At 38.0% G+C, this 72,089-nt stretch overlaps 4 protein-coding genes across 6 annotated transcripts; 2 read left to right on the top strand and 2 right to left on the bottom strand.

The window, feature by feature from the left end:
- Positions 1-18,117: 18,117 nt before the first annotated feature.
- LOC130734506 (uncharacterized) lies at positions 18,118-21,538 on the bottom strand. Of its 3 annotated transcripts, none has more exons than XR_009017973.1 (5): positions 21,333-21,538; positions 20,868-20,928; positions 19,917-20,019; positions 18,830-18,937; positions 18,118-18,727 (listed from the first exon to the last, which is right to left on the bottom strand). XR_009017973.1 is itself a non-coding variant. In XM_057586955.1 (2 exons), the coding sequence occupies exons 1-2, from the start codon at positions 18,941-18,943 to the stop codon at positions 18,329-18,331; spliced, it is 513 nt and encodes a 170-aa protein (XP_057442938.1). In that variant the 5' UTR covers positions 18,944-19,854; the 3' UTR covers positions 18,118-18,328. The 3 variants fall into 3 exon arrangements, 1 of the variants encoding a protein (XP_057442938.1); XR_009017974.1 differs by lacking the exon at positions 21,333-21,538 and adding an exon at positions 21,275-21,291; XM_057586955.1 differs by lacking the exons at positions 19,917-20,019; positions 20,868-20,928; positions 21,333-21,538 and having other exon boundaries at positions 18,830-19,854.
- Positions 21,539-30,641: 9,103 nt separating this feature from the next.
- LOC130733770 (F-box/kelch-repeat protein At3g23880-like) lies at positions 30,642-31,855 on the top strand. Its single transcript, XM_057586029.1, has 2 exons — positions 30,642-31,739; positions 31,838-31,855. Exons 1-2 carry the CDS (start codon positions 30,642-30,644, stop codon positions 31,853-31,855), a joined length of 1,116 nt encoding a protein of 371 aa, XP_057442012.1.
- Positions 31,856-41,209: 9,354 nt separating this feature from the next.
- LOC130734505 (triose phosphate/phosphate translocator, non-green plastid, chloroplastic-like) lies at positions 41,210-45,477 on the bottom strand. Its single transcript, XM_057586954.1, has 9 exons — positions 44,909-45,477; positions 44,505-44,627; positions 44,260-44,412; positions 43,420-43,505; positions 43,216-43,300; positions 42,999-43,118; positions 42,823-42,891; positions 41,730-41,859; positions 41,210-41,603 (listed from the first exon to the last, which is right to left on the bottom strand). Exons 1-9 carry the CDS (start codon positions 45,284-45,286, stop codon positions 41,533-41,535), a joined length of 1,215 nt encoding a protein of 404 aa, XP_057442937.1. The 5' UTR covers positions 45,287-45,477; the 3' UTR covers positions 41,210-41,532.
- A 1,560-nt stretch (positions 45,478-47,037) lies between these two features.
- Positions 47,038-48,369, top strand: LOC130733752 (uncharacterized). The gene has a single exon (XM_057586015.1). The coding sequence runs from the start codon at positions 47,038-47,040 to the stop codon at positions 48,367-48,369; it is 1,332 nt and encodes a 443-aa protein (XP_057441998.1).
- The last annotated feature ends 23,720 nt before the right edge of the window (positions 48,370-72,089 follow it).

Here is a 72,089-nt window from a genome sequence, read left to right as displayed (position 1 = left end):
CCTACGTCATCAATGTCTCGCATGAGTGGATATCAATAACTCTTTAATCCTAAACATTGATGTCTCACATGATTAAGAAAGAAAGTTATCATGAAGTTTGGGTGTTTAGTGACTAACAAACCTAACTCTATGTCTAGCAATTAGGATTATTAGGTGATTAACTCTAGTTCGGACTCAAACGTTGTAGCTTTCGCTCACAAGTCGAATCAAACAAAATACCATAGGTAATCAATCTAAGATATAGCATGAAGATCAAGAGAAAACCACTAATTCAACAACTAGAAACATGCTTTATATTGAAGAGAATCACATAGAGAGCATAAGTATCATATAACTACATCAAATCCCAACAAAAGAGAGATTAGCTATCCATTTTCATGGATAGCTTTACAAATAGAGAAGAAGAATGAGAAGAACCGAAACCGTCGCGATGTCTCGCCGCCGAATCCGATACCCAAGCCTCTTCTCTAGCCTCCTAAGCCTCTCTCCTTGTCTCTCAAGTGTTTCCCTCTGTTAGGGTTCTATTCTCCTCAAGTTCTCTTCACCAGATTCTTAAGAGAAGCTTTTTATATTGAAAAAACGCAGTACAGGGCGCTGGGCGGCCTGTTTTGGGCGCTGGGCGGCCAGATAACTTCAGGGGAAGGTTTCTGGCACCGCCTTGGGTGCTGGGCGGCCTCTGCAGGCCGCTGGGCGCCCAGTACATCTTCAAAATCCATTTTTCTTGCCAAAACATGCCCTCTTCCTTGAATCTTCAATCCTACAATACAAGTTGAGATTAAAATCAAACTTAAGCACATCTTAGCCTAAAGTTCACCTATCAATAAGTTCTAATCAAAAGAAGTAGGATTTGATCAAGATTTATCATGAATTCATAAGGATAAATGCCTAAGTTACTCATCGAAATTAGGTAAAATTGGCACTTATCAACGTCTCGCAAGACGGGACAGTCATGTGAAAACATTCACTCCACTGCCACTAAGTAACGTCTCGAAAGACGGGATAGTCATGTGAAAATATCCACTCCACTACCACTTGATAACGTCTCGAAAGACGGGACGATCACGTGGGACAATATCCACCACATCGTCACTTCAAAAGCTCCAAAACATTCCAATAATTAAGCTAACAACATAGAATTAAAGCAGATATAAACATAGTCAACAATATATAATTAAAGCAGATATAAACATAATCAACGATATATAATTAAAGCAGATAATAACATAATTAAATATTAGTGTCCTATAATGCGACTATATGCTTCTACCAATATGGATCGATCAGCAACGTCTCGCAAGACGGGACGATCACGTGGGACAATCACCACCACACCGCCACTTAACGCCACTATGGACGGGACAATCACGTGGGACAATCACCACCACATTGCCACTTTAGGACATCTCGAAAGATGAGACGATCACGTGGGACAATATCCACCACATCGCCACTTTATAACGCCTTGGAAGACGGGACAATCACGTGGGACAATCACCACCACATTGCCACTTCAAGTTCAAGCCCTATATGCCAAAGTTAGTCAACAACAATCCTCAATCTCAGTAATCACTCAATCAACAATTTCAAGTCAGGTCAAGTATCAACAATAACCATGTCTTATCTACTAGAAAGCAGTAATGACAGAAACCAGTAAACGGCCGAAGCCTCTCAGAAAACGGAGACACACGTCTCAATAAGTTTACTCGGCCGAAGCCTCTAGAAAACATTTGGCACAAGCCTCAGAAACAGTCAACATAAGCAAGCATACAATATTTCAAACAACGCCAATCAAATTAAACACCTTCATCTCAAACGCATGCAGTGCGAATAAATCATGCAAGACTCAAAGACGTTCTAAAACTGAGTTACCCTTACCTTAGCCAATTTCTCCATCCAAGCTCAACATCCCAGTCCAATCCAAAATAAAGCTCCTGAACTTAGCAAGTTCCCCAGGCGTCCTCCTCAGTTGTGAAACCTCACCAATTGCTCCAAAGTCTCTTTCCTCAGCTCAACTCATTCCAAACCTTAAGAAAAGTATCATTGCTTAGTCGCTAAGAACAATACAACTAATAACACTATCAAAACCCGAAAACAAGCTTTCGAAGCTCTAGATTTCGACACTTAGGCACGAACGGACAACGGAGACTTCGTTCACTAAAACGCGCATAACTCGAACTACAGAACTCGGAATGACACGAAACCATAGTCAAAATTTCGACAACAGAAAGGGCTACACTATGGCTCAGGCCATACTAACCCAAAAAATATTTTTGAACACGGTACAGCTCCAAAAAGTTTCGGCCACTTTAGAAAATAGGGTTTCTGAACTTTTTCTTCGATCTAATATAATTCCTAGGTATTCGTAGGTGATATCTAGGCCAGGGAAACTCTCAGAAATATTTAACGACTGAAAATACGACTTAGGGGTATTTTGGTCCAAAATTAATGACCAAAAACTCAAAGTTGAAATTCTGAAAAACAAAATTGATGGGGTTGTTCACAACGACGTTTATAGCACTTAATCTCAAGGGTACTAAGCTCGGTTGCGACTTTTTGATAATAAAGGAAGCACATGTGAAGAAAATGGGTTTTTTAGTCAGTTTTTCAGATCTACGTCCGAACGATCCGACAGTGATTATAGCATGTTGAGTTGCAGTAGAAGATAGTTGGAAAGAAAAATCGATGTAATCGGACATTTTTACAAAAAGCTCAAAACTTTGAGCACAGAAATAGATAGAATAAGCCGACAGAGAGCAGAAATAGAAGTAAGATTAAGCATCCTTACCTCTGTGCCTACACGTAGCTTCTGAAATCAGGACGATCGGGCAAGAATTGAAAAAAAATCTCACTCTCTCTTTCTCTCTTGAAGCTCTCGGCCACTTTTGGGAAGAAATGAGATATTTTCTCATTTTTTTCCCTTTTTATAGGAGAGGGGAAAATCCGAAAAATTGATATTTCGCGGTTCCGGTCGTTTTTGTACTTTCATCTGCTGATAAAAATTGAGTATTCGGCGACAGAATGTCGAAACTCAAATCAAGGTTCTTTTAATTGAGGAAAACGTCTCAAAGACGGTGTGAGTCGATTTACGCCGAAAAACTACTTTTTGCAGTCGACGTCGGATGGAGAAACTTCTTTCTGAAGAAATGTCGCAATTGCTGAAAGAATTGTGACAACGCGGATGAAAACTTCGTTAGAAGCTCCGAATAGAAAAACTCTTCACTCAGGGTCTTAATTAAAGTCCCCGAGAAGTTAAAGTCTAGCTTCGACCGACTTCTGGGAAGCAAAACCTAACAAGCGTACAGTCCAGGGTTTCGTATCGAAACACTGGTCATGGGAATAATACCTAGAGGTTCTTATTCTCCCTTCAATTTTAAAATTCTCTTAAACAGTGCTCTAGGAGCGGATATAGCCTTTTTTGGACACTCTCGACCGTAGTCGGGTGCGAATATGGCTCGTGCTATCACTCAAGCTGACTACAGTGTCAACCTTAAACATAATTTGAACTTAATTATTATATAAATAGTTTTCTTGACTTGTAATAGGATTCGAGTCATGAAAATAACATAAAACAATAATATAATTACTTAATTAATCAACACGACGGAAATAAATAAATAATCTAATTATTTAATTTGGGGTCTTACAATAAAGAACTAAAATATCCCGTCATATGTTCTCAAAAACTTCTCGGCAGACAACATTGCGCGTTGAGTTCAAAACTACCCCTTGTTCATCCACAATGAGCACCTTCAGCCCTTTTCTAGACTTCACCCTTGAGAGAGCGACGTACAGCTGTCCATGAGTAAACACAGGCCTCGGAAGGTACAAACACATGAGAAAGTGACTGACCTTGACTCTTGTTTATAGTCATCGCGAAGCATAAAGTCACCGGGAATTGCCTTAGTGAGAATTTGAAGGGAAGTCTAGAGTCAGAAGGTGTTAGGCTTAGCCTCAGAATGTACCTTGTTTTACCAACCTGATTCCTGATAAAACAGTTGCACAATTATATACTGAGTAAGGTGAGTGACTCTCAAGCGGGTCTCGTTACACAGGCCACCGGCTTAGTCTATGTCAATACTCGTGCGTTGCACGGGGAATTGACTGTTGAAGTTGACATCGATTAGTAGTTTGATTACAGAAATATTGAGATATGAAGGATGATAGTAAAATCATAATAAGACGGCTAGATATTTGAAAACACACAATAAAATACTCAACTGGAGTGTTTCAAACTCAGACTATGACATGGGTGTCAAAGCGGGTGCAGCCCGCAGGCTCAACCTGCAAGCCCACAATAAGGGGGCGAGGTGGGCCATGAAAAATGAGTCAGCGAACCGTGCAACCCGCGGCGGGGTTGGTCAACCCGTATTTTTCTATTTTTTTCATATTATTATTTGGGTTGTTACTACAGTTATTTTCTCTCAATTTTTTTTTCATGTTTTATATGTCAACGCTTCTCACTTTGTCATTATGCGGGGGAGTTAGACTTTTCCAACTTGCGTGCCCCATCCCGCTTCTATGCGGGGCAGTGCAAAGAAGGTTACCCGCTTTGACACCCCAGTGTACATATATAATTAACTTCAAAACTAAAAAGATTAAGTGAACACATCTTTACTCACTCGCTACACGAAGGATATTGCTCTTAAATTATATGAAAATACATTTTATTGTTACTTTTAACATGAAAGCATTTTTATGTAAAAATGATTAACCCCGTGAAAGTATTAATTTCTAGCCCCCGTATTACATATTATCACCATCACTTTACCTAGTAATTTAAACACAAACAAATATATTATATATGTATTAATGTTTAATAATTTAGATTACCACTGCAACTCAAGTGTTAACAAATCTGAACTCTATCTGGTCATGTTGAAGCTCTCCAAGCAAGATACTTTCATACACAACAATATCGAGCTAATGATTGCTTTGGAACTCAAATCTACTTAAATAGCATAATTAAGATTACAATTTAAACATGATTGTTAGTTTGGATGTAAACTCTAACTCAAGGGAATGGATTGATGAATCAAGTCCAAAAAAATTTATTTACAAAACTCGGACAAATAAGCTTCAAGCTTCATACAACAAACTTGGAAAGATATTTTAATGAGGGATAAACACAAAGTAAATCTTATGTTTACTGCTCATTTGGACCAGCATCAAGCATGCTCAAAATCAGCATGTGGAAATAACTATGTCCAAATATGGTCGTGATCCCCTTCTTTCCCTCTCTCTCTCCCTCTCTCTAAAGTTCTTTCGAGTGTGCCTCCTGAATCAACATCTTCCTCGTACCCTGTCTCTGAAATAAAAATATTATTAGAAGAGTAACATGAAGGAAGCAGATAACAAATGAGATAAAAAGAGAATTTAAACTCAGACAATGTAGTTTCATCTTTGGGATTAAAACTTACAAAAATATGCTTTAAACTTTAAATGTCACCCTTATGCACAATTAGCCGCAGGCTGAAGAAAAGCCTACTCTACTGCTTCGTGTAAAATTTAAAGCTTCAAGCAATTTTCTCCAGAATCAGGTAGTTGGAGAAATAATAAAACTTGATATAAATCATTTTTGGTGGTAAAATAGAACGTCAAGAGAGGAATTAAAAACGGCAAGGAAAGGGACTGCAACTATTTAAAACAAACACCAGATATCTATCATTTATAGATATAAATCCAACATGTGCACAACACAACTCTAGGAAATAAATTTTATCATGGTAGCTTAAACATGATAGATAAACTGACTTTTCCTTATTTTGAGCACTAAAAAGATCCCACAAAACTATATGTCCATAGCAGGTCTAATGTCAATATATTCCCCTTAAATGTCCAAGCATTTTGCTCAAACCAGAAACACCAGAACTGCAAATAAATCACACAGAAATAAATCTCCCAGTCATTTTAGCTGCAAAAATCTCTACAGAATAAAAGTCTCAGTATTATAAGAACATTCACCACCATTCATGGACATATGGTAGTCATCGAGAATAACTCAATGTTGATTAGCTAACTTGTTGAAGTGTTGAATGAAAAACACCATCCTTGTTCAGAAAACCAGTATACAAAAGAAAAAAAAAAGCACATGATAAAACTTGGGGCAACATTCTTGATAGTGCAAATTACTTTTCTAGGGAACTGAGTGTATGGGCTAAACTCTTTAACACTACATAAAAAATCGAAGTCCATCAAGAAATAAATGATTCAAAACCCATCATTTGAAAAAAAATCAGGATATATAATATGGCAGAGTTAAGTCAAATACACATTAAAATGTCTTAGATAGACAACTCATTCACGTGGTTTGAGATCTGAAAATAACCATTTCCTCTAGTATTTGTAGGGTGGGACTGTTTCAAGTTTTCAACTATGCAAATCAAAAATAAATCCGGTTGTGTTGTGATTGAGAGCTTTCAAAACATAGATCTCAGTCAAGCAACCATTTCAAAACCCATGGGGTAATTGGAGGATCCACAACAAATGTTTCATCTCCTCTTAAAGTTGCATAGCTTATTGTACATGCCAAAGAAGGTGACCAAAAATCAATACTATTCGCATTTAAAATATCCATTTCATACAGATATTCACTTCGGTCTTGTAATGAAAATCGTGAAAGAGGAACTCTGGATGATCCTTCAAGAACCCATTTAATATTCTAAACTACATAAATTTTCGTTTTCAGCAAATATTTTATGCACTTATTTTTAGTATTATAACTGAAACAACTTTAAGAATAACAACGATAATTTTAACAGTTACTCCATTTCATGAAGATGATGCTGAAGGCTGTAAGCCAACAATGAAATCAAGTAGGTACGATTTTAAAGATGATAGATATGAAAATTGAAAGCAGAAAAATACCATAGCTAATATAGCATCCCCAACTGGTTTGTTGATCTGATTTTGTACCTGAGACACATAAATGAAGTAAACTTAGAGTTAAAAAAAAAGGGAAAACAATATAACATTAGAAAACTTTTCTGAGAATCTCATGACCAAGACACCAACCAATTCATAGAAGGATAAGAAGCTAGTCAATTCCACAAAAAATAAGCATTTATATCTATTGCCCACACTCCACATGACATATGCTTACCCCAAGGTTACAGATCACCAAATTATATAAATCATTGTCTTTAATTGTAGCTCCAATAATCCATGCATTGTTCACCTGCATTTGAAAACTTCTATTAGTAAAATATGTAAACAAATAAATTAGACCAGCAGGTAACCAAATATGTAAACTTCAGCCGAATGGCAAATTACAAAGCATACTACAAAATTTTCTGACAGAAAAAATGATGAAGTCAAAGTCACAAAAATTCTTGTTTACAATTATACCTGAGTTCAAGAAAAATCAGACCTGCAGGTAACAATTCTTATCCAAGTAGGAAATTACTATTTCTGCCGTATCACTCGGAGACATACAATTACTTCCTTTTTCATGTACAACTATCTGCAAGAGAATGAGCAAGTGTAATCAATTTAAGTGTTTAACTAAAGTTGAGCAGAAGTATGTCAAAAAGAGTCGAATAACTTGTTCATTTTATTTCTCTTCAACAACACACTTATGTACAATGCAACAAATACATACCTCACAACTACTTGGGGGTTCATATGGATCATCTATCCCCGTAAAACCTGCAGAATTCCAAAAACTATCAAAATCTAGCAAATCACAATAAAAGCTTATAAAATCTTGAATTAATTAAAAATCCAAAAATTCAATAAAAATACCATAAAAATTAATTAATACTCTAAAAATAAATTAAGATAAAATCAAGAAATAAACAACCTAAATCCTAATCAAATCTACAATTTAAAAATGTATTTTTTTATGAGAATGACACGTTGAATTTTTTTTGAGTAGAAATGTTGAACTGAAAACCTTCCTTTTCTCTTTGTTGCCTCAATTCTTCCTCAGCCCTCATTCTTGCAGCAGCTTCAGCAGTTTTCATTTGACCTATACCAAATTAAGATACATAAACAAAATAGATTTTTCTTGCAAATTAGAAGGATACAGACAAAACAAATCAACCCTACATCAAACCTTACATAATTTCTTATCTATATTTTTTTTATAAGAGATGTCTATAAGTGTGTTAAACAACTACTTAACATGTTACAATACTCATCAGTCACATACTCACAATTATAACCCAAATATAAATTGAACATACCGCTCCTTTCTCTCTTGCAGGTCTTTTATATGCTTCTTATAATGATTTTCTATGTACTTCTTTGCAGCTGCAACCTTCTTTTTTGTTACACTTGAACGTGCTTCTTCATGTGTTGGAGGTTTTGACCTTTCGTTTGCACTACTTGTAGTTTCCTCGACTTTTGAAGACATCATTTTATCCTTTGTCTTGAACACATTAAACCAGCACCCTTATCTCATGAATTCAGTGATGAGCAAGTAAGCAAATCTTCAGGTCTTCTTATCTGAAGACAAAAGAAACACAACGAAATCAGCACCCTCACTACTGACAACTAAAACCTCAATCAACCAACATAAGATTGTTTATACTATAGTTACTATGTTTCAAATCACCCTTATCTCATGAATCCAGTGATGAGCAAGAAAGAAAATGCAGTTTTAAGGAAGTGATTAAATATAAATTCAACAACTAAAGTATTTTCATGAATTCAATGTTACAAAGATGCATTATATATGAGATAGGTTGTGTGCTTGGTCAGATTCACCCTTTTTTCCATGTTGTCGTCTCAAACTAAGAATACACAGCCCAGGGCAAGGAAGACTACATCTTTAACCCTACAATGCCAATTTCATGAGATTGAAACAAAAAACGAAAATAGTGCTGACATAAATGCTTTGTTTAGCATGCGATATGTGTTGCTGGAATTAAATAAAAAATAGTGCTGACATTAGATGGTAGAAGGTAGAGGAAAAAATGAAGCCTGAGGTGGAGAGATTGAATTGAAAACCGACCTGATCAGAGAGACTCGCCATCTTCCCCTTCTCTGTTGAATTAAAAACCGACTTGAATTCTCTCAAGATCCGATTGACTCCAAATTATACCTGAACCGTAATAGGAGACACCGCAAGATCCTTCTTTTCCAATACCTGAACTGCTGCTGCCATGGACCCAGAGGGGAGAGAATACCATAGGAAAATCAATGTTGCAGTAAGCAGGGTCGGTCCCGACATTTTGGAGGCCCTGGACAAATAATAAAAATAGACCCCTAACAATATTTTTTTGAATTTTTTTTCTGAATAATGTGCAAAAAAAAATTATTTAGCAAAAAGGGGTAGAAAAAAATTTATTTAGCAAACTGGGGTAGAAAAAAATTTATTTAGCAAACTGGGGTAGAAAAAAATTTATTTAGCAAACTGGGGTAGTTTTTGGACAGAAGGCCACGATTTCTTAGCCACGCTTAGAAAACCGTGGCCTAAAGACTGAAAAGGCAACAGTTTACTGAAAGTGTGGCAAGAACCCCGGTTTAAGAAAATGCTACGGTTTTACGGTTGTTGCCTTAAGTTTCTTTACATTAAATCAAACTTATATATTTTTTCTCTAAATAATTCGTATAAATTATTTTAACTTATAAAAAATAAACTATTATATGTTTGTAGAATTTCATGAGTTTACTTCTTTCCAATGCACCAAAAAATAATTTGATATGAGTTTACTAGTGTTATTTTGAGATATTTATTTTAAGGAACTAAAATAAATATGGACTTTTTAATTTATTTAAATATTTTCAATAAAATTGTTATATATTTTTTAAAATTAATATCTATAAAGAACACAAATAAATATAGTAAATTCATGAAATTATACAAAAATATAAAAATTTGGAAAAATCGCGTTTCGCCCACACGCTAGTAAAAGCGTTGCCTTTTCTGACCTTTCGCCACGGTTTGTCACCTGTAGCACTGAGCCGTGGCCTTTTCTCCAAAAGTACCCCAGTTTGCTAAATAAAAAATTTTCCACCCCTTTTTGCTAAATAATTTTTTTTTTCACATTATTCAGAAATATTTTTTTTTTCTGAATAATGTAAAAAAAAAATTTATTTAGCAAAGAGGGGTGCGAAAAAATTATTTAGCAAAGTGGGGTAGTTTTTGGAGAAAAGGCCACGGGCGCGGTGCCCAAGTCAAAAAACTGTGGCCGGAAGTCTGAAAAGGCAACGGTTCCCTCTTAGTCTGGTAGAACCCGGATCTCATAAAAAGCTACGGTTTCTAAACTGTTGCCTAAATATTTTAGGCAACAGTTTAGAAACCGTAGCCTTTGGAAAATATTTTTTGGCCCCTCTTTTTGGAGGCCCTGGGCTGTGGGCCTGCTTGCACAGGCCCAGGGCCGGCCCTGGCAGTAAGGGAGGAGATTAATTGCAATTGGGCAGACAGAGAGGTGAGTGAGGGTCAAGACGCAGGATCGTGCAAACCAGGGTTTTGGAATGAGAGATGGGGGTCGATTAATGGTGGTGCGAATGGAGAATGGGGGAACACGGGGATGAGAATTGCGTGGTTGTTAATTGAGTCTTAGGGTTCCAGAGAGTGAAATTGCAAACCCTAGCTTAGAAGATTGCTATAAAAATTATATGAAATATTAATTTTAAAATTTTAATTTTTTTAATTAAATTTTTATTTACTTCAAATACTGTATATACAAAATAAAAACAATTTTTTCGGGAAAATCAAAATAAAAAATATTGATGTTGTAAAATTTTAAAAAATCAATATCTATTTTATTTAGAAAATAAAAAAATTTAAAATTTAAAATTTAAAATAAAACTAATAATGATGTTGTTAGCTAACAAAAATCAATATTTATTTTCCATAAAAATTAATTATTACTCTAAAAATAAATAATGAGATAAATTAAGATAAAATCCTGAAATAAATAACTTAAATCCTAATCAAATCTAAAATTTAAAAAGGTACTAAATAAATATAGATAAAAACTATCAAAATCTAGCAAATCACAATAAAAACTCATAAAATCCTGAATTAGTTAAAAATCCGAAAATTCAATAAAAACACCATAAAAATTAATTAATACTCTAAAAATAAATTAAGATAAAATCAAAAAATAAACAATCTGAATCCTAATCAAATCTAAAATTTTTAAATGTATCTTTTTTATGAGAATTAACTTGAGAATGACATGACATGTGACAAGTGGGGCCAAGGAGGAAGAGCTGACGTGTAAAATATTAGGTGAGAATTAATCTGGGAGTGACACGTCACTAACTTGGCCTGTGGGAGCGACACGTCATGTTAGAAGTTGTTCTTTTATAATATATATTGATATTGATATTGATTGATATTGATATTGATATTGATTGATATTGATTGATATTGATATTGATATTGATTTTTTTGTAAAATTTAAATTAAATTATCAATATCTAACTAATTATTTTTTAGTATTATCTTATCTATTCATTCAGTTTTTTGCGGTTAATCCATTCGTTCATTCAACTATATTGGACATTATGTAACCAAATAAAACTATAGGACATTTAGGAAATCTCTCTTCTTTGTTTTTGCGTCATTAATATTGTAGTGTGTATTTGTTCTTTGTCTAGTTTTCCTCTTGTAAAAAAAAAAAAAGTACATTGGACATTTAAAATTAATTTTTAAATCAATAATATGTAGTGAAAGTTTTATAATTGTTAATAACAAAGGAAAATCACGGTTTATATGATTTAACAATACATGTTCGTAATTTCAAAAAAAAATAAAAAAGAATACATGTTTGTTAAAAAAAACAATACATGTAAATTAAATCCTAATATGATTTGAGAAAAAGGTAATTATTTGATTTGGTATGATATTTCATGCAATATCAAATTGATCTGATTCACCTTAAAAAAATATAGTTGAACTGATTCAAATTAATAATAAATATCATTTAGATATTTTCAATTTTTTTAGGGGAAATATCATTAAGATATTTTCATTTTTTGAATTAATATCATTTAGATATATTTGTACCAAAAATATCATTTAGATATATTATAAGAGGAATGAGTTAAACCGTAAAACCTAGGCATCCTTGCTTATAGTCTAGGTTTCAAATTGCATTCAGAAATTGCAATTGTGGCCGCTACTGTGTTGTCACAAGACCATGTTGACCTGGGTTCAAATCTTGACAAGGGATGGAGGAACAGAAGACCTACTAAAGGTAAAACCACGACCACCACCACTCCCTGTTCCAGATGCAAAGTCTCCACCACAGATTTTTGTTCCTGACGAACTCATCTGGGAAATCTTGTTGTTGCTCCCCGTGAAATCTCTCATACGATTCAAGTGCGTATGCAAGTCTTGGAAGCTTATCATCTCCGATCACCAATTCGTGAAATCGCACCTTGGTCGATCTTCAGCTAACACCACAAACTTCGCACACATCAAATTACTGTCCGAGACCAGGGACTTGCCTCAGTCCCCAGGATACTACGACTACAAATTACATGTATCTTATTATTCTGTTCCTTTGTTATTCTCACCTCAGTGCCCAAAGGGTCATCTCTTCCACCCAATTGCGAAGGATTTCCGTTTGCTGGGTGTCTGCAACGGCTTGATCTCTTTTATCAGTCCCATAAATAAACAGCGGGCTTGTTATGTTTGTTTCTGGAACCCAGCTATCAGGTCATGGTCTAAAATGTCACCGCCTTTGCCATTGCCCATACAAACATACTTGAGGCATATATCTTTTGGGTTTGGATATGATGGTGTGAGTGACACGTATAAGGTGGTGACGGTTTTTTACTATTACAATGATAGTCAAGTGGGAATGCAAAATGTGGTAAATGTTTACAACATGAGGGCTAGTTGTTGGAGAAGTATTCAATCTTTCCCTCATATCGCTCATGTGTCATGTCACTCAAGTCAAAATGGAGTTTATGTAAGTAACACACTTAATTGGATATTAAAATTAAATACTGAGTTGTTTGTCATTGTTTCTCTGGATTTGGCGACTGAAGAGCAATTACAAATGCCTTTACCTTATTTTCCTCTGGATGCGGACGCGGATGATACTAATGACCTCCTTCTTGGGCCTATGAATGATTCATTGTGTGTTTTGCATAGAGTGGACTATACAAGATTTGCGATTTGGCAAATGAAGGTGTTTGGAGCTCACGAGTCTTGGATTCAGCTATTTAACTTTGATTTTGAAGAACATCTTAATCTTATTGGATTTGTCTTGTCTGAAAGTCATGATGAGGTCTTGTTGATGTCACGCTGCCAACAAGTTCTATATAACCGGAGAGAAAATACATTCCAATTTACTGACTCTGATTTTATTTACCTTAGTGTCCAAAATTATGTTGAAAGCTTGGTTTCACCTTGTTAAAATTTAAGTATTCTATACTTCATTTTCTTATAGAATATATATAGAATAATTTTTATAATATCTTCATCACAATTTAGAATAATTTTTGGATGACTTGATGATATATTTTTGAATTTATTTAATTCTTTATTTATATTGGTTATTTCTTCCTTAATTTAATTGAGATTTTAATTTCACTAGCGAACTAATATGAAAAGTCTACCATTAGTATAAATAATGATATGATATGTATTTGGGGCTACCCACAGTAATTGGAAGATCCAAGAAGGCTATTTTCAACAAAGTGCATGAGCTGGTTTGGCGGAACTTACAGGATTGGAAAGGAAAACACTCTCTAGGGCTGGGAAAGAGATTTTGTTAAAGTTTGTTGCACAGGAAATTCCAAGCTATGTGATGAGTTGTTTTAGGCTACCGAGTAGGGTTTGCCATCAAATAGAGAGCTCCATGTCTAATTTTTGGTGGGGACAGAAGCAGGATGAGCGGAAGCTTCATTGGATTAGTTGGAAGAAATTGTGCCAACCCAAAGGTGCTGGAGGCTTGGGCTTTCGCGACTTGGAATTGTTCAACCAAGCACTTTTAGCAAAACAAGGTTGGAGATTGCTCACTTCTCAAGACTCTCTTTTGTTTAAGGTTTGGAAAGCCTGGTATTTCCCAAGGAAGTCTCTTCTGGAGGCTGATTTGGGTTATAGACCAAGCTACACTTGGCGTAGTGTATGAGGGGCTCTAGAATCAGTTAAGGAGGGCTTGCGCTGGAGGATTGGTGATGGGAAGAGCGTCAAGATTTGGGAGGATGCTTGGGTTTCGGGTTTTGGCAATGGGAAAATCTTGTCTGCACCACATCTTGGAGTGGATATTTGTATGGTGGAGGACCTAATTAACCCACAAACACGCTAGTGGAGGAACTCTTTGATTGACCTGTTCTTCACGGTGGAAGAGGCCAGGAAAATTAAGCTCATTCCGATTCCTTGGCGGGATACACGAGACCGTTTCTTTTGGAATTGGAGTGGTAATGGGCTCTTCACATTGCGGTCAGCTTACCACAGGCTTCAAGAGGTTAAGCTAGCATATGTGCCAAGCAGCTCGTTGCATGGTTCTTTTCCTTGGAAACGTTTATGGCATGCTTGTGTTCCTGCAAAGATTAAACACTTTGTTCATAAGTTAGCATCAAATGTGTTGCCATGTCGGTCTAATTTAGCTAGGAAAGGTATCATGGTGCAGCACGAGTGTCCTTTGTGTCTATCCCAAGTGGAAGAAAATCTCCAACATGTTTTTCTCGAGTGCAACTGGACTAGAGCGTCCTGGTTTTCCTACTCGGCGTCCATCCACTCCGATGTAATTCAGGCACCAGTTCGTGATTGGCTAGCTGATTGCTTGTTGAATTTCGAGGAAAACCAAGTTGTTGCGGTGTTGTCCGATCTTTATGCAATATGGAAGGCACGGAACGAAGCTGTTTTCAATGATGTAATTCACGATCCAGGTAACACTATGGCAGCAGCAGCAGGGTCACTGGCAGAATGGTCACAGGCACAGGAGAAGAATTCATCTGTATCGGATTCAGCGTAGGACCATTGTGATCGTTGGCAAGCTCCGGTGGGGGATACTCCTAAGGTTAATGTCGATGTTGGATGTTCAGGCCAGGCAACGACGGGATTTGGGATGGTTCTCCGAGGACAGGCTGCTGAGTTCATGTATGTAGCGACACAGTTGGAGGCGCTGAGGCGCGACTCATTGGTTGCGGAAGCTTTAGCCCTGAGGTGGTGTTTGGGTCGGTTGCTGCAGTTGGAGATTGATTCAGTAATTGTAGAATCTGATGCTGCGGTGATTGTACAAGCAATGAGATCGAGCTCATGTAATCCCCAGATAGCAACAGCCATAGAGGATTGCAAATACTTGGCTTCCCAGTTTTCAGTTCTTAATATTTGTCGTGTTAGGAGGAAAGCCAATGTTGTGGCTCATACTTTAGCTTCAAATGTTGTTGATTTTCTTTCAGCTGAGTGGTGGACTGATCCCCCTCATTGTATTGCTCGTGCTCTTTTTGCTGATGCAGCTTTATCTGCATAATTAATAAGATGAGCTTTCCATAAAAAAAATGATATGATTGTTAGAAAATCGGGTGTGATAATCCTGGATAAAGTCAAGAATCGTGAGCGTCCACTTTCCGAACAAATTATTTCGACCCTGTAATTGCCTGGGTTCACGAAATCTTTGTTGGGATAATGCTTGACAGTCAATCTGTTTCTTGGCACAAGAGAACAGATAAAGAAAGTAGAGAGATGTTGTGTTGTTCGAATATCTGTTTCAGAATACTGTTTCTGGTTTTCTGTCTTTTTCCTTAGGTTGCAAGCAACCTTATATAGAAGGTTGTGTTTGCACGAATGGTCACAATTGTTCCGAAAAGTCACAATTCTTCAAACAATTTCAAACTAGGGTCACAACTGTTCAGAAAAAATTTCGAATTCGCGGTCAATTATGCGTTGGCTCACCGAGCGTACACTCCGCACTAACCTGACTCGATTCCGAGCCTAACGCGTAATTGCATCAGCCTGTAGTAGATCACATTACTACTAAAATACATTGATGATTCTAAAATCACCAACAATGATATGTTAATGGTTTTTGTATTCCGTTTTTCTCTTTCTAATTTGTTAGATTTTTATTCGTCCGAAGGATTACTCAAATGGTAATAGTTGAGACACATGCAGGTGTGGGATCGATCCTGCAAGTGGTAATGGTTGAGGCACATGCAGGTGTGAGATCGATCATGCAAAAGATATAACCTCCCTCCATCTAAAAATTGAATGAACTTGTTCTTGTTTTGGTTCTATGATTGATAGATTAAGTGTGTGGAAGATTTTTCCATTTTTTCGGGATGGAATTCATAACTAAATGCTTTTGTACTCCAAAGCTTCCTTGCATACTCTAATCCCATGAAAGCGAAGATCAAGTGTTGTGAATGGTTTTTCTCAAATGCATCTGTTGTATTGCCTTGGTATGCTATGGTCTGAAATCAAAATAATGGAAAGTGAAAATGAACATAAATTGGTACTAGTTCCCATTCAGAAGAATCAAGTTTAGCAAAAGGGTAAGAGGCTCAGCAACATCGAACATAAAGAGGGCCTGAGCTTCAGCATGTTCAAAGCACTGATGCAGGTTGGTGGATTGTTCTTTTCTTCAAATTTATTTATGGTTTTCTCTTTATAATATAAAGTGCTTGTCAAAATGGGTTGAGGATTTGGAAACTCATCCAGGATAGAATAAGTGACGGAGTTTTATTGGGTTATCAACAAGAAAGTTTTACACATGACAGGGTAAGTACCATACATAACATGTTAAAATGAAAAGTAAATTATATTCCACCACCTTCAACTTTACTCCTACCATCACTTTTGAAAAAATAAATTATTTATATTACATTAAACTTTATTCTTCTCTAAAATTTACACTCCACTCATCTCTTTTAACATTTGCGATAGAATATAAATATCGTCACAAAATCATGGCCAATGAATAATAGAGATGAAATTAGTGAAAAAATTTATAAAGGAATGTTTTTCGTCGCAAATATCATCACTAACTTACATCCATTTATTTTAGCGACGAGTTTTTCCATATCTAAAATTCATCACTAAAACATGTGAATTTTAACAAATTAGTGAAGTTTGAAGATGGAAACAAAACTCGTCGCTAATGTTGATCTTTTAACAATGAAGTTGTCAATTTGTAAATAGCGACGACTTTTATGACAGAAAATATCCTTCTATAAAATTTGTCACTGATTACATCCCTGTTATTCATGAACAAATTGGTGTCATGACGGATTCTAATATTCTATCCAAAAGTTGAAAGTGGGGTGAGTGTAGATTTTGAAGAAGAATGAAGATTGGTGTCAGGTGAGCAAAGTTGAAGTTAGTAGACTATAACTTTACTCTAAAATGAACTTGTGCTTTACTTGAGTAATTTCACCAAGTTTTGTGGTGTTTGGTCCACTTATGATTTTCTCTTTAAAGCTCAATGTGGAGTTTTATCCCCCCAGTTTTAAAACCATCTCCTTTCTTTGGCCCTTTCTTTGGCCCAACGGTGGTAATCAGAGCCGATGATTGTTTGATCATGGGGCATGGGCCTTTGAGGCTCAGGAGCACAACCCCAAAATGACGGTCTCTAAGGTTCTGTTTGAGTACAAGCTCAACTTTCGTTTGAGATTGACTCACACTTGAGGGGTGATTGTTGTGTATCAAGGGTGAGTAAGTCTTACATTGGAAGATAAGGATAAGTTTGAGTGATTTATAAGTGTGACGACCCATACACTCATTGCCTTAAGACTTTGGGTGAAAGATATGGTCTCACTGCTAAAAAACTCGCTATTAGAGAGGGATGAAATCCGTCGCTAAAAGCTGCAAAATCCGTCGCTAACCGTTCAGCGACGGAATTAGCGACGAATTTAAATCCCCCTGAAAAAGTGGCGTCGCTAAACTTTAGCGACGGATTATTTTGGTCCGTCGCTAATAGAGAAGGATTAAATCCGTCGCTAATTTGTTTTGGATCATTGTTTTCAACCGTCGCTAATTGACGGATAAAATTCGTCGCTAATTGTGACACTAATCCGTCGCTAATATCCGTCGCTAATTATGACACTAATCCGTCGCTAAATGACGTCGCTAATTGTACTAGAAATCCGTCGCCCAGAAATCCGTCGCTAAATTCTAACTGAATTCCAGGCCATATTTATTTTTTTGACCAGAATTTTTTTTTCCTGAATCAAATTCAATCCTCAATAATTTAAATAAAAAAACTAATATCGAATAAAAGTTTCACATCCATATTAAGACATAAAGTCAACATATATAAGATAATAGACACTGTCTTCATAACCACAGTACAATTCATATCACAAATCTAAAAGACAACATAGTACAATAACACAAACATAAAAGACATCACCAAAGCACAAATCAAAATACATAACTTCAGTAACAGAACATGTTTGGTAGTAATGGAAGGTCATTACACTAATCTTCAAACTCATTATCATCATCACCATCATCTGGATTCTGCTGGTTGGTAGGTGGATTAGCAGAGGTTGAAGGACATTGACTGGTTCTCTCAATGATGAATCTCTGCATGAATTCAAACTTCTCATCATAACTCTTCATTTGATCCTTAAGCATCGCATTTTCATCTGATAATTTAGAAACAAGATGCCTCATGGTCTCATGCTCTGAAAGTGAGATGTCAACAGTTGTTGCAGAACGTTTATATTTTTCAGCTAGTTGCCCCAATCCATATATCCTCCCCTTTGTGTTCACACCTCCAACAACCTCCAAGTAGATATCATCATCAGATTTTTTGTTGGCACCTTCAACATTCTCTTGTGAGTCTCGTACAGTAACACTTCTTTCATAATCAGCCTTAAAATAACATTTAGATATTAGATGTAAAGATAGATGTAAATAGGACCACACTTGAAACATCACATGAAAATTATAATATCTTAAATGTTGTTAACTTACTGCAATTTGTTCTGCTACTGGGGAGACAAACTTTGTGGGATCTTTTTTATATCGATGGGTCTTCAGAAATACATCCCAACAACCTAGATCCTTGTCACTTGAAATTTTCTGCATAAAATTGTAAATTAGTTTAAATGTTCATAAAATGAGAAAGCAAAATATGGCCAAATCCAATTGTGCTACATACCTGTCCTGTACAAATACCATAAACCAGAACACACTTCTTGCAGTCAAAAGAAAAAACCAGCAACTAAGATGCTGAATGGAACTCCTTAGTTGTTGTAAAATTACAATTCAATTTAATACATCCAAACTTTACAATTTAAAACTTGTTAGACACTGCTTAGATTTTCTATTTTATCTAACTACCTCTAGATTTATTAGTAGCAAGTTTAATAAGTCAAATTTCAGTACACTTGTAGCATCACACCTTTATGCCTAAGTTCTAAATTGACAAAACAAGGTGCTGCTACACAGAACTTTGAAGGCTCGACTCCTCATTTTTAACTCATGCAGGCAGAGTTTCAAAGCAACATATGGTAGTAGTTCAGTAAATGGATCCTAAATCTAAAAGCAAATTAAAGCTTAAATGAAACTGATCATGTTCACAAGCATGCTTGATAAACTCATGAACTCCTACAACAAATTCTTCTGTCAGGCGCTTACGACCATCTAATCTAGCATCCATCCACTTCCTATTTTCTGGCACGGCCATGTCTCACACACTAACCAGCCAAAAAGAAATTGAGTATGCCCGAAAAGTTATAGCAACAGGCTTACCTATAAGGGAACGAATGGAAGAGATTTAAAAGTGAGACGTACTTGTAATAATGTCCACTAATGTACACAAGTAGAAGGTGAAAACATCACAAGCCATGATTACAACCATGATTAACTAAAAGGTTTTGTAAAGAGGATGAAAAGTTGCTTCATTTACTGTGCAATTTTCACTAAAAAGAGGTCAAAGTTTTCCACACTTGAAAAGAATAATCATATAGTTAAAACATATTATAATAATAACCTCATCATAGTTTTCACCATAATGAACTGAGAAGAAGACAGTTAGTGACAGATTGAGTAAAAAAACCTTGATATTAAAAGCTGTTCTGGTTCCTCTTGGCTTGGTGTTCTGGTTCTGAACTCAAGACCAACACTTTCTCATCTGGATTATCTCCTTCTTTCACAGAACTCTGCAGCCAAATACAATAAAGAAAGAAACTTTGGGTTAAGATTAGAGCCATGAAAAAATATTTGAACCCATTTCAATTGAGAAGCAACAATGACTAAAAATATTTTAACCAGCCAAATACAATGCCATCTATAAAATATGATTAACCAACAAATTGAATCTTTTGGAAACACATCATCCAAGGGTAGTAAAACAAAACTCTAACAAAAATTGGTTTAATATTAATTTCTGCACAGTGGACATAAACCAGAAACAAGAAGTATAGATCAAAGTGGAGCTAAGAACAGAGAATAACAAATTTCCAAACAAGAAGTATAGATCAAAGTGGAGCTAAGAACAGAGAACAATATTTAATTTGAAAAATAATTTTATCGCATAATACAATATCTAGCTGCATAGCCATATTCCAGGCTGACCAACCCACAATGATGACAGAAGTTTACATTGCATGGGCTTGAATCCTCATATAACAGGGAAAAAAAGGAAAGCTGGAATGGTACAGCATGAAGCCTTTTCCTCCCACTTTATTCAAACTTTCTTTATTATAATTTAATGATGACTATACTTTGCAGGAATGCAGGGTTTCAAAAGTTCAAAAATAAATGCCCATCAAAGTTCCCATGAGAGGCCACCATATGTAGAATAGCTACGCCCTGAGCAGTCAACACAAAACAGGAAGACTATGCAAACTATATCCCATATTAGAAATCCTTCTCCTACCATCACTAACCCTCCCAAAGGCCAAACCTCTCAACCACACTTTCAATTTCCATTTCTTTTGGCTGTTATTGCTAAGTGCTAACACCTCAAAAAGACAAAGAAGAAAAGGATCACAGGAAGAGAAACTACCTCTTGAAACTTGGAGAAAACCCAACTCGATCAAACCCCGTAATGTAGATCACACGCAATCCTTCAACAGCAAAACACACAAAAATGTCAGAAAATAAAAACTGAAAACTCATGAAAATTTTCCAAGCATTTTCAACACGACCCAGTTGAAAAAAGATCCCAAATTTAAAGAACAGTACAGAGGCTAGGTTTAATGGCACCCAAGCATTTTCTCCATTTAATGGCACCAAGGTGGTTAAGTTTTTGTGATTTAAATCCATGTAATTATGTCATGCACACTACATTCATGATTTATCATAAAATTAACAAAAAAAGAACAGTACAGAGGCTAGGTTTTCGCAATAGGAAGAGTGAACCGAACGATAGCAACGAGGAGGAACATAGAAAGTAGATTTGAAGGGGAAAACCTGAACCTGATCGAGAGGTGATTTCAAGAAGAAGATTTGGAAAGAATGAAGACCGCACCTGAACCTGATCGAGAGGAATGAATGATGAGTGCGATGGTGTATGGAGCAGCGGTGCAAGGGTGGAGTTGCGGCGGCGGTGCAAGGGCGGAGGTGCAGCGTCGCAACGGCGGAGGTGCGGGGGAGTCTCCAGGTGCGGCGCGTTAGGGTTTTAAGTGATGAGTGTTGAGTTGTGAAGTGATGTGTGATTTGGGAAGTTAAAGATCCAGAGTAGTTTTGGTGAATTTTGAAACTTAAAAGAAAACAAAAGTTAATATGTTCTATTACAATCAACAAAAATATCACAGCACAGTTGGTTTGACTCAATTTGTACACTACCCTAGTCCCGGGTTCAACTCTTGGATGTGGCAAATTTTTTTGCTTTATTAGAAATCCAAAGAATTAGCGACGGAAAACGTTACGTCGCTAACGCATTTCTCAAAAAATCTTCGTTTTGCGACGGATCTAGCGACGGAGTATCAGCGACGGCTGTAAAACCGTCGCTAATTTCCAAAAAAATGTCAAAAAAAAGACTAGAGTGGGAATCAGCGACGGAATCTTAGCGACGAAACATATCCGTCGCTAATTACCTCGCTAAAGTTTTTTAAAAAAAATTATTCGAAGAAACAGCAACCCCTCGCTGATTCCGTCGCTATTAGCGACGGATATGCACCCGTCGCTAAAAATCCGTCGCTAATAGCGAGTTTTCTAGTAGTGTCTCTAGTCCACTTATGATTTGCTCTTTAAAGCCCAATGTAGAGTTTTATCCCTCAGTTTTAAAACCATCTACTTTCTTTGGCCCAACAAAATGAGCGTGTCATTAATCATCCACACCATATCTGGATCCTGGGAGCAAGACGTCAAAAGATCAACCACTGACTTACCCACCACGCTTCATTGGGATTGGAAAACGAGAGGGTTAAGGCCGTTGGGACCCTAAGACTTAGGTGGGCTATACTAAAAACTGCGTCTTTGATCTCCTCTACGGTGAAAGGACCTTGAATCATTGCTAAATAATCGGCCAGGAGCTTAGGAAATTGACCCCGGACATGATTAATGATTAGCAGGCACATCACCCAGCCCTGTATAAAGCTCCCTGAAAAAGGCCACCATCATGGATTTACGTTCCTGATTGCCAAAATTCAAACTTTGAAAATAATTTGAGCAATTCGCACATTTGTTCCAAAGCCTCTTCCGGGTAGTACCACTCCTTCAAAATGCGCCACATGAGATGCCCATAATGAGGTAGTACATTTAGCTTCAAAAGCTTCTTCCACACATCCTAGTGGCACTCCAAACCAGCACATCATCCAGATTGATATCTACAAGTTGAATATGCAATACTTGTTCACTTCAAAAGACAACTGCAATCGTTGGACCACATCATGTTTCCACCTCCCATTCTCCCTATCAATTAAATTGTAAAGATAGCGTACCTCACCGTTGGTGAACACCGGGTACCAAACCCTTATCATTTGTAATTTGAAATATCATCATTTGTATGAAATTTTCAAAACAATTTTTTTTTTTATATTAGAAAGATAAATTACAATCCTTCAGGGTTGATCTCTGGACTCATATGTGCACCAAACCCTCCCTAACCATGTCTACCAGCTCATACCACTTGAGCTATCATTCAAAGACTCAAAACACTATTACTTTAACAAATTATTTTTTTTGTAAAATTTAGATTAAATTATCAATATCTAACTAATTATTTTTTAGTATTATCTTATCCATTCAATCAGTTTTTTCGATTAATCCATTCATTAACTACATTGGGTTTTCGGCTTATTCATTGAATTATACTAGTGTTTTTTACCTGCGCGTTGCACGAGGAATTTGTTTATTGTATTTGATACATCGATTAATATTTTAAATTATAAAATATTTAAGATGCTAAGAATGTAAGAACAATCATAATAAAGATATAGATATTTAAAGAACATAAATTCAGACACTCAATTTTAGTGTTTTGTAAGCATACACTTCATTAACTAATATAAAGATTTTGAAAAACACAGAAGTTAATAAGCCAAAAGCTTTAAATTTTGCATATGTGAGGTATAACTGAATTTTGTTTGTGAAGATGTACTCGTGTTGCATAAAGTGTAATGCTTTTGTGTTTTAGATATGTAACAATACATAAATATATAATCAATATCAATATCAACATCAATATCAATATATATTAGAAAAGAACAACTTCTAGCATGACGTGTCGCTCTCACAGGCCAAGTTAGTGACGTGTCGCTCCCAGATTAATTATCACATAATATTTGACATGTAAGCTCTTTCTCCTTGGCCCCACTTGCCACATGTACCCTGATTTTTCCTTACCTTATTTCTCCTTAATAAAAAAATACATTTTTAAATTTTAGATTTGATTAGGATTTAGGTTTTTTATTTCTTGATTTTATCTTAATTTATTTTTGATTTATTTTTAGAGTATTAATTAATTTTTATGGTATTTTTATTGAATTTTCGGATTTTTAATTAATTCCGGATTTTATGAGTTTTTATTGTGATTTGCTAGATTTTGATAGTTTTTATTTAGTACATTTTTAAATTTTAGATTTGATTAGGATTTATGTTGTTTATTTCTGTATTTTATCTTAATTTATATTATTATTTATTTTTAGAGTATTAATTATTTTTTATGATATTTTTATTGAATTTTCGGATTTTTAATTAATTCCGGATTTTATGAGTTTTTATTGTGATTTGCTAGATTTTGATAGTTTTTATCTATATTTATTTAGTACATTTTTAAATTTTAGATTTGATTAGGATTTATGTTGTTTATTTAATGATTTTATCTTAATATAAAATCTGTGATAAGTGATTTAAATCAATAATACATCCCATCAGTAAAAACCCTCTTAAAACCCTACCTACCTCCACTATCTCCTCCATGGAATTCATCTCCTCCATGCAATTTTCATCTCATCTCTCCACTGAACGGAACCACCCCCACAAAATCGTCTCATCTCTCAACGGAACCACTTTGTCATCGACTTGCAATCGCATCCCTCCGATTTGCTGCCTTGGACTGATTGGGAAGGTTGCAAATGGAGGTTTCAAATTATTTTCTTCCTTTGCTTGCATAATATGTTATGGTTTTTTTCAATTTTATTTTACTTTACCTTTAACTTTCATTCACTCATGTTTGACTTCAAGGTCAATTTCGTTCATCACTTGCCATGCTAATTTCAAATTCTTTTCTTCAGGTTATTTTTTATAGATATTCCACCAAAAGAGATTCTTTGGAAGCCATGGATGGTGAGTCCATTTTATATTCTATATGGAATTTTGCAATATTTTGATTTGTTTTTTATGTTTTCTGATTCTCCTTTGTATGTGATTCTATTTTATTCGTTTTTCTTAATTTGCATCTAAAATTTGTGTCCTATGTTATAGGAGGTGAAACATTGATCTGTGTATGTTTTGATTAACCTAATCATTGTCAGTGAAGTGGATTGAGGGAGTGAAAGAATTGAGGGGAGAGAAAGGAGAAGTTGTAGATTTTTTTCCTTGCAACTTTTTTATTTGGTAATTTTTTCTTTTTGCCTGCTTCTTGCACCGAGGAAATTAATTATTATTGTTGGTGCTTGCCGTTACAACTACAGAACTACATATCATGGATGAGATTTTACTGCTTATCTTTGTTCACTCAAGTTATACTATTGAGGTTAGACTTTTAAAACTGGTGTTATCCTTTCTAATATGCTAAATGCCTAAACCAATGTTCTAACAATAAATTGATTTCCTTGGCTTCCCTGGAAACATTTGACATGAATTTATCCGTAGGTACAGAACGACAATGAGGTGCATACCTCTTTCTGACTACACTCTCTGATTCTCGGCTAGCTGAAGATGAAACATGATTGATGACTCAAGATCTTATCTTGCTCTCATTTCAAGTAAGCCACGAAACATGTGAGACCAGTACTCATGGAGGTTTTTCTCAGTCCATTATATGTATATATTCACCAGATAAGAGATAGAGATGTGTGTTTGGTGTTGCACTACTGTGATGCATATGTATATATTCACCATATAAGAGATAGAGATGTGTGTTTGGTGTTGCACTACTGTGATGCATATATTGTTTTACTGACTTAGTTCATCAATTCTACATCTATCTATCATCATTACATATATTAAACGTCACTTTTCGAAGGCAATATTAGATTTTATAATTAATCATTGTTCTACTATGGTTCAATTAATCAAACTTTAGTGTGATTGGAAGTCTTGCTTGCATGAGTGTGTAATTATCACATTACGATTTAGTATCAGCATATGTTTTTGATTTGGTTATTGTACTTTCAACAACAGTGCTACATAAAGCAAAGAGTTGTTTTAGCCGTTCAACAAATATAATGGGTCTAAAATTTCTAGAGGGGTTTTCTTCCATTCATCTTCTTTAGTAGCATGTGATTAGTTTCCCCTTACAAATAGATCTGATTGGTTATGGAAACCATTATGATTTAGTATCAGCATATGTTTTTGATTTGGTTATTGTACTTTCAACAACAGTGCTACATAAAGCAAAGAGTTGTTTTAGCCGTTCAACAAATATAATGGGACTAAAATTTCTAGAGGGGTTTTCTTCCATTCATCTTCTTTAGTGGCATGTGATTAGTTTCCCCTTACAAATAGATCTGATTGGTTATGGAAACCATTACGATTTAGTATCAGCATATGTTTTTGATTTGGTTATTGTCCTTTCAACAACAGTGCTATATAAAGCAAAGAGTTGTTTTACCCGTTCAACATATATAATGGGTCTAAAATTTCTAGAGGGGTTTTCTTCCATTCATCTTCTTTAGTAGCATGTGATTAGTTTCCCCTTACAAATAGATCTGATTGGTTATGGAAACCACCAGAAGGCCATAGCCAAAAAGTGGCTTCAATTCATTCTTTGGCTTTCATATCTGTCTGCAAATTTGATTGCTATCTTTGCACTATCTTAGCTAGATTGATGTTGCACATATTGCTATTATGTTTGGTGGTCTTTAGTTTATCCTACTCTAACATGTCTACCAATCTCACTTCATGAGTTCTTGATTTTCTGTTACTTAGAATGCAGATACGGCTGGAAGCTGCTGATTTTGAAGCAAGTTTCATTTGAATTAGCATGAGTTCATATTAATTCATGTTAAAGTTGGACAACAATCAGGAATAGCACCTAGGATTACTGCTGATTTGGAAGCAAGTTTCATTTGATTTTTTAATTAGAAATAAATATTTTAATGATTTAAATTCAAAATGTGATACTTTCTTACTTTATGAAGTGCTTTTTTATGCCAGAGAACAGACTCTGGTTGCAGTGAAAACAAAATTTGCATATGATGTTAGGTACTGTGTGGAATTTGTGAGTGTGTTTGTGGATAATTTATAAGAAAAACGGTGGTGATAGTGAGGTAGAGAAATCTGAGAGAGATTTTGATGTAAATGAAGATTTTTCTTTCTTATGAGATTGGACTTTTAACACTTATCCACACCATTCAAAATTTCCATTACTATTATTTTCGACACTTATGTCACTGACAAATAATAATTAGGTTCTGATGTAATGTATATTCTTTGTAATGGAGAATTAAGTAGTTGTTTTTAAGAGTCTTTTATATATAATTCAGATGCAAACAGTATGCACTCAGCTATCACTTGAGCACTAGAGCAAGTAAAGGGAGCATACTACGACTGCTTTACTATTCTGAATTTTTTTATCGCAGAAATGCTCCGGTAAGTACAACAAGCTCAAAAGCAGAATAGCATGATGAAACTACTAGATATTATTAATGAAGCAAACATTTCAGTTCCTAACTGTCAAGACCTTCGCTAGAAATTTGTTCTAAAGTACGCCCATTAGTACTACTATAAGAGCAAAGCAACATGCTTCTTATATTGGGAGATAGACAAAAGCAGAGGTTGCCTTAGTAAGCTTTCTCACCTGTATCAACAGAAAAAGCAACTGAAACTGGATCGATGAAAGTTGGAATGGCAAGGTTTACTCTTAAAGTCTTCGGCAGAAGGAGGATACAAGAGATCGACCTTGAACCAAGTAAGGTATGGTGGGTGTCATCATCTTCATCGATATTACGTACCAGATAGACTTGAGAAAAGACTTTCAGACATCCTGAGAGTAAGGAGAAGCTGGATCTAAATGTATTAGAAAGAGCCTAAAATCTTTTATATATAGGAAGAATATTTTACATGAAAATACTTCTACATAAAAATAAATGTTAATAAGATTTCATCGGAATTTTTTTTTTTGTTACAAGAAAAACATAATATAATATAGTTTGATGTTAATTTTTTACTACATAATAATATAGTCCACTTTAATTTTTTTGTACAAATTATTATAGAGTTAAATTCTCCTACGGGAAGAAATATATTTTAACAAGAAAGTACCTTCATTAAGTATTAATTAATGGATCAAATACAATAACAAATTTCGCGGTACATTCTTTTTTTTCTAAGATTAAAATGTGTTCTGAATGCTTTATTGGTGATTCTTCATATCTATAATTTGTGTTATTGTCTTTAGGCTCATGAAGAATGTGAAACGACTTCATGTTGATATGGGTCAAACTTAGTTTATTTTATTGTGTAAAAAATGAACTCGCATAATCACGTACATAAAGAATCTTTTCTCTTTTTTTCATTGTAGATTAAATCAACTATTGTTTATTAGCCATCATTAAACCACATCCCCTAATATGTTTTGCATAATTTGAGATTTGGTTAACCAATTTTTTTATTAGTTATTCAATTGTACGAAGTTCAATCTATGCAACAAGGGTTTTAATTTAAGACTTTTTGTCCACTTTGCTCATCATTTCATACTCTTCTATTTCATCAGTTGTTTATTATATTTTTAATGATCAAGGTATTAATTGACCTATCAAATATAATAGATGTATTCCCCGTGCAACGCGCGGGTAAAAAACACTAGTTATTGTTTAAATTATTAAAAATACACTTAAGTTATAGAAAAAATGATTTTTTTTTAACTCCTACAAATTTTCATTTTACATATAAAATGTTCCTCCCCGTGAGATCTCGTAAATCTAATTTGTTAGCACTAATAAATTTAGGTCATAATTTTATAGTACATATGTATTAATATTTTTTATTCCTCGTACTTTTCTTACTATCCAATTATTATAGTTATAAACATATATAAATATACACTCTTAAAATTTTGAAAACAATACTAAAATTAATTATATTAAATTTTTCTATTAAAATAATACCAATCAATTAGTTTAGAATATAATGATTGTATAAAAAAGTATAATGATACTCTTTATATAAAATAAAATCTCACGTAGGTAGCATTATAGTAGTTTAAAATTAAAACATATCAATTGAAAATTATACGTAAATACAAACAATAGCCGCTTTTAGGTTTTAGAAAGATAAGCAGTAGAAAATTGTGTGCATCTCCAGAACAAATATTTCTAGTGTTTTTACGGTGAAATTTGCTCTTGTGTTTGAGGCATGGATCAATACCTTGGCTTATTTCTAGCTTTTTTCCCCGTAGGAGCTTTTTCTGTTAATTTTACATTAATTTTCATGTAAAATGTTCATCCCGTGGGAACTCTTGACCCTATAGTTTAACTTAAACAAAAATACACTATATATATATATTAATGTTTTCTAATCTCCGCACGACACATTTTAATCATCAAATTATCATGCCTTTATATTTATTTATTTTTAAAATTTTCAAAAAGTTATGAAAAAAGTAATGACATCATATTGATTTTTTATTTACCACTCATAGGAATTAGATTTCCACCTATAAGTTCAAACAATCGACACTTTTTATCTATGTGTTGCACGAAGAACTTTCTCTTGTGCTTAAGACATGTTCAATACCATACTTTAGCAATATTTTCAGATACTAAAAGACATACTTAATGAGAGATATATAATGGTACATAATGTGTTCTCTAATTTGATTTCTCTCTATTTATAACTCATCTTGTTCTAGTACTAAGTAACTACTATAATAACATCTAACTAACTTAGCAGTCCCTGATTAATTTCCCCTTCTGTTACATCCTTACATGAGTTTGAAAATTTAAGTAAACACATTTCTCTTAGGTGATAAATGGAAACAATATAGAAACAACCGCAGTCCGCAGCTAATGACAAACTCTGCCAAATTCACCTAGCAACCATCAAATCTCTGCGTGTCCAAGGTAGCTCTGTGGACCCTCAACACCAGATCAGCTCCCTTTTCCTGGAATTAATATTTAATAAAAATAAGACAAATTAATTAAAACTCATAAAATCCTGAATTAATTAAAAATCCGAAAAGTCAATAAAAATACCATAAAAATTAATTAATACTCTAAAAGTACCTGAGAATGACACGTGAAATTTTTTTTGTGAGAATGACACGTCACTAAGAATTAATCTGGTGCTGACACGTCATGCTAGAAGTTGTTCTTTTATAATATATATATATATATATATATATATATATATATATATATATAAATTGATATTGATTGGACACTTAGGAAATCTCTCTTTGTTTTTACTATTTTAGTGTGTATTTGCTCTTCGTCTAATTTTCCTCTTGTAAAAAAATGTACATTGGACATTTAAAATAAATTTTTAAATCAATAATATATAGTAAAATTTTATAATTTAAATCAAATATTATTTCATTTTAATTGTTAATAACCTTTTTTTTGGAAAGAATTGTTAATAACCGGTTTGTATAATTTTTTATTTTCGGTTACAAAGGAAAATGACGGTTTATATGATTTAACAATACATGTTCGTTAAAAAAACAATACAAGTAAATTAAATCCTAATTAGAGAGTTTAATTTTTAAGCCCTGATGGTGTAAAGTTCTTTTACAACATCAACCAATCAGATTCTAAAGATGTGATAAAAAATTTCTTTTATTTAATTTTATTAATTGACGTAGCATATCATTAAAATCTGATTGGTTGACGGTGTAAAAAAACTTTACACCGTCGGTGCATCATCCTTTTTCTCTTAGAAGAAGGTATATATTTGATTTGGCATGATATATCATGCAATATCAAATTGATATGATTCACCTTAAAAAAATAGTTGAACTGATTCAAATTAATAATAAATATCATTTAGATATTTTCAATTTTTTTAGGGGAAATATCATTAAGATATTTTCCTTTTTTGAATTAATATCATTTAGATATATTATAAGAGGAATGAGTTAAACCGTAAAACCTAGGCATCCTTGCTTATAGTCTAGGTTTCAAATTGCATTCAGAAATTGCAATTGTGGCCGCTACTGTATCGTAACAAGACCATGTTGACCTGGGTTCAAATCTTGACAAGGGATGGAGGAACAGAAGACCTACTAAAGGTAAAACCACGACCACCACCACTCCCTGTTCCAGATGCAAAGTCTCCACCACAGATTTTTGTTCCTGACGAACTCATCTGGGAAATCTTGTTGTTGCTCCCCGTGAAATCTCTCATACGATTCAAGTGCGTATGCAAGTCTTGGAAGCTTATCATCTCCGATCACCAATTCGTGAAATCGCACCTTGGTCGATCTTCAGCTAACACCACAAACTTCGCACACATCAAATTACTGTCCGAGACCAGGGTCTACTACTCTAAACACGGCTACAAATTACATGTATCGCATTATTCTGTTTCTTTGTTGTTCTCACCTCAGTACCCAAAGGGTCATCTCTTCCACCCAATTGCGACGGATTTCGATTTGCTTGGTGTCTGCAACGGCTTGGTCTCTTTTACCAATTCCATATATAAATCGCCATGGGCTTGTTATGTATGTTTCTGGAACCCAGCCATTAGGTTATGGTCTAAAATGTCACTACCTTTGCCATTGCCCATACAGCAACTCCCGAGTAATAGCATTTTTGGGTTTGGATATGATCGTGTGAGTGACACTTATAAGGTGGTGACGGGCTTTTACTATAACAATGATAGCCAAGTAGGCATGCAAAGTGTGGTAAATGTTTACGACATGAGGGATAGTTGTTGGAGAAGTATTCAATCTTTCCCTCATATGCCATGTAGATTATATCATTCAAGTAAAGGAGTTTATGTAAATAACAAACTTAACTGGATGTTAGAATTAAACACTGAGTTGTTTGTCATTGTTTCTCTGGATTTGGCGACTGAAGAGCAGTTACAAATATCTCTACCTTATTTTCCTCCAGACGCGAACGATGAAGACCTCCTTCTTGGGTCTACGAAGGATTCATTGTGTGTTTTGCACAAAGTGGACCATACAAGGTTTGCGATTTGGCAAATGAAGGAGTTTGGAGCTCACGAGTCTTGGATTCAGCTATTCAACTTTGATTTTGAAGAACATCTTAACCTCGTCTCTCTTCCATTTCATCTTAATGGGTTCATCTTGTCCGAAAGTCATGAGGTATTGTTGATGTCACCCCGTCAGCAAGTTCTATATAACCGGAGAGAAAATACATTCAAATTTAATGATTCACTTGACTATGGTTTTACTTACTGTAGTGTCCAAAATTATGTTGAAAGCTTGATTTCACTTTGTTGAAATTAAGTTTTTTTTTTAGGTAAGCCAAAATTGATATATAAGGGAGTACTATGGGTACTCCAACCATTTACAAAAAGGATAGAAGTTAGTAAAGCACCAACTACTAAATAAATCAGCAAGAGGAGAAAGCTCACGCTGGAGCAAACCAAAATCCGACACAAAAGATACTAACAGAAGTTCCCCACTAGATAAGTAAACAAATTGAAAAGTCCCAATGGTAGTCCTTATGTTAATAGCTCCACGGAATCTGCAATAGGAATAGCCAGGAAGATACAGGAGCGAAAGTAAGGATAGCTTTGCTGCATAGCTTTTGTGTAAGATAGTGCATCCAGATAGATAATATATAACTCAGAATATGTCTCACTGATTTACAGGGCAGCAATAAGAAGAGCTGGTTGCACTTGCCATTCATAGAGTGAGCAATGGAAATCCTTTTTCCTTCCTCTGAGCCAGCTCCATGATCTAAATTGGATCCCATCCAGCACCTTATCAATGTCCAATTGATCATTCCTGAAGATGCTACCATTCCTGAGGTTCCATAATGCCCAAATTATCGCAGTCCAGACCACCCAAGCACATTGTTTTTGTGAATTAGACCTCCATGGATAAATATGCTGCAGGAAATGTTCTTTCCCATCCTTTGGAAGAACCGTATAAAATCCAAACCACTTATAACAGGCCATCCAAACATTCCATGATAGAGGGCAAGAGAAGAGGAGATGAGATGAGGTTTCCTCTTGTGACACACAAAATGGACAACGTAAGTCAGATTGTGAGGGAATCGCTTGTCTCTTCCTCAGATTGTCTCGTGTTTGGATTCTGTCATGGAACATCTTCCATGTGAAGGCTAAAACATTTGAGGGGGAGGGAACATACCATAAGCTCTTAAAAACATCACCACCAGTATTGGTACTCAGAGCAAGCAAACTGGCATAGGCAGAGTGAACCGTATAGGTTCCCTCTGGGTTGGGAAGCCAGATCCATTTATCTGAAGTGTTCGCGGATGGGACAAATACTTGCAGAATATTCAATAGTTGATTGAAAAGCTCCACCTCAAAGTCTCTTAAGGCTCTTCTCCAAGTAAAGTGCCAGCTCCAAGTTCCAATTTGCCAAGATCCCATCTCTTTGATGGAGTGCTCCTTTTGTGTTGACAGAGAATACAGCCTTGGAAATCTTTCACTCAGTTTCAGATTATTAAGCCACACATCCGACCAAAAGAAAGTGTCATCACCTTGTTCTACTTTCCTACGCAATTGATCCTCAAACCACGAATCATTCCCTTGTGGGAAGCACATGATTTTCAGATCTTGCCACCACGAAGAAGCTTTAGATACATTTGGGCCCTTATACTTTGCACAAAGTACCTTATGCCACAAGCTGTCTTTCTCAGTCAAATACCTCCATCTCCATTTTCCTAATAGTGCTTTATTGAATCGTCCCCAATCCTTGATTCCCAAGCCTCCCTCTTCCTTAGATTTGCAAAATTTTTCCCAACTTATCCAAGCTATTTTATTGTTATCTTCTCCTCCACCCCACAGAAATCTTCTCAAGATTTTATGACAAGTGTTAATTACAATCACCGGTGCCTTAAAGAATGATAGGAAAAATAATGGGAGTGATGATAGAACACTCTTTATCAGACAAATCCTTCCTCCAAAAGATAGCACTTTGTTCTTCCAAGAAGCTAATCTCTTCTTTATCCTTGATATCACCGGATCCCAAAAAGCCACCCTTCTTGGATTTCCTCCAACCGGTAACCCAAGGTATTTAAAGGGAAGGCCCTCGATCCTACAATGTAGTGTATTAGCAAAGCCTCTCAGAATCTGATTCCCAACTGCAATCCCAATCAATTTGCTCTTAAAAAAATTGACCTTCAGACCAGAAGCCAATTCAAAGCATCTTAAAACACATTTTAAGGTTAGAATATTATGTGGTGTTGCATCCCCAATAAAGAGTGTGTCATCTGCAAACTGTACCATTGAGACCTCCACTTCTTGATTCATACCCAACCTGAATCCTGTGAATTTATTGAGGTGAACCGCCCTCTTGAGAAGGCCATTTAAGCCTTCCGCAACCAATAGAAAGAGAAAAGGTGCTAACGGATCTCCTTGTCGTAATCCCTTCCACATTTTGAATTCCGGTCCAGGGCTACCATTAACCAAAACAGAGACTGAATTGGATTCCAAGCAACCTCTTATCCAGTTGATCCACCGGCTACAAAAATTCATCCTTTGTAACATATAGAAGAGAAAATCCCATCGTACTGAGTCATACGCCTTCTCATAGTCCACCTTGAAAATAACTGTTGGTTTTCTTTTCTTCTTTGCTTCATCAACAACTTCATTGACAATCAAAACATTGTCCAACATATTCCTCCCTCCAAGGAAAGCAAATTGATTCAAATCAATCAACTTAGGCAGCACTAATTTCAATCTTTTTGATAGAATCTTGGAGACAATTTTATAGATGCTTCCCACAAGAGAGATTGGTCTAAACTCATTGAGATCCACAGGAGATTCCGTCTTTGGAACCAAAGCTATGAATGAAGCATTGCTCCCTTTTGGCCATGCACCTCTAAGATAGAAATCATCTAGTACCTTTTTCAGATCCAATTTCAATAGATGCCAAAAGGATTTAATAAACTTGAAGTTGTATCCATCCGGTCCAGGGCTTTTGTCTCCATCACAATCCCAAACTGCTTCCTTAATTTCCTCCATATCAAATGGTGTCGTAAGGAGTGCATTATCATCTTGAGATAATTGATTAAAGTGGATACCATCCAGCTTTGGGGGCCTCTCATTGTCCTTGCCAAACTTCCTCTCAAAGAACTCTTTCACTTTTAACTTTATTGATGTCGGGTCTTCTTGCCAAGCTCCTTCCACGTTAAGTCCCACAATAGCATTTTTTCTCCTTTTCCATCTTATCAGGGAGTGAAAGTATTTAGAGTTGGAATCTCCTTCCTTGATCCATCTTGTTCTAGCCTTTTGGTGTAAGAGAGACTCGTTAAGTCTAGCAATCTTCCAAAACTCGGATTGGGTAGCTCTCTTTTCTAATCTTTCCTCCTCCGATAATCCCTCCTCATCCGCTTTTCTATCAAGATCCTCAAGCTTGCGGGCTAATGTATTCCTTTGTTGGTTTAGATCACCAAAGACTTCGGTGTTCCAAATCTTCAGCCGAGTTTTGAGGGCCTTTAATTTTTCCTTGAGAACAAATGCTCCCCACCCTTGAATTTGTAGCTCATTCCACTCCCTCTCAACATAAGCTTTAAATCTTGGGTCTTGTAGCCAACCATTGAGAGTTCGGAAAGGTTTGGGGCCCCAATCATGAGTAGAGATCTTAAGAATTAGCGGGCAATGGTCGGAGATATCTCTACTCATGACTTGTAAAAAACAGTTTGGCCAAGTCTCTAACCACTCCATCGACACAAGCGCTCTATCAAACCTACTCACCGCAAGTCCATTCGGTCGAAACCATGTGAACCTTTTCCCTACCAAAGGTAAATCCAATAGTTCCATGTTATTGATGAAGCTATTGAATTCCATTGTATCTCTACGGTAAGCATCTGAATCAGCTGCACTGCCTCGTCTCTCCTCAGAGGAACGGACAGAATTAAAGTCCCCCAATATGCACCACCGGTAAGTTGGAAAGCTGGTCTTTAGAGTAACAAGTTCTTCCCATTGTTGAATCTTCTCATGCATAGTACAGGAGCCATAGAAGTTGGTAAAAATACAAGGCAAACCATCTTCCCCCCACTCTCCTCGTAAGCAAATAAATCCCCTGCCTATATGCTCCTGAATCAGTTTGAAGGTGCTTCTGTCCCACACACAAAGCAAGCCACCACCTCTGTTAATTGCTGGTAAAAAGGTCCATTCAAATAAATCATCCCCCCAAAGTGATTTGCACAACCTCACATCAATGGTCTCCAACTTGGTTTCTTGGAAGCAGGCGAAATTCACCTCTTCCTTAATAATCAGCTCACGGATAATTCTCCACTTAACACTATTCCCCAAACCTCTGATATTGTAGGTAAGTATCCTCATGGATTATATGCCTCTTCCCCTCTTTGGCTTGTATTAGCTGCCAGGTTCTCCACATCCCTTTGTTCCATAGCCTGAATTCTATCAATCAAAGATTCCTCATTCCCTTGGTATGTGACACCAAGTTCTTTCCCCAGTCCCCTACTATTTTATACTTCGTTTTCTTATGAAATATATATAGAATAATTTTTATAATATCTTCATCACAGTTTAGAATAATTATTGGATGACTGATGATATATTTTAGATTTTATTTAATTCCTTTTTTATATTGGTTTGATTTCTTCCATGATTTAATTGAGATTTTAATTTTACTAGCTAGCTAATATTGAAAGTCTACCATTAGTATAAATAATGATAAGATATTGGTTTCTGTATCCATTTTCCTCTTTTTAATTTTTTGGATTTTTATCACTCGAATGTTAACTTAATTGGCAATAATTGAGGCACATGCAGGTGAGGGATCGATCCTGCAAAGGATATAACCTCCCTCCATCTAATTTTTTTTTTGAACAATCCCTCCATCTAAAAATTGAATGAACTTGTTTTGGTTCTATGATTGATAGATTATGTGGTGTGGAAATGATTTTTCATTTTTTCTGGGATGGAATTAAATACTAAATGCTTTTGTACTCCAAAGCTTCCTTGCATACTCAAATCGCATGAAAGCGAAGACCAAGTGTTGTGAGTGGTTTTTCACAAATGCATCTGTTGTAGTAACTTGGTAAACTATGGTCTGAAATCACAATAATGGAAAGTTAAAATGAACATAAATTGGTAATAGTTCCAATTCAGAAGAAACAAGTTTAACAAGAAATTATACTGGTAAGAGGCTCAGCAGCATCAAACCTAAAGAGAGCCTGAGCTTCAGCATGTGCAAAGCACTGATGCAGGTTGGTGGATTGTTCTTTTTCTTCAAATTTATTTATGGTTTTCTCTTTATAATATACACGGAAGGTAAAAACGGGTTGGTGGATTTAAATGGCCCGTTTGGTGGACATGATAAGCAGACATGATAAGATATCAATAATCCTATCTTGCTGTAATATGTTGTATGTTGTTTGTTGCGCCAGCATAATAGAATAACAATATCCTGTCCCTTATCTTATCCTGTCTATTATGTGTAAAAGTTATCTTGAGGGGGGAGTTAGGATAGAAATTATCCTGATAGGATAGGATATCAGTTTATGAATATTATGAATTTTGTATTTTAAAGGAAAATTTGATACATTTTTCATGAGTACTTTGGAAATTGTCTTTTTTGGTCCCTGAATGTGTTACCGTCGGTCAAGTTGGTCCTTTGTTGTGTTTTCCGTTCATCCCTTAGACGGAAAAGGCCAAATGGCACCGTTTTTTACACGTTGGCATCCTACGTGGCTCCTTCTTCATTTTCCCTTAGAAACTTCACTGTCAAACTAGTCCCCACCTTCAGTCCCATTCTCCAGAACAAACACAAAAAGCAACCCCTTCAACCACCATCACTGCCCCTACATCAGCCTTAGCACTTCCTCAAAGGAGAGAAAAAGCCAAAGAGAAGGAGGTTCTTGTAGTGGCGCGAGTTTGACGGTGAGGGCCAAGGAGGATGCTGAGTTTGACGGCGGTGCACGTGCCATGCCAGTGTAGGTAGACCGAGGAACGCTAGGGTTTGGAAATGGGGAAAACCTGAAATTGATGAAAATAGTTCCCCCTTTCCAAGTTCTAACTTAGAGTGAGGAAATGGAAGAATGTAGTAGTGTTACTGTGATGAGATTATTTGATTCAGTTTGGAGAGTAAGCCTATTTGGTGAGGTGGTCACGTAATTGAAAAAAGAGACATGTGGTTTCTGAGTGATTTCTATGTATAAAGCCAGGTATGAAGGAATTTAAATGTTACTTTGATGAGAGTATTTGATTCAGTTTGGAGTCTCATGTTTTGCTGGACTACTGTCATAATGTTTGGTATATTAAATCAAGGTCCTCATGCTGGGAGGAATATGCTACTACACTCGATGGGAGGGACTGGCGCAATAATTCCTATGCTATTGGATATCTTATTGGTAAAGTTGTAAGAATTGAGTTGGGAAGGTGATTTCAATCTCTACTGTATTTATACCTCTTTCTGGTTTGTAATTGGGATTGGTAGTCAAAAAGTTATTGGTCCATCTGTGTTAATCTTGTCCTGCAAAAAAGCTTGGTGGTTATGGCTATGGCGAAGAGTGAAGATTGCAATGTATGGTAAAGCTTGGTGGTTATCGTTTTGGTGAAGAGATGTAGATTGCATGCAAATCACATTGGGGAAGAAGATAAAGGGTCGACACATGTCCAAGGACTAGTTTGACAGTGAAGTTTCGAAGGGGAAATGAAGAAGGAGCCACGTAGGATGCCAACGTGTAAAAAACGCCATTTGGTCTTTTCCGTCGCAGGAACGAACAGAAAACACAACCAATAGAGCTGTCAATACGGGCCAGCCCGGCCCATATGGGTCAGCCCGTATGGGTTAGGTTGAAAACGGGTTGGGTTGTGTCAACCCGGGTCTTAACAAGCCAGGAAAATATGAACCCAACCCGGCTCGCTACGAGCTCGCGGGTTGGCGGGCTGGCTCGCGGGTTGAGTGAAATAAATATAAAAAATTGAGAAATTGGATTAGAAAATGTTTAAAATGCTATAAAAAAAATTTCAAAAAAAATATTTATAGAAATTGGTATCAACTCATAAAAAAGAGGTTTATCAACGCAATTATTTTTATCTCACATTTGCAATATAGAAAAAGAATTTAGTTTACAGGATATAAGAACACAATTATTTTACTGTCACATTTAAAATGAGATAAAAAAATATAATAACAATAAATAAAACATAAAAATTGACTCAAAATAAAAGAAATTAAAATTTATATTTTTCTATCTAAAATTAATCCATAAAACTAACCTGGAATTAAAGAGAAATAAAATAAATTTTTTAATAAAAAATAACTCTAACTCGACGGGTTGGCTCGCTTGACCCGCGGGTTGGCCCGTCTAACCCGCGGGTTAAACGAGCCGGGTTGCCCTAACCCAAGTTCTTTTTGAGCTGGAATTTAACCAATCCAACCCGGCTCATTTAGCCAACCCGTCGAGCTGGCCCGCGGGTTGGAACCCATATTGACATCTCTAACAACCAAGGACCAACTTGACCGACGGTAACACATTCAGGGACCAAAAAAGACCATTTTCAAAGTATGAGGACTGGACTGCCATAAGTGAACACATTCAGCGACCAAAATGACCATTTACTCAATTTTCGTTGGTTCTATCGAATCTTATCAATATCATATTCACCTCAAACGCAGGATAGGATAAGAGTCTATCCTGCTCTTATCATATCATGTCCTTATCCAATTAATATCCTCCTCTTATCCTATCCTGACCACCAAACGAGCCCGAAACTCATCCTCGCCCTTTAGGATAAGCTTTATACATGATCAATTGGGTAGGGTAGAATAAATGACGGGATTTTATTGGGTTCTCAATAAGAAGGTTTTACACATGACCGGATAAGTACCATGCATAACATGTTAAAATAAAGAGTAAATTAGACTCCACTACCTTCAACTTTACCCATATGACCACTTTCAAAAAAAAAATTTCATATGACACTAAACTTCATTCTTCTCCAAAATCTAAACTTCATTCATCTCTTTTAACATTTGCGGTGGAATATCAATATCGACACAAAATCTTGGCCAATGAATAATAGTGATAGAATAAGTGACAAATTTTATACAGCAATGTTTTTTGTCGCAAATATCATCACTAACTTAAATCCATTTATTTTAGCAACGAAGTTTGGAGATGAAAACTTAATTCTTCGTTAATGTTGATCTTTTACCACTAAAGTTGTCAATTTGTAAATCAGCGACTATTTTTATGACGGGAAAAATTCTTTTATAAAATTTGTCACTAATTACGTCTCTGTTATTCATGAACAATTTTAGCCATGAATTTTGCGACGGATTCTAATATTCTATCGAAAAAGTTGAAAGGGAAGGGGGAGTTTAAATTTTGAAGAAGAATGAAGTTTAGTGTCGTACGAGCAAAGTTGAAGGTAGTAGACTGTAATTTTATTCTAAAATGAACTTGTACTCAACTTGAGTATCACCAAGTTTTGTGATGTTATACTCAATTGGTTCTTAATGTTTCGATGTACTTAACTTCATATTTAGCCCCCTTTAATTTTTCTTCTACTGCAAGTCATTTCTTCTTCTACAAGGCACAACTTGGTATCATTTCTTCTTCTACAAGCCACAACTTGGTATGTGTGCATTCAAATAAGGATAATTATCTTCAAGAGCTAATTTAGCATTTTAAGAGAAAAGACTTACGAAATCATTATCATCAAATATAGTGAACCCAATCTCTAGAATTGCTTCTATATCTCTTCATCTTTCCAGTTGCTATTTGCTTATTTCTTCATCCTCCACTATGTTCTTTATTGTATTTTGATAATTGAACTTGTAATTAATCGATAGCAAGGTAGTAACAACTCAGATCGATACTTTTTATTACTACAACATTACTGTGCAATGGCGGTCGTGTCAATGACTAAGACAATCACAATCAAGATTTGAAAATACTGCATGGAAGCCGGTTTGATCAATTAAGATGAAAAGGGAATATTTGTTAGGTTTCTCCTTATTTCAGAGTTCCCTAGAAGTCCCACATCTAGTAGAGAAAAATATTTTGTTATATGACTTTCTTATAAATGATGATGATTTATCCGGACTTTCTTATAAATAAAGTTAAAGTCCACAGTGGGTGGTAAGAAAACCTTTGTTATCCAAATCTGTTATAATCAGAGTTGAGGATTGAGAGCCAAATGCATCCAGAGAAATCCTCTTTAATATATATAGAGAGAGAGAGAAAAAGATCCTCTCGAAGAATAAGGAGAAGACAAGGTCTTCATATATTTTAAGATTGCAGATTCAAGCTTTGGACTCGAATACTCCAAATATAGGTTAGTTTCAAACTATCAGGTTAGCTTGAAATGTTAATTTTACGCGCACATCTTGAGGTATTTGTAGAACATCTAAAAGTTTGTTGTATTAGTCATATCTAACTTTATAGTGGAAGATTGTTACTAGCTTGGTCGCGTAGTTTTACTTTTACTTCACATTGAGAAGATTGTAACAATCTCCCACTATAAAGTAGTGCCAGTATCTTAAACAAAGTTCAAGATAACCAGGACTCAGATGTAGCCACATTTGCAATTTATGCACAGGTCAGTCTGTGAAAATATTGCGTCAGTGACGTTACTTTGATAGATTACCCACACCAAAACTTGCACAGAATTTGCATTTACCAATTCAATAGCTGAATACATATATGTTTATAAGCATAGTGGTACATTAACACACCTTGATGTGGTGTTTAAGCAAAATTCGAGTGGATAAATTTTTGATTGAACAGAACCACAGGCAATCAAAAAGACATGATAAAAAAATTCCACAAAGTAACTTTAAAGCAAAAAAAAAACTAAAGAAAGCATGGCACACGGCCAGAAAAAGTAATCCTCATCATATTCCCTATCTAACCTACAAAGAAATTCAGAATTGCAGCTATTTAGCTTTTGTGATGCAACTAGAAATTTTTTACCAAGCAAAATTAAGCTGTCTTTGGTTTAATTCGCTTCACCCTTGAATAGAGGAAAACACCGGTAAGAGCTAAAGCAGTCCCTGAATAAAAAAACAAAACAATAGCAACAATTTCACCCATCAGTGTGAATATGGGATGGTTTTGAAAAATTTAAAGAAAATATCTTCAATTTTCTTGCAGTTGAAACCAGAAAGAAGCAAATTTACCCATGGCATTCACAGGAGAGACAGGTGTCTGGAAGAAGATAACAGAGCTCACAATGACCACAACCCGCTTCACACAATTGCCCACCGAGTGGGTTACAGGTGATACCCTCTGCAATATCATATAAGAAACCTGCAAGCCCATTTACAGAAAATCATTGCTATATCATAGAGTATAGAACCTTTGGCAGTTATTGACAGAAGGGAACCATGCTAAAATTATAGTGTGCGTAATACTTTGTATGCGGCCCTAATAATTTTGTAGCAACAATTAGACTCCCTATTCATCAATTTGCTCTCTCTTTCATTCATTTATCTCTTTAATGATGGTCACATGTCAAAAAGCTCCAACTATCCAACTACTGGTTTTCATGTCGGCATTTTGCTCTGGTTGGATACAAAGGCATAGATTTTAGCACAAGTCTGATGATAAACCAGTAATCTTTTCCATTATAATGGTCAAGAGCATATAAGAAAACACTGCTGTGATAATGCAAAATCGTTTTAACAGTGATTGAAGCCCACCACACTAGCAATCATACTGTCGACAAGACTGTCAGAGCATGTAGAACGCCAAAACCCTTCTGGAGTGACATAACATAGATTGTACAAACTTTGATTCCACTAAGTAACTATTATTTATGTTTAATCTAGTATAAAAAAATAAAATGCCAAAGAATTATAAGAAACACTCTTAAATAGCCAACAAACTTGTAGCTCAACTGTCACTAGCCCCAATATCTCTGAATGGGTGTGAGGATGATTTTGACTGTTCAATCTTCCATTAGACCACCAATCAATCCCCCTACCTAACCAGGTTCTAACAACTTGAATACATCCCCCCAAAAAATAATGAAATAAATAAAGGGGGACAATTGTGCATGAGAAATGTACAACCACACTCACACCTAACACACTTCAATGTGATGGTTTAATTTTTGAAAAGTCAACACATTTTAAAATAAGTGAGAAATATGTTGACTATTTTGTAAATAGACCAATCATAAGAAGTGAGAGAGAGAGAGTGTGTGTGTGTGCGTGTTCAAAAGACTGTGTTGCTAGCACTCCTAATTATGCATAGCAGAAGAAAACTCACTTGCTGATATGCATGGAAACAGAGTGCAGCTAGAAGAGATCTGATGTACAGTTGTCTGACGTTTACCCCCTGTCATGCATTAACATATTAGCAAATAGCAACTTAAACATAAGTAGATCTTTTTACTATGCCTAATATAACAGCAATCCTATCAACTAAACCATCAAGATACTTACAGCAGCCTGCAGTGCAGCAGGGGTAAATTTAACACCCTCCATGAAGACAGCCACGGGTGCTAACAAGAAGAATGACATTACTGTTATTATAGAGAAGAGAGTGATGTTGTCCATAGAATCCTGAGAAGAACAAAAAATTAGTTATTGGTGAAATGCAAAAATAATATCAAAATGCAATATACCCAAAACATTTGGAAGTCTTCAAAGATCATATTACCTCTTTCTTAACCATGGCCTTTTTGCTAAGAACATTACGAGATTGATTGGTCACATTGGAAGCCATTGCACTCCAAAATCCAGCCCTGTATAATATTCCACCAAAGCATGTTAGAATTAGCATGACCAAACCTTTTCTTTTCAAATCAAGCTACATTCCCTCTCCTCTTCCTCTAGAAGGGATAAAACACAGAGCAGATCTTACCAATTAAAAGAGGCCTCAGTAAGAGATGCCAGCGCAACTCCACCAACTATAGGCAAGAGGGAACCAACCACCCACGGCGTAGGTTTCTAAAGAATGTGAAACAAGGGATTAAGATTTGAGAACATTAATTCACAATGTGTTAAATGGTTATTTATTTTTTTCTCACCAGTTACAATACATTTTACATGGTAATCACAGACAACTATTCAAGAAATATGCCAGTACAGTACTTATCAAATTAGACAAACTACAAGAAGTTATTCTAGTATCGATAGACACCACCAATGAATAGCTCAAGGCACAAAAATAATACTCCCTCCGGTCCTTTTTATAAGAAACACTTTGGAGATTTTTCTTGGTCCTTTTTATAAGAAACACTCTTATAAAATTAAGTCAAATAATCAATACCAATGCAAAGGGACTTATTCCCAATACAAAAATATGGAGGGAAATTGCAAGCACCCAATAGGTATGATCAACATTTATGGTAATTAGCATGATTGTTCTTGTAAAAAGGAAAAAACATCATTGGAATTAAGCATAGTAGTTAATTTTATAAAAAATATTAGTTTCCTTGGTTTGTGTGATTTTGTCCAAGTTTTTCTTATAAAAAGGACCGGAGGGAAATTACAAGAACATCAAAACTTGTACTAAAGTTAATTTTGTCGGTCTTTGTACTAAAGTTAATTTAATAATATCGTGAACTTTTTATTCGTTATGCTATACACACCAACAACTTGTAAGAATTATTCCAGGTATAAGTAATCACAACAAATCTACTTTAGGTAAATCAAAAGCAGCAATGCCAGATTTCAGTGCCGAAATAAACAGTATTCTAACCTCTCCAAGGAACATGGCAGAAAGGATCACAGAAAAGAAAGGCTCCATGGCTTTGATCGTGTGAGTGAATGACACAGCAACCTTTCCAAGACTCATATTAGTGAAAAGGTTCCCTAAAGTATGCACCAGGGCCAATGGCAATATTGCTGCAAGCTGCCAAAACAAAACACACAGTCACACACACATCACCAACAGCACATAACAGAATCGTGTATCATTAATCGAGCAAAGTCACAACAAAATACCTGGGCACCACTGAGCTTTGGCCTCTTATAGAGGTTTAAACCCCACATCACCGATACAAGGACAGTCCCAACAGCAAATTGAACCGCAGTAATGGTTACCGGGTAATGGAACGCCTTCAAAACCTGCATTCGAAAACAAACACGGACCGATAACCGCACCAGGTTAAAACTCCACACTCAAATCCTCACAAGGCATTGCCAATTTCTTACATCATTTTTCACAAACAAGCATAACATGATTGAACAAATTAACACTCAAATTACACAACATAAACGAGCAACATAAAAACGTTACATGATTCGAAAGATTAACAGCTAAAATCGACACTGAGAACATAAATTACATGATCGAAAAGATTAATAGAAATAAAATAGATCTCGCGAGAAGCAACATAAATTACTACCTGTTTGTTGTAGATGTTGAAGTAGATGTTGAAGAGGTACCAGAGGCCAAACAAGGAACCAAGCTGGAGAGTTTTCATCAAGGACGAAGAAGGTTCAGCGGAGCCGGCGCTGTCAGGGACGGAGGAAGCGGCTTTAGGCGGCGATGAATCAGAGGCGAGAGGTCTGAACTTGAAGGGAGAGGAATTCGCAAGGTGCCAGGATCGGCGAGGAAAGGAGGATGAGGAAGAAGAAGAGGCGCCATTTGGATTTGCGCCGCCGTCGGTGAGTTTGGAAGAGAGGCGGACGGAGAAGGAAGGTCGCCGGAGGTGGTTGGTGCGGTGGAGGTTGCGGTGGGGGAGGGAGGGGGAGAAGGTGGAGAACGCCGCCGCGGTTTGCATTTTCGGGATCTGAAGGAGAGTGAAATGGAGAGGAGAGAGCACGATTGTGTCGTGTGTGTGTGTGGGGGGTCCTTTATGGGGAGAATGAATTGGAAATGGATCCCTCGGAGTATCCGCCACCAGCAAGGTTTGGGTTGGTGAGGGAGTTGGTGAATAAATAGGTAATTTGTTGTTCTTGACACTATCACTAAACACTGTTTGTGTGGAGTGCGCGAGAGAAAGGTGCTTTCAAATGGAAGATACTTTATTCAACAAAACTAAAGTTTTTTCATTTTTTAAGAAAAAAACAAGGGAATATACTCATGTGAGATGCACACAACAACAACACACCTAAGCATGAAACCAAAATATTGGAAAAAGGTGAGTTTAAAAAATAGTTTAATTAAATGTATTTTTTAGTGCTTATATTACATAATTAGACAATCATGTTCAAGACATGAACAGTACATCACTAGTGTAAGGTTAATTCTTTCGTCGTAGGTGAGGATGGTCTTGACCTCCTCATCTGTTTCGATGGAGGATGGATTCCCCGTTGCTGATCTGTTTTCGGAAACCTGGTCTTCAAGCTGTGGTTTTGGGGGTTTTTCGGAAGTAGAACACAGGGTTGGGGTTTCTTCGATAGACGGCGAGAACTTCTTCCTTCCCAAGATCCCTTTGATGTTGCGGGTGTGGAGGAAGGGCCTTAGAGAGCTTCTAAGGGGGTCGTGCGTCGGGGGAGAGGCCGACCAAAGAAACTTTCTTCAAGAGGTAAGCAGAAGAAGGTTGTGGGAGCTTGTACTGATTTGGACTCGGGGACCCCGGTGCCTGAGGTTCTTGCTTTGGAGTCGTCGCTAATTCTTCCTGAGGCATTGGGGTCAGTTGGTGTTATGACGAGAGCTAGGAGGGATTTTATAATTGCCAAACAGGTTGGAGTTGTTTTCAATGGGAACGATTATGAAGTCATTCAGAGCTATGTTGATCATCTCATAGCTAACCATCCGAGGTTATATGGAGGTTCTTAGTGGTCTTGGTGCTTTGTTTTGGGTGCTTGGTTCTTTGGTTTGATCCTGCTTGCGGGATCGAGTGTTTTTTTCCTAGGTCTTTTATTTGTTTTTGGGCTTTGGTGTTGTTTAGGGTGATTTTTGCTTGGGCTGTTAGGTTTGTTCTCTTTTGTCTGTTTGGATATTTTTGTCTTGGTCTTTTTGATGATTTGCCTTTTTTTCTGAAGCAGATCAGTTGCATTTGGCTTTCCTATTCGAGAGGCATTCTCTCATATCTTGATTTATTAATATATATTTTCACTTTCTGAAAAGAAAAAAAACATACTCGAATTTCAAGACCTTGCTCAAGGGGGAATGATTAAGCATGTATTACTTGAACCAACAATTACTTGGGTTCAAGAGGGAAATAAATTTAAAATAACATATAAGTATGTATACGCATTTACTCACAAATAAATATTGTCACCAAAAAGATCTACCACATATTGTAGATAGTTGAGCTCCTTAAGCATCTAGTTCACGGTTCGATCATTGAGCGGTTTGTATGGAGAAAGATTTGTTGGGAGATGTTTACTTACTCAATGTGATCTCCGATACTCAAAGTGATTAGTCTTATGGTTGCTTACTGTGGGGATACCATGGAAACAAAAAAAAATGTTGTCAATTTATAAAAATAAATGAAAAAAAATTTATAAGTAAATTATGAATTTAATCAAACGCTTGCATAAGTATTTTTCATTCACATTGCGCAAAAATCAAATGTTAAACTAGATGGAGGTTGAGAGCGAGGGTAGTGGTGCGCAGCAACAGCGTGCTCCACCGGCCGGTAAGCCACCGGAAAACTTGGGCAGGAAACCGACTTTCAAAGAGAAAGTGCTTGGAGCGAGGAAAGCAAGCGAGACTGAGGAGTTTGTAAACTTAGTCACGAAGGGTGTCATGAAGATGGATTATGCAGAGAACAATACGTCCTTCCCCATGTTCTCTATAGAGCCTACCATGTATAGGGAAATTTGCAAGCCCTGGGAGGATTGCTTGGTGGTGAAGCTGTTGGGCAAGCATATAGGCTACGGAGCACTATGTGAGAAGCTCAAATCAATGTGGAAGCTGACCGGAGGTTATGAGATACGGGATGTCCATCATGGATATTTCTTGGTTAAATTCGACAAGGCTGAGGATAAGGCGAGGGCTATATCAGGGGCACCATGGCTCATCTATGACCACTACTTGGCGGTGAAGCCATGGACGCGGGATTTTGTGGCAGCAAACTCAAAGATAAGTACAACAAAGGTCTGGATTCGCATCCCAGGATTAGGGTTTCAGTTTTGTGATAAGAATATCTTGCTTACTTTAGCATCAGCCGTAGAAACTCCTATCAAGATTGATCTCAACACGAATGATATACAATGTGGCAAGTACGCTCGTATCTGTGTCGAGATTGATCTCACTAAACCTGTGCTAGGAGTGGTTGGCCTTGAAGGGACATGGTACCAGATAGAGTACGAGGGTTTACACCTCCTCTGCCACCAGTGCGGCTGCTATGGGCATTTGGCTCGCAATTGCACCATGCCTGTGTCGTCTGCAAAACCTGGGCCAGGTGGAGACCAGGCAGCCATGGTTGTGCCACAGAAGGCTTCTATTCCGGGAGGAGGGGAGTCGGGGATACCGGCGGCTGCGGGCCAGAACCTAGCGTTAGAAACCCTACCGCGTCCTGTGGACGTCGTGGGGCAGGGGGGCGTGAATCCAGCCGTAATTCCAGCACAACTGCCGAAACCGTTAATTAAATGCCCTGAATTAGCTCATGGGGAGTGGTTAGTCGTTGATAAACGAAAGAAGAAAGTCAAGGATAATTTGAATTTGAATTCAAATCAGAAGAAAAATGATGCAGTTAAGGAGCTTGTAACAGAGGTGGTTAATAAGGGAAATAAAAAGCCTTTATTGGAGGAGCAAAAGAAGGGAAACGGTAAAGGTAACAAATCAAAACCTGCTACCGTTCTAATGAAACAGTTGAAACATTCTACAACTGCACCCATGCAGTTTAAGGCACGAGCCATGGCCCCAGATGTTGGCCTAGATCACACCATGGCCCAACAAACCAAGAAATGAATGCGGAAGGAGGTTGCAATCATTGACGGGCCCATCAAGAATTTACCAACACCGTAGTTCAAGACAAATTTTGAGCAGCCATCGCCCATGGGAGGTACACCAATATTTACGGCAGAGGATGGGACCCAATCTACTATACCCTTGGTAGCTAAAGGAGGAAATAGATACCAAATATTTGCTCAAGCAGAGGACCAACAGTTAGTACAACCACACATGGAAGAAGTCATGGGAGAAAATGTACCTGTAAGATCAAGGTTTGATCAGTGGTTGCATCTCTATGTTTTGATGATTACAATTAAGGTTTGTGATGATGAACAATTGTGGTACCCTAACGTTTGTCTTTTTTAAGTTGTGACAAACAGGTTCTGAATCTGACCCAAGCCTATTCGTTCAGAAGAAGAAGAACCAAGGGTTACTAAAAAGAGAGCTCATTAACCTACCATGTTCGTTCTGAACAGTGGCAAATACTTCAGAAGCTCTGAAGATGGAAGCTCTCAAGAAGATCTGAAGAACTCAAGTCAGAAGTTCTGAAGACCAGATGTTCCAGTGGAACGGTCCAGAAGCAGAAGACTCAAGTTCTGAAGACTTGCAAGAAGTTGGTTCTGAAGACCCAGGCTATTCTAGCTCTGACGATCAGAAGTTCTGAGGAACTTGTTCAGAAGCAGAAGTTGCATGGTCAGAAGAATCCAAGCTTCAATCTGACGATGATCAGAAGCTTCACCAACGTTCATCTGAAGCTCCTTCATCACAAGTCAACTGGTGAAAGGACAGGTCGCTATCACAGTACAACGTCGTACAAGTCTCAGTCTGTCCGCCACCTACCTTGTACAGCCTAGCAGTCTGATATTACAGAATTGCCACTCCAACGGATAAAACCCTAGCAACGGCTACATCACAAGTCTTGGAGTATATAAAGGCTGAAGAAAGAAGAAAGAGGCCAAGAAACTTTGCTGAAAATATTCAACACAAACGAACCATTCTCTTAGCATTATTTCTTCACTGTTCTTAAACATCTGAGTTTACTATTCGCTTGTTAGAAGCACTCTTTGTAAACCCGAAACCTTTTACATCATATTGTAAAGTTCATCAAGAGACCAAGGTTGGTCGGATCTTGAGAAGAGTGAATCAAGGCTGATTCAATATTTAGCTAGTCTTAAGAGGATCGATAGATCAGCTTCTTAAGAGGATACTAGTGAGAAAATCAGTGTACTGTTAGTCACTTAGCAGGTTGCAAAGTGCAGTTGTAACACTCATTGATTTTAGTGGATTGCCTTCATCAGAAGAAGGAAGAAATCACCTTCACAGGTGGACTGGATTAGCTTGAGCTTTTATCTCAAGTGAACCAGGATAAAATACTCGTGTTCTTTACTTTCTATTATTCAGCACTTAGTTTTTATCTTTGAGTTTTGAAAAAGCCAAAAAGTATAACCGAGTACAAAAACTCTATTCAAACCCCCCCCCCCCCTTTCTAGTGTTTTTCGCACCTTCAATTGGCATCAGAGCTCCGGTTCTGATTTTAACACCTAATAGTGTTCAGTGATCCAGAACCTTGTGTGAAAAACAAGCAATGGCCCAAGCCAATACTTCCGCTGACAACAACAACAACAATCAACTCAGAGCACCAATCTTTGATGGTGAAAAGTTTGAGTACTGGAAAGATAGAATAGAATGTTATTTCCTTGGCACTGACCCAGATCTCTGGGATATGGTCATTGAAGGCTATACTGATCCAGTAGATGCTTCAGGAGTGAAGATCCCTCGTTCTGAAATGACTGACGCTCAGAAGAAGCGTTTCAAGGATCATCACAAGGCGAAGTCCATGCTATTCAGCTCAATATCATATATTGAGTATGAGAAGATCTCTGACAAAGAAACTGCTAAATCCATCTTTGACTCCTTGGTCATGACGCATGAAGGAAATGAAGAGGTCAAGGAAACCAAGGCTCTTGCTCTCATACAACAATATGAGCAGTTTAAGATGGAATCTGGTGAAACCATTGAGGAGATGTACTCAAGGTTTCAAACTCTGATTGCTGGAATCAGAGTGCTAAACAAGGGCTACTCTACTGGTGATCATGTCAAGAAGATTATCAGAAGTTTGCCTAAAGAGTGGAGAGCTTTTCTCACTGCCCTGAAACTCTCCAGAAATTTGAACTCTTTGAAGTTAGAAGAGCTCGTGAGTCATCTCAGAAGCCATGAGATTGAACTCAAAGAAGACAAGTCTCAGAAGAAAGACAAGTCTATTGCTCTTAAGTCAAAGTCTGACAAAGCAAAAGCCTATCAGGCAGAAGAGGAAAATTCATCTGAAGAGCTATCAGATGCGTCTGATGAAGAGCTGTCTCTTTTCACAAAGAGGTTAAGCAAACTCTGGAAGAACAGACATAGCAAAGGCAAAGGACCAAAGAAAAGTTCAGGAAGATATGAATCTTCATCTTGTCAGAAGAAATCATCTGGAAAGGAAGTCACTTGCTTCGAGTGCAAGGAATCTGGGCACTACAAGAGTGACTGTCCCAAGCTTAAGAAGGACAAGAGACCAAGAAAAGTCTTCAAAAAGAAAGCCCTCATAACCTTTGATGCAACTGATTCTGAAGAAGCTGAGTCAGAAGAAGATGAAGCTGTGGAGGCTCTAATGGCTACCACCAGCAGAGGTGTTGAAGCTTCAGAAGATGATTCAGACTCTGAAAATGATGATGAGGTATTCTCTGACTTCTCTCTATCTGAGCTAAGAACTGCTTTATCTGAAATAATGAAGAAACATGATATTTTGCTAAATAAGCATAAAGAGCTTAAAAAGAAATATGCTGCTAAAACCAGTTCTTCAGAAGTTCATGAGAAGTCAGTCTCTGAACTCATGGATGAAAACTATATTCTTGTTAATGACAATGTTGTTCTTCGTGCTAAAAATAATGTGTTAGAAGACCAACTTGCATCATCTGATGTTAAGTATGAGACAAAATATGAGAAAGCGTTTCAAAAGTTCCTTGCAAAGGGCATAGACAGAAGTCTTATGGCTTCAATGATCTATGGCATGAGCAGAAATGGGAACAGTGGCCTTGGCTACTTTCAATCCATGAAAGATGAGTCAATTCAGTCCAAACGCGAACCCTTGCATAAACATTTCGTTCCCGCTGGCACTGTCATTCCAGAAAAGGTTACACCAAAGGTGGTGAAACCAAAGGGGAAGTTTAAACTTGATATGTCTAAATATTATACTCAAGTTCCTCTGCATTATCCTCCTGTTGCACCCAAAGTTCCAAGAACTTCTGGGAAAACTAACAAGAAAGGACCCAAGATGTGGGTACCTAAAGCAAAAATTATTCCTGTTGCAGACGTCTTATGCAGCTCAGTTAAGACACCTGTCATGGTACCTGGACAGTGGATGCTCGCGACACATGACGGGCACAAGGTCTATATTCCAAGAACTGAAACCGCTTAAGTCAGGAGGAGACGTTGGCTTTGGAGGAAACCAGAAGGGAAAAATTATTGGAAAAGGTTCCATAGGAGATGGAAAAATTCCAGTTATCAATGATGTACTTCTGGTGGAAGGATTATTTCACAACTTGCTCTCCATAAGCTAAATTGCTGACAAAGGTTACGATGTGATCTTCAATCAAACCGGATGCAAAGCTGTTAGTCAAACAGATGGATCTGTTTTGTTTTCTGGGAAGAGGAAAAACGATATTTACAAAATCAGATCTTCTGAACTGCTATCTCAGAAGGTTAAGTGTCTCATGTCAGTTAATGATGAGCAATGGATCTGGCACAGACGTCTACGACATGCAAGTCTCAGGAAAATTTCTCAACTTAGCAAGCTAAATCTCGTCAGAGGATTGCCTCGTCTGAAGTATTCATCAGAGGCTCTATGTGAAGCTTGTCAGAAGGGTAAATTCACCAAGAAGCCTTTTAAAGCAAAGAATGTAGTATCTACAACAAGGCCCCTTGAGCTACTTCACATTGATCTCTTTGGACCAGTGAAAACTGAATCCATTGGAGGAAAGAAGTATGGGTTAGTCATTGTAGATGATTATAGCAGGTGGACATGGGTAAAGTTCCTAAGGCACAAAGATGAAACACATACTGTGTTTACCAACTTCATTACCCAAGTTCAGAAGGAGTTTCAATCTTCCGTGATTACTGTCAGAAGTGACCATGGTGGAGAATTTGAGAACAAAGCTTTTGAAGAATTATTCAACTCTCAAGGAATCTCTCATAACTTATCTTGTCCTCGCACTCCTCAACAAAATGGAGTAGTTGAAAGAAAGAATAGAACTCTTCAGGAGATGGCTCGCACCATGATGCAAGAATCAAGTATGGCCAAGCACTTCTGGGCAGAAGCAGTCAACACTGCATGCTACATCCAGAACAGAATCTCCATTAGACCAATTCTGGAGAAAACTCCTTATGAGCTATGCAAAGGAAGACAACCTGACATCTCTTACTTCCATCCATTCGGAAGTACTTGCTTCATGCTCAACACTAAGGAGCAATTGGGTAAATTCGATTCCAAAGCTTTAAAATGTTATTTTCTTGGTTATTCTGAAAGATCTAAAGGTTTTAGAATTTATAATATTATTCATCAAACTGTTGAGGAATCCATCCAGATTAGATTTGATGATAAGCTTGGCTCAGAAAAGTCAAAGCTGTTTGAAAGATTTGCAGATTTAAGCAGTGACTGTTCAGAAGCAAATCAACCAATGAAAAGCCCAGAGGATGTTGCTCCAGAGGCAGAAGCATCTGAAGATTTTCCAACAACTTCTGATTCACTTCAGAAGAAGAAAAGAATAGTTGCTTCTTATCCAGAAGAACTGATCATTGGCAACAAAGATGCTCCCGTCAGAACCAGGTCTATGCTCAAACCTTCAGAAGAGACTCTTCTGAGTCTGAAGGGACTTGTGTCTCTCATTGAGCCGAAATCAGTTGATGAAGCTCTTGAAGACAAAAGTTGGATTCAAGCAATGCAAGAAGAGCTAGATCAGTTCACCAAGAATGATGTATGGACCTTAATGCCCAAACCCAAAGGTTTCCATGTCATAGGAACCAAGTGGGTATTCAGAAACAAGCTGAATGAAAAAGGAGAAGTAACAAGAAACAAGGCAAGACTGGTAGCTCAAGGCTACAGTCAACAAGAGGGAATTGATTACACTGAGACCTTTGCTCCTGTAGCAAGGCTTGAAGCTATAAGGCTACTGATTTCCTTCTCAGTAAATCACAACATCATTCTCCATCAGATGGATGTCAAAAGTGCCTTCTTCAATGGCTACATTTCAGAAGAAGTGTATGTCAAGCAACCTCCTGGCTTTGAAGATGACAAACACCCAGAGCATGTCTACAAGCTCAAGAAGTCACTCTATGGATTGAAGCAAGCTCCCAGAGCGTGGTATGAAAGGCTCAACTCCTTTCTTCTACAGAATGAGTTTGTAAGGGGTAAAGGTGACAATACTCTTTTCTGCAGAACCTATAAGAATGACATTCTTATAGTTCAGATTTATGTTGATGATATCATTTTTGGTTCTGCTAATCCCTCCTTGTGCAAGGAATTTTCTAAGTTAATGCAGGCTGAATTTGAAATGAGCATGATGAGAGAACTTAAATACTTCCTGGGAATTCAAATAGATCAACGACCAGGAGTCACCTATATCCATCAGAAGAAGTACACCCTGGAACTTCTGAAGAAGTTCAACATGAGTGACTGCAACATCTCAAAGACTCCAATGCATCCAACATGCATTCTTGAGAAAGAGGAAGTTTCCTCTAAGGTTTGTCAGAAGCTCTATCGTGGAATAATAGGCTCTCTTCTTTACTTAACTGCATCTAGACCTGATATATTGTTTAGCGTGCATCTCTGTGCTAGATTCCAATCAGATCCTAGAGAGACTCACTTAACTGCTGTTAAGAGGATCCTCAAATATCTGAAGGGAACTACTAACCTTGGCTTGATGTATAGAAAAACATCAGAGTATACACTTTCAGGTTTTTGTGATGCTGACTTTGCTGGAGATAGAGTGGAAAGAAAAAGCACCTCTGGAAGCTGCCATTTCCTTGGATCAAATCTTGTATCTTGGTCAAGCAAAAGACAGAACACAATTGCTCTATCAACTGCTGAAGCAGAGTATGTCTCAACTGCCACTTGCTGTACACAAACCATATGGATGAAGAACCATCTAGAGGACTATGGATTGTCTATGAAGAAGGTTCCTATCTACTGTGACAACACAGCTGCTATTTCACTCAGCAAGAATCCTATTCTACATTCAAGAGCAAAGCATATAGAGGTAAAGTATCATTATATTCGTGATCATGTTCAGAAGGGCACTCTATCATTAGAGTATGTTGATACTGACCATCAGTGGGCAGATATCTTTACTAAGCCCTTGGCAGAAGATAGGTTTTTATTTATTCTTGAAAACCTGAACATGGATTTTTGTCCAGAGTAAGGTTTTCTTCAGAACTTCTGACCATGGTACCTCTGAAGTCATCAGATGTTACCCCTTTCAGAAGTTACTCAATCAGAAGCACTTAACCCACTGGTTAAACTTCTGTGGTAGACAACAATACACGTGTCACTTCATTTGTGACATAGTTCCTTGAGTCGCGTGGTATATCTGCTATAATGATGATGTCTACTCTCCTCTACTATGCTATTTTCAGACTATATATTTTATAACCGTTGATTTTGCCTTTAATTTCTTAGAAAAACTGTCAACGGTTACCATTAAACCCTCTATATGCACTGTCACACACGATCTCTCACTCACTTACACTTACGGTTTTGAAACTATCCGTGTGCATTGCATTCATTCATATTCCTTCCTCCAACATTTCCTCCTCTCTCTGAACCCTAAACCTCCATCTCTAAGAATCATGGGCAAATCAAGGAAACCTAAGGCGAATGTTTCTGCTTCTACCACACAAACTGCCAAAGATCAAGAGAAGCAAAGATTCGAGGAAGCACAGAAAATTCTGAATGCACCAAATGTAGTCACCTGTGCAAAGAAAGTGGAAGAACTGAGTGTGTGCTGCGAAGCAAGAGTTGATTTTGATAATCTTGCTCAACATGGGTTTGATATTAGGAACCAAGTCGAGTTGCAAGGATGGTCTGGGTACTTCAACAGGCTCGTTGGTCCAATCTATCACAAATTGGTTGTCGAGTTCTGGAAGAATGCAGTTTGCAACGACTACTACGTCGTCTCCCATGTACTGGACAAGAAAATTGTGATCTCTGAAGAATCTATAGCAAAACTGCTGGGTATGGAGTTTCAGCAGGGAAAAAGGATCAAGAATGTTGAAGCAAATGTTGCTGGAATGAGGACCGTGGTCAACAAGGCGCTCTATGATAACTGGTCTTACGAGAAAACCAAGTACAACATTAAGGACTTGAAGTCTGAGATGAAGATTTGGCAAAAGATCTTCATGCACTGTATTCACCCCAGAACTGGAGGAACTGATTACCTGAATGCAACTTAGAAGGTAATCATGTACTACATTTCAACTGGTGAGCTTATATGTCTGTCATTCCTACTTTTCAATTATCTGAAGGAGTGTGTTGAGAAATCAAGGACCACAACTGGTTCTGATAACAAAAGATTCATCTCTTACATTCCGTATGGAAGGCTGCTGTCAGACATCTTCGTCCAAAATAAGCTTGTCAAGACTCTATCAGATCTTGGACTTCACGAAGATCTGGCCATGACAGTTGGTGATGCTCTCAATGGCACAAAGTTGAAGAAAATGCAGATCATTGAGAAGATTAAAGTTGCTCCCAAAGAAGACACCTCTGATGAAGTTCGTTGGAGAAATTACCCCATATTGACTTTCCCATTTGGTCCAAGAAGGACAATCCAGCATGCATTCTGGAATATGTAAGGATGCTCAGAAGACAAGGAGATCCTATCACCCTTACAGAATTTGTTAACACTCTTCCTGAAAGTCCTCCTAAGCTGACTACCAGGAAATCCAGAAGAGCAACAAGCAGCAAGCCCTCAGATCCTAAGGGCAAAGGGATTCTGATAGAGGAACCTGCAAAGAAGAAGGCTGCTTCCAAGACTGTGATCATCAGGGAACCATCTCCTGAAAGGCCTCTGAAGAGAACCTCAGCTCAACAACAACAAATGTCTGATTCTGAAAGCTCAGAAGACACATGGGAAGACTTCTCAAGTGAGGAAACTGAAGATGAAGACATGTCTCTGGCTAAGAGACGCAAAATTATTCTTGAGGAAGAGGAAGATGAGCATGATGACCATGAGATCATCCAGAATGTGATTCAGGGTATAAGGGAAGCTTCAGATGCTGAAGAATCCACTGATTCTGATGCTATTCCCTTAGTAAAGAGAAGGAAGCTTCCTCTGAGGGGACCACTTCAGCAGAAGGAACCAGCAGCAGAACAACCATCTGAACCAACTTCAGAAGTTCAGAGGGAAAGAAGATCTAAACGCATTTCTGATCCAGCAAGGACTGCAAGTCTCACCAGAACCTCACCCATCAGAAGCCCCAGTAAGGTAATTACTGAAAGCATTAATTCTGAATCTGCTTTAGTAGTTATACCTGAGCAACCTCTGCCTATATCTACCTCTCTGCCTACCACAAACCAAACCAAACCTCTTCAACCTGAACCTCACCCTGAAACACAACCTCAAACACAAGCTGCACCTCAAACTCCCAAATCTCCCATCCAAACAGCTACCACAGCCATCCCTTCAACTCCAATTTACACCTCTTCCCCATCCATCCCAACTGAACCAATACCCCCCCTTCAATTCCTTCATTCAAGGTATTGTTCAACATGAGGCCACTCTGAGAACCTTAGTTCAACAGTTCTCTCCCAAGCCTGCATCCACTCCACACACCTTCCTCATAACCCAGACTGGTGAGATCCCTACTGAGAAAGAAAAGGAAGATGATGATGTCTAGATCCTTGAGCCGCCCTTCAATGTGAAGCCGCTTCAACAAATTGCTTCCAATTTTGAAGATCGGATTCCAGATGCTGCTGAGACCTCTTATGTATCCTTGTCCAATTACTCAGCAGTCAACTCATAGGATCTGAGTTTCACTTCACCTGAGAAGACTGTCACCTCAAGGCAAAGGCCAGATACTATCTCTGAAGCTGAGCACATGGATGAATCAGATCACTCAGGCGTAGAGAAGGACCACGAGATTGATTCCACTCCTTCAGAGCACATGGATGAATCAAATGCTTCAAGCTCCAATGCTGCCAGAACTCCTCAGCCTGTTCTGACCCTGGCCACCTCCTTCCATCCTCAGAATCTTACTCAACTCATTCAGGAGTTTTCTGAAGAGGCCACCAGAAGACTGAAATGGCTGTATCAGGTAACTGATAATCAGTTTGATGCCTCTCTTGTTGATGGTCTATGGTCTGCCTTTGAGAGATGGTCAGAAGGCAAAGGCCATGCACTTCAGAAGCAACTTAGCAGGGAAAAACGACTAAGAGTTCATGATGCATCTGAGAGGGCCTATGAGCAAAGGTAGAGAGTGCTGCACAAGGTTTGTGAACCCTTGAGAAGAGCTGTGGCTGAAAGACCATGTGTTGTCTCTGAATGTACCTCAGAAGATGCTGTGATGCTCTCAGCAGAGGAAGAAGAAGAAAGCACAGATGGCATAGTCATTCTGGACGATGCAAATGCTGATGATGTTCAGAAACAAGGGCCAATTCAAGTTGATATTGCAATGTCATCAGAGGCTGAAGTTGCTCCTCATGTTCAAGCTCCGGAAGTTCCTACATCTGATCCAGCTCCAGAAGTTGAAGTTCTTGCTGCCCGAATTGACAGAATTCAGAATGATCAGCAGAGGTTATTTCAGATGGTTGAGGAACAAGGACGTATTCAGAATGAGCAAAGCAAGCAAATTCAAGAGTCCTCAGGCAAAATGGAAGCAATCATGAAGTACCTCATGGACAACCTTCCCTCCTCTTCCAAGCCTTGAATTCCTCATCTCTATCATGCATACATTTAATTGTTATGACTGCATTTATTTTATGCGAACTATGCTTAATTATTCTTATCTGATTCAATGCACCGTCCATTTAGTAACTCACATGCCTTTATGATTTGATCAGTTTTATGCATGATTTTCTGTTACCTTTTCTCCTTATAATCTCTGCAATCCTTCTTCTCCATCACAACACAATTCACTTCATTCTCATTATGTTCATTCTCCCTTGTTCAAGAATGACTTCTGTCGACTTAATTTCTGAACTCAAGACTTTGGTATTTGACCAAGTCTTTCCATGGAGTGTTAATCTCTCTTCCTCTCAGATCTCTCAAGCTCTTGAGAAGATTGAGCATCTTCTGACATGTTGGCTCACTTCTCATCAGACTCACTGTCTTCAGAACCTTCAAGATGTTCTGAATGATCTCCTCCGTCTGACCAATCCCCAAGAGGACATCGAAGCTCAGCTCCAGGGTATTTGCATGCTTCTGGAATATGAGGCAGATAATCATGAAGCAGATCAAGAGGCTGTCCAGGAGAATGTTGCCTTGAAGGAAGATTTGGCTACTCAGTTAGCCTCAATTGATAAGGACATTCGTCCTCTCCATCTTCAACTTCTCTCCATGAAGAATTCTCGAGCTTTCCTGTTTGTCTAGGCTTAGTCTTCTTCTTTCCTCTCGATCCTTTGTACTTTTTCTCCATTCAATAATAATAACCTATCCTTTGCATCTCTTCTCAGTTATTGTTATTGTTGATTGTGTTTTTCATTTTTTTTGATTATGACAAAAAGGGGGAGTACATAAATTGGTTTTGATAAATTTTTATATTACATAAAACCAGTAGAGGAGAATAAGTATCAATACTTATAGCACATAGATATTGTCAAGCGTCTCAGATAAGGAATACATTTTGAACTAATCTTGCCTCTAACGCTTTATTCCAATAATATCTGGACAAGACTCTACGTTATTATGTGAGATACGCTAAGTTCTGAAACCATCACTTCTGATGAGTATACATCTCTTCAAGCGTAAATTCTGATCACATAACCAGACTCCGAATCTAGACTATTCACCAATTCATCAAGTCATAGATTCAGGGGGAGTCAGGGGGAGACCCTAGCTCAGGAACAGGTGCTGTCCTAGATTCAGAAAGAGCATAGCAAACTGTTACACAAGGATAAGTTTAATCTCTGATCTTTTCTCTCCTGTGTATTCAGTTTATTGTGTAAAAATTGTTCATCAAAATACTTGTTTTGTCATCATCAAAAAGGGGGAGATTGTAAGATCAAGGTTTGATCAGTGGTTGCATCTCTATGTTTTGATGATTACAATTAAGGTTTGTGATGATGAACAATTGTGGTACCCTAACGTTTGTCTTTTTTAAGTTGTGACAAACAGGTTCTGAATCTGACCCAAGCCTATTCGTTCAGAAGAAGAAGAACCAAGGGTTACTAAAAAGAGAGCTCATTAACCTACCATGTTCGTTCTGAACAGTGGCAAATACTTCAGAAGCTCTGAAGATGGAAGCTCTCAAGAAGATCTGAAGAACTCAAGTCAGAAGTTCTGAAGACCAGATGTTCCAGTGGAACGGTCCAGAAGCAGAAGACTCAAGTTCTGAAGACTTGCAAGAAGTTGGTTCTGAAGACCCAGGCTATTCTAGCTCTGACGATCAGAAGTTCTGAGGAACTTGTTCAGAAGCAGAAGTTGCATGGTCAGAAGAATCCAAGCTTCAATCTGACGATGATCAGAAGCTTCACCAACGTTCATCTGAAGCTCCTTCATCACAAGTCAACTGGTGAAAGGACAGGTCGCTATCACAGTACAACGTCGTACAAGTCTCAGTCTGTCCGCCACCTACCTTGTACAGCCTAGCAGTCTGATATTACAGAATTGCCACTCCAACGGATAAAACCCTAGCAACGGCTACATCACAAGTCTTGGAGTATATAAAGGCTGAAGAAAGAAGAAAGAGGCCAAGAAACTTTGCTGAAAATATTCAACACAAACGAACCATTCTCTTAGCATTATTTCTTCACTGTTCTTAAACATCTGAGTTTACTATTCGCTTGTTAGAAGCACTCTTTGTAAACCCGAAACCTTTTACATCATATTGTAAAGTTCATCAAGAGACCAAGGTTGGTCGGATCTTGAGAAGAGTGAATCAAGGCTGATTCAGTATTTAGCTAGTCTTAAGGGGATCGGTAGATCAGCTTCTTAAGAGGATACTAGTGAGAAAATCAGTGTACTGTTAGTCACTTAGCAGGTTGCAAAGTGCAGTTGTAACACTCATTGATTTTAGTGGATTGCCTTCATCAGAAGAAGGAAGAAATCACCTTCACAGGTGGACTGGATTAGCTTGAGCTTTTATCTCAAGTGAACCAGGATAAAATACTCGTGTGCTTTACTTTCTATTATTCAACACTTAGTTTTTATCTTTGAGTTTTGAAAAGGCCAAAAGTATAACCGAGTACAAAAACTCTATTCAAACCCCCCTTTCTAGTGTTTTTCGCACCTTCAGTACCCTTTGATCCAGGAGAACCAACTCAGGGACAAGCTAGGGCATGATTTAGTCGTGACCTAGAGACATACCTTGCGCATTATGTATTTATGGATAGTACAGACTTTAACATAATCGCTTGGAATGTACGTGGAGCCGTAGGAGCTCGAGGACAACGACGGATTGAGGATCTTCTCCAGACTTATCGCCCTTCGTTGATGATTGTGTGTGAACCACACTGCAAGTTTCAGCGGGTAGCCAGTTTTTGGACCCAACTTGGGTATGACCTGATTCGAGAGGTGGAGGCTCAGGGCCATAGCGGTGGAATTTGGATTCTCGCTCCTTCTCTTAGAACGTTCGTGGTTACTTACATGGAGGCGTGTGACCAGGCAGTGTATGTGGAAGTGTTATTGAATGGGAGGCTTTGGGTTTGCACGGCCCTATACGCTAGCCCTAATCCCACCAGACGAGCTCAGCTCTGGGAGCATCTCAGAGACTTCCGGCAGCGGTGTCATCATCCCTGGCTCGCGTTAGGAGATCTGAATGAGGTATGCTCGCAGTCGGAAGTCGTGGGAGGGGAGTTCATAGCCACAAGAGCATCAGGCATGCTAGCGATGATGGAGGACTGTAACTTCATAGACTTAGGATTCACGGGCCCCCGGTTTACATGGGAACGAAGAGTTGATGGCAGGAGAACCATGCCAAAGCGTTTGGATCGTGCCCTCGGGGATTTGGCATGGCGGGTTAGGTTTGAGGAGGCATACGTCGAGCACCTTGCCCGCGTGTACTCTGACCACTCACCACTTCTCCTTAGGTGCTTTGCCCTGTCTGGGGAGCGTGCCTCTCGTCCCTTTCGATTTCAAGCAGCATAGGCATCTCACCCCTCCTTTGAGACCTTGGTGGATACGAATTGGAGGAAAGAAGAGAATACAGTGTTGGGAAGACTTCAGAATGTCAAGGAGGCAGCCATAGAGTTCAATAAGCAAGTGTTTGGGAACATTCATAGAAGGAAAAGGAGGGTGGAGAGGCGCCTACAGGGAATCCAGCAGGAGTTAGATTGGAGGAATTCAGAATCTTTATCCAGGTTGGAGACGTCATTACAGAAAGAATATGGAGATGTTCTATACCAGGAGGAAATGCTTTGGTATCAGAAGTCTAGGGAGAACTGGGTTCGTTTTGGAGATCGAAATACAAAATTCTTTCATGCCCAAACCATAGTACGACGAAAGAGAAAAAAAATACATGGGCTCCTCATGGAGGATGGATCCTGGTGTACTGAACCAACAGCCTTTCAGGAGGAAGCAAGGCGGTTTTACACTAACCTGTTTGCTATTGATTTTCAGGTCCAACGAAACCAAATAATGGAGAACCCGACGCCTTCCATTCCACTGGAGGAGAGGGAAAAGCTTGTGGCACCAGTAACTATGGAGGAAGTTCGAGGAGGTATTATGTCCATGCACTCTTTCAAGGCGCCGGGGCCGGATGGGTTCCAAGCGTATTTCTACAAGCAGTATTGGCACATCCTGGGGGAAGATATCCACCACATGGTTGCTTCTGCCTTTCTAAATGGGGGAGCGGATTCTACGCTTTTGGATACTTTACTTGTGCTCATTCCGAAGGTGGAGAATCCGGTAAGGCTTAGGGACATGAGACCCATAAGACTGTGCAATGTGGCCTACAAATTGATTACAAAGGTTCTAGTCAACAAGTTCCGACCTCTTTTGCACGATTTGGTACACCCGCTCCAGGGTAGTTTCATTCCGGGAAGGGGTACTAGAGACAAGATTGTTCTAGCTCAAGAGGTTATGCACACCATCCACACTCAAAAGCGGGGTGGCGGCTTAGTGGGTATGAAGATTGACCTCGAAAAAGCTTATGACAGAATTAATTGGGACTTTCTTCGTGCTACACTCTTTGATTTTGGGTTCCCACCTAGGATTGTGGAGCTTATTATGTGGGGTGTGCGTACACCTAGTATTTCAGTTCTTTGGAATGGATCCAAGCTACCACATTTCACACCGCAGAGGGGGCTCCGGCAAGGAGACCCACTTTCGACGTATCTGTTTGTTCTTTGCATGGAGCGGTTGGCAATTCAGATTCAACGGTTAGTGGATAGTGGGGATTGGCATCCGGTCCGGGTTACTAAGGAGGGAATCGGTATATCTCACCTTTTATTTGCTGATGATGTATTATTGTTCTGCCAGGCCTCCAAGGAACAAGTGCACCTGATTAAAAAAACTATGGAGGATTTATGTATGACTTCAGGAATGAAGGTCAATTTGGATAAGTCAAGAATGATGTTTTCTAAAGCAGTAGGGAAAAACAGGCAAAGGGAACTTTCATCTATTGCTGGTATTTCCAGGGCCAGCAACCTTGGGAAATATCTAGGTGTTCCCTTGGTTAGAGGAAGAGTGACGAGACAACTGTTTAACCCTCTTATCGACAAGATTCACTCAAGATTGGCCCCTTGGAAGAATAATTTCCTGAATAGGACTAGAAGGGTTTGCTTGGCTAAATCTGTGCTCACTTCCTTGCCAGTTCACACTATGCAATCTCTATGGCTTCTGGATGCAGTTTGTGATCATGTGGACAAACTGGTTCGTAGGTGCGTATGGGGGAAAGGAGACCAAACTTAAAACTGGAATCTTGTTGCTTGGAATGATCTCACCCAACCGAAAGCTAAGGGGGGGTTGGGTATCCGTAGTGCGCGGCAGAATAATGAAGCCTTGCTAGGGAAGTTAGTTCACAGCATGATGAGCGAGAAGGATAAATTGTGGGTGCAGGTTATGTCTCAGAAATACTTCAGAACTGGCTCCATTCTAACGGAGCAGATGAGAGTTGGGGGCTCCTACGTGTGGCGAGGCATCCTGAAGGCTCGAGATGCTATTGGCCATGGATATGGTGTTAAACTCGGAGCAGGGGAATCATCACTATGGTATTCGAATTGGCTTGGTACAGGTATGTTGGCAAATCGGGTTCCCTTCGTTCATATCACTGATACGGCCCTGGAAGTTAAAGATGTTTGGAGAGACAGAGCTTGGTTCTTTGATGGACTTTACACATTGCTGCCAAATGAAATCAGAGAGGAGATCTTGAGTGTTCCAGTTCCGGCTGCTCACACTGGGGAAGAAAAAATACTTTGGACTTGTGAGAATGATGGAAGCTACTCTGTGAGGTCTGCTTACAATTTGCTTACTGAGGATGGGGGATCAGAATCCCGTTTCTGGAATCTAATCTGGAAGGCGAAGGCTCCGGAGAAAGTCCGCTTTTTCCTCTGGCTCACAGGACGGAACGCGCTACCTACGAACGCCAGGCGACACCGGAATCACCTTGCCAGCGCCGCTGGGTGTGTTCGGTGTGGGGCGCAATCAGAGGATGTGGATCATGTCTTGCGGCGTTGCCCAGGGTCCGCGTGGGTGTGGAGTCGCTTCACACGTTCTCTTGCTAGTGTTCCTTCTGCAAGACCATTGCGTTTCTGGCTGTTTGCTCACTTGCAGGTTGAGAACCAAGCCTTGTTTTGTGCTACTGTTTGGAATCTTTGGAAATGGCGTAACAGTTTTGTCTTTGAGCAAACTCCTTGGCAGCCAGGAGAAGTGTTACGACGCATTTACAGAGACGTCGAGGAGTTTGAGCGTTGGGGAAGCACCACACGGCAAACCACCTTCAGTGATAGCCATGAGGACGATACAGTGGTGTTGCACACCGATGGAAGCTGGCAGCCGGTTCTCAATAAGATGGGAGGGGGTGGTGTCATTCGTGATAGTCATGGCCGATGGATTTCCGGGTTCGCCATGATGATGGGGGCAGAGAATGCTTTTACGGCGGAGCTTAGGGCAGCGGAAAGAGGCCTGTGACACGCTTGGGAGCTTGGCTTTCGTAATGTCAGATGCTGTGTAGATTGCTTGGAGGCTCAGAGAGTCCTCACGACTGATGTTGATATGCAAGACTTTTGGAACAGAGATGAGATTCTTGCTACAAGAGAGTTGCTATCAAGGGCTTGGAACGTGTCTCTAGTTTATGTTCCCAGGGAAAGAAACGGGGTAGCGGATGCAATGGCAAAGCTTGCTATAGAGGATAATTGGACCTGGAAGGAGTGGAAAACTCCGCCTGCAGCGGTGGTGCCCCAGCTTTGTCAGGATGTAGTCTTTTAGTTTGTTTGTTTCCTTTCTTTTCCAGTTGTAACCAAAATTAAAAAAAAAACACTTGCATAAGTATTTATGTTCTAAATAAACTAATTAGCAAAAATGTCAGAGCATGGGAAATAAAATAAAATCATAGTTATAAATGGACTAAGAAATAAGATGGATGGTGATATTTTTTACATGCATCAACTTGTTCGGGAAAATGTGACATACCCTTCTACATATGACTTTTTAGGAATTCAAACTTATATGTTTATCCTTAGAAGAATCTAGATTATTTACCACTAAGTCACACCTTGTTGGTATTGAATTGTGATATTAAGTTATTTAATATTATGCTGATGTTTATATTTGTGGCCTTGTGGTTGTTATTTTCACTCCCAAAAGCTCGCTCTTTAGCGACCGAAATTTTCATCGCTAAGAAGTAGAATAAAACTAACAAAGCAAAGTAGTGACCGTATTAGCAACGAATTATTTAGCGACTGGAATATTTGCCCCTAAGAAGTAGAATAGAAATAGCAGTGACCGTATTAGCGACATATTATTTTGCGACCGACATATCTGTCGCTATTAGCGATTGATTTGGCGACCGAAATATTAGCGACCGAACTTCTCGTCTCTAAGAAGTAGAATAAAAATAACAAAGCAAATAGTGATTGTATTATCGACGGATTATTTAGCGACTGACATATCTATCGCTATTATATGATATTCATTTTTAATCTTTTCTAAATGTGATAAAATGAAAAACATCATGTCATGGGATTGAACCTAGGTTCCCTATCAATTAATCTAACTTGCTAACTCAGAATCCCAAATTAAAGTCCCAAGCAACTCTCTCTCTCTCTCTCTCTCTCTCAACCCTACCATCGCTGCAATGAGTTTGACTTTGTGGAGGAGGTCGTCGTCGCTCCTACACGTTGTGGAGTAGGAGCTTCTCTTTTGGATTCACACCTATAAGGTTCCTCTCCAGGTTTGTTCTTCTGCTTCTTCTTCTCTTCCATTCATTTGTTTGATGACGAATGCATTGTTATGATGCGTGTCAAAGTATTTTTGTTATTACGTACAGTACAAGGTGTTGAACACCAAGATCGTTCTCACAAGGAATCAATGAAGTATTAATTGAGATTAGAGTAAAATAAAAGCAAATAAAGAGGGGGAGGGGGGGTTTTTATTGATTTGATTGCAAAATAACAAAGCAATAATTATAAGGATTTGATTCAGAGGTGAGAAAACTTTAGTCCTCGGATTATAACATTAAAGTGCAACAAACCATCTTTGGTTATAAAAGATTTATTATGCTCTTTATCAAGTCTTTCAGTCAAATCTCAATTCACAATCGTGAGATGAAAATCTTGATCTTCCACTGAACAATCGTTCAGAATATGAATCATTCAAGTTAAGAAGCTTGGAAATCTCCGCTTCAATGTCAAGAACTATCTATGGTCACAAAATCCTCAAAGCTAACAACAGAATCCTCAGAGCTAGGACTTATCAGTTATCAGGGATCTTTTTTTAGTAGTAGAAATTTAAATAGTTGTGTGTAATTATGACATCAGTAGGTTTCTGTGTGTGTGCTGAGAATTGAGTATTTCAAAATCTCTATACTGATGCACTTTACTGTATTGAGCAAGTCTCCTCTTAACACCCACTTGCTATTTAATTTGACAAGTTTGGTGATCATCTTACAACAGGTGATCAAGATAGTCAAGTAGTTCTCTTGAGTCTTGAGCGCATTGATACAAAAGATGTATGGATGATTTCTCCTTCTTCCATCTTTTTTATTATGAATCAAACTTAGTTTTTGAAAGATTATATGTTTCACTATTTTAATATCAAAGTTCACTCTAAAATGTGGCATCCAGGATCAAGAAGGGATTTGGAGAGGAAGGAGTATTCTATTTTTTAGCAGTCACTTGCTGGATTTGGAAAGCGAGCTTAAGGATTTTAAGATGCATAGGATGGAAAACATGGTAATATCTTTAAAACTAATCTATCTGTGTTTCTTTTCTATATATATGAGCTCCTGCAAATCAAGCTTCTCTCAGGTTAATTTTGTGGACTGATGTGAATTTGCATCAGTGCTATGGAGCCTCAACTTAGAAATGTGATCATCCTGTTGAACCTTGAGGGAAGCTTGCTTGATTGCATGTTTTATGCCTATCTGGCATTGGCTTAATTTCCCATTCTTCAATAGTAGCTAACTCCCATTATACTAGTGGAAAATTTATCTATTTTGACAAATCTTCAGTGTGATGTTCATATATTGATTTTTCTCATGTGAATAATTTTATGTACAGGAGGATCACTGGCCCTATAAGACGTGCTAAAGGTGGTTGGACTGCAGAGGTTTATTTATCAATTCTGCTACTGGAGGTTTTCTGTTTCTGCACTGAATTGATGCATTTGATATGGTTCGCTTTTGCTACTTATATACCTTTGCTTTCATTGTGTGAGTGAGTGGAAGATGTCTGATGCTTGCTGCTGCTGATATATGATTGCTTGGTGTGTTGTGCTTCCTAGTCCATTGTGGTCCATGCTGGTGTTTTTAGAATTTGGTGTACAAGCAAGCTGCTGTCGTGATTTCAACTATTGTACTCCGAGATGATGGTTAATGCAGAAATTTCAGTCGTTTATGGCCTTTGAGGGGTGGTTACTTGCTGCTAGGACTCTAAAAGGGTGCTGCGATTTACTGCAGTGATGTCTACCTGGATCCTTGCTGATATGTGTTATGTTGTTGTTATGCAGCTGCAGTTTGTTGTTTTTTGTTATCAGTTAGTTAGTTGTAGCTTCTTGTTTTTATTGTTTCTTTTTTATGCTATTCTTTTCTTTTAAGAGATGCTATGTTTTTTATCCTTACTTGGGAGAGTTTGTTCCCAAGGTTTTTTTGTCAATATATCTATTTCTCCTTTCAAAAAAAAGCGTGATGTAAAAAATTTCGGCTCAAATTAGTGTGAAAAAAATGCAAAAATATGTAAATAAAAAAAAAGAATTCACATCGGTTGGCAACATAACCGATGTGAAATGTCGGTTGGCAAAAGAACCGATGTGAAATGTATACATTTCACATCGGTTGGCAGCATAACTATACATTTCACATCGGTTGGCAACATAACTGATGTGAAATGTATATATTTCACATCGGTTGGCAAAAGAACCAATGCGAAATGTATACATTTCACATCGGTTGGCATCATAACCGATGTGAAATGTATAGATTTCACATCAGTTATATTAGACGTCCGATGTGAAAAAGTACTTTCCACATCGGTTGTATAACCGATGTGAAAAGGTGAGGACATACCACATCACCTTTGCTTACATCGGACGCAAACCGATGTGAAAACTCTAAAATAACTGATGTGAAATGTACTTTTTCTAGTAGTGATCTATGTTCTTATAGAACAAATTCACAATCACTTCATCATCTCATCACCAGTTAAAGAATTCTTTAACTGGCTCAACTCACTTGGATAATAATTTAAACGCAATTACTTTCAATTCGAAAATCTTCAAAATCAAAATAATATTCAAGAAACGCAATAGTTAAAGAACATAAATCAACTTGAATAGAAAAACAGAATTTATTAAAAACCGAATGGTTTTCAAACACAATAATATTAAAAATCCTAAGATTAAGGTTTCCTTCCAGCCTCAGCGTTTTGCTTCTTGCGGGTTCTGATAAATTGTTCTCCTTGATGGTTACTACTTACTACAGCGGTATGGAGGAGGTCTGGAGGCAATGTTGACGCTGTTGTCCTTAGTTTTCTCATCCGGTCCTTTTGTCTTTCCTAGTGGTTGTTTTTTTTCCTGGTTCTTTAGACTTTGGGTCTCAACACTACAACATTGGTTTTTTTTGTTGGGTCTTTTGGTCTGCATGGTTGGGTTGGATCTTTGTTTGGTAGGTATCGTGCGGGGATCTTGTTCGGTTGAACCGGTCGCTGCATTTCATTTCTAATAGGGGTTTTTCCTAATAGTGCGGACGTTAGGGATTGTTATGTATGTTTGATGGGTTTTTAAGGTCTTTGGAGGGTTTTTGATGTAATGTTGGTTTGGTTACTGTACTCATGTTGAGAGGGGATATTTATCAACTATATATATATATATATATATATATCATTTTTGAAAAATCCTAAAACTAACTAAGGAGTTTAGAAACTCATATTAAAACTATGAAAATAAGAATTAAGGAGGAAGAAATGGTAGGAGGTGTTGAACAAAAACATCAATATAGATTATGCGCGCTACAAAGTATTAGAGTAGAATAATAATAGCTTGTGTAAGAAGCTTTGCTTCTAGTATAAATATAGTAGTTAAGTCATAGTTGTATTCACCTTTCAATAATACAATAACAGATTCAGATTCAATTGTTCTATCTCTCTCTCTCTCTCTCTCTCTCTCTCTCTCTCTCTCTCGACCTTTCTGGTTTTCTGTTATGGTATCCAGAGCCTAACCGTTTCCCGCGGACCATGGAAGCAGTTACGCCGCCTCCACCGGCGTCTCCGCCTCCACCGCACCGCTTCAAGCTGCCATCTCTGTCAACATATACGATTTCTGAGAAACTCTCTGATCGTAATTTCTTGTTGTGGAAACAGCAAGTGGAACCGATCATCAAGGCTCACAATCTTCATGTTCTGGTTCAAGATCCAGAAATTCCTCTTCGGTTTACGACGGAACGCGATCGCGTTGCTGGAACTCTCAATCCCGCATACTCTGTTTGGGAATCGAAGGATCAATACTTCCTTTCATGGCTTCAATCGTCACTTTCTACTCCAGTTCTCTCTCGCATGATTGGATGTGCTCATTCGTTTCAACTCTGGGAGAAGATTCATTCCTTTTTCCACAGTCAAACTCGTGCGAAATCAACGCAGTTGCGCACAGAGTTGCGAAGTGCGACTTTGGGCAATCGCACGATTTCTGAGTTTCTGCTCCAAATCAAGAGTATCATTGACTCTTTGTTTGTGATTGGAGATCCAATCTCACCTCGCGAGCATTTGGATGTTATTCTTCAAGGACTGCCTTCGGATTATGAGGATCTCATAACTCTCATCAGCACTCGCTTTGAAGAGCACTCGATCGATGAACTCGAGGCTCTGTTGCTCGTGAAGGAGGCGCGACTTGGCAAGTATCATACACCTTCTGCTACTGGTGAGATCTCTGTGAATGTTGCACTCTCCAATCCTCAACCTTCTTTGTCTTCTTCTACTGTTTCGACACAGAGTGCTTCGCACACCACTTCTTAGGGTGAATCTCAGGATTCTAATCCTATGGACTCGTATGATTCTTCTGGACATGGTCGTGGATCCTCTCAAGGAAGAGGAGCACGAGGTCGTGGTCGTAGCTCTATTTAGTGTCAACTTTGCTACAAATTTGGTCATGATGTCTGGCAGTGCTATCGCAGGTTCAATCCTAATTTTGTGCCACGGAAACCGCCACAGAATTCACAGTGGAATTCTTCTCCTCAATGGAACTCTAACTCACAGTGGTCTTCTACACCTCAGTGGAATTCACAATGGAGTGCTCATGTGTCCTCACCTTGGCAACATTCATCATCTCAGTGGCCTCCACGCTATCCTCCAGCTCCCTCTGGCTATGCTCCTATGGCTTCTTCTCCAGGAGTACCATATCGAGGCCCTGCTTCTTCTCCTATGGGTTATGCTCAGGCACATGTTGCTTTTCAGACATCCACTTCTACACCACAAGCAACATCTCCTACTCAACACTGGTATCCTGACTCAGGGGCTTCCCACCATGTTACTTCAGAATCTCAGAATGTTCACCAGTTCACACCTTTTGCAGGGCAGGATCAGTTGTTTGTTGGGAATGGTCAAGGGCTGCCTATCAGTGGTATTGGTTCCTCTACTCTATCTTCTTGTCTTGTTCTTAATAATATTTTGCATGTCCCTTCTATTACCAAAAACTTAGTCAGTGTTAGCAAATTTGCAAGGGATAATGGGGTGTTCTTTGAATTTCATCCTTACTATTGTTGTGTTAAATCTCATGCCTCTAGCAAAGTTCTTCTGCAAGGTTCTGTTGGAGCTGATGGTCTTTACAAGTTTCATGAATTTAAGCTGAGTCATCTTCCAGTTAGCTTGTCTGCTCCAGTTCAACATCCAGTGTATGTTCATACTAGTGTTTCATCTAGTGGTCCTGCTCCTGTTGAGCAACCCAGTGTTGTTTCTTCTGTTTGTACTGCCAATTTGTGGCACTTTAGATTAGGCCATCCTAGTCTAAATGTTCTTAGGAAAGCTCTACAATTCTGTAAAATTCCAGTTTCAAATAAAATGGATGTTGATTTTTGCAAAGCTTGTGTTATGGGCAAGTCTCATAGACTGCCATCTTCTTTGTCTACTACTGAATATACTCCTCCACTGGAATTGGTGTATAGTGACTTGTGGGGGCCCTCACCCTCTCTTTCTTCATCTGGTTATCTTTACTACATTACTTTCATAGATGCCTATTCTAGATATACTTGGATTTATCTTCTGAAAGCCAAATCAGAGGCTATTTCTGCTTTTCACCAGTTTAAAGCTTCTTCTGAATTGCAATTAAATGCTAAAATTAAAGCCTTGCAAACTGACTGGGGGGGTGAGTTTAGAGTTTTTCCTAACTTCCTCGAGGACTTTGGTATTCATCATAGGCTGACACTACAAGAAAACTGACTGTTGGCGGCGGTTGTAAGTAGGACCGGCGGCGGTTAAAACCGCCGCTAAAAATTAATCCCGGCGGTTGGCCAACCACCGCTAAGTTGAGCGTCGCGGACAACTTTACCGGCGGTTTGAGGAACCGCCGCGCATACTGTCGCTAAATATTTAACGGCGGTTGAAACCGCCGCCATAAGCACTGATTCAACGGGATTAATCTTAGGACCTAACAGCGGTTTAAACCGCCGCCAAGCTACTTGATAATATAGCGGCGGTTGTAACCGCCGCCAATGACCTTGTTTTGCCCTTGAATACTCCCATAGAAAAACTATAGGCACTCTTCTACTGATGAAACCAAGTAAAACCAATAAATAAGTAAGAAAACCAGCATAGAGAAGAAATCTAAAGAAGCAACGCACTTTCAACTTTTACATCAAAACAAAAATTTTAAATACGACAAATTGCATCTTTATTAAGACAAAAGTAAAACACA

The sequence above is a fragment of the Lotus japonicus genome, chromosome 1 (assembly GCF_012489685.1).
Source record: "Lotus japonicus ecotype B-129 chromosome 1, LjGifu_v1.2".
In the NCBI taxonomy this organism is placed as follows: domain Eukaryota; kingdom Viridiplantae; phylum Streptophyta; class Magnoliopsida; order Fabales; family Fabaceae; genus Lotus; species Lotus japonicus.
The sequence above is the reverse complement of the archived record's forward strand: the minus strand, read 5'-3'. Positions and strand labels throughout refer to the sequence as shown.

Coding starts and splice junctions, on each gene's coding strand:
- LOC130734506 (XM_057586955.1), bottom strand. CDS start 18,943: ATGCAGAAAATTTCAAGTGACAAGGATCTAGGTTGTTGGGATGTATTT. Junction 18,728..18,829: donor CAGTAGCAGAACAAATTGCA/GTAAGTTAACAA, acceptor TGTTATTTTAAG/GCTGATTATGAAAGAAGTGT.
- LOC130733770 (XM_057586029.1), top strand. CDS start 30,642: ATGTTGACCTGGGTTCAAATCTTGACAAGGGATGGAGGAACAGAAGAC.
- LOC130734505 (XM_057586954.1), bottom strand. CDS start 45,286: ATGCAAACCGCGGCGGCGTTCTCCACCTTCTCCCCCTCCCTCCCCCAC. Junction 44,628..44,908: donor TCAACATCTACAACAAACAG/GTAGTAATTTAT, acceptor TTTCGAATGCAG/GTTTTGAAGGCGTTCCATTA. Junction 42,892..42,998: donor CTGCTGCACTGCAGGCTGCT/GTAAGTATCTTG, acceptor AATGCATGACAG/GGGGTAAACGTCAGACAACT.
- LOC130733752 (XM_057586015.1), top strand. CDS start 47,038: ATGGAGGTTGAGAGCGAGGGTAGTGGTGCGCAGCAACAGCGTGCTCCA.